Source organism: Camellia sinensis, chromosome 1 (assembly GCF_055761805.1).
Source record: "Camellia sinensis isolate YWXY chromosome 1, ASM5576180v1, whole genome shotgun sequence".
NCBI classification, from domain to species: Eukaryota; Viridiplantae; Streptophyta; class Magnoliopsida; order Ericales; family Theaceae; genus Camellia; species Camellia sinensis.
The window spans coordinates 143,042,108-143,114,196 of record NC_138961.1 but is presented as its reverse complement, the minus strand read 5'-3'; the positions used below and the strand labels follow the sequence as shown (position 1 = coordinate 143,114,196).

The window sequence follows — 72,089 nt, the reverse complement described above, 5'->3', positions numbered from 1 at the left end:
ATTGAGGGGAGGGAGGAGGGGGGGAATAGTTTTCCCGAAAAAGATGTACCAACAAGTTTAATAATGCAAAAATAGAATGGAGAAACTACAAAAAAAAAAAAAAAAAAAAAAAAAAAAAAGAAGAATTGAAACAATTATAAAATAATTATATTATAGGTGAAATTTTTTTAGTGCAATTCTGACACAGGAAAGACTTGCACCATACATACAAGATATTTACATCACTATGAAAATAAAATTATTTCTCCACCAACAATACTACATGCACATAAAATCTATGCATATAAGCTCTCATATGAAGGTAGGATTACTCGTGGAACCATGTGAGAACTTCTAGGCATTCTTACACACATTTTTTGTCTAAATAAATTCATACTCCCCTATTTCAAAATAATAGTCCTTGTTGGAGAACCTAACTTTTTTTTTATAGTATAATTATTACATTTTAAAAATATTAATTTTTTAAAATTACTATTTGATAGTACATTTTTTTAAGAATATCAATTGTTATAATTATATTTTTTGTGTTGTTAATGAATTTAAAAGAAGGGAAAAATAGAAAATTTATATTATTTTAGTTCTTAATTTTTGAAAACGGAGTAGTAATACTTTTAGGACAATAAAAAATAAAATAAGAGACTAATATTTTAAGACGAAAGGAGAATTAGGTTTGTTTTGGAACGTAAATTAAAAGTTGATTTTTTGATTTTTTTTTAAACGTATAAAAAAGTAGAAAGATGATGTGATTCAAAATAAATTAAAAGTCAAAAAATAACTTTTAGTCAAGTTTCCAAAATAGACCTTAGGATAATTATATGTCTTTGTCCACTATCTATCTATCTATATATTATATAAAGAAAATAGAGTTTTTAACCCACAAGCCTTGTGGGAGCTTCAATATCTCAATCTTAATTTTCTAATTTTTTGATTTAACAAAAAAAATTCAGCATTTATTGGCTTCTCCCAACTCACAAGTCTTTTTGACTTCTCTCATATCTACTGCCGCACCATTTTCAACTTCTCTTATACACTATAGTTAGTGATGAGATTATTAAATTATTTTTTTATAAAAAATCTAAAAAAATAATTTGTATATTAAAAAAATATCTAAAAAAAATATAAATTCTTATTAAAAAATAACATGTTGCAATTGCGAAATTTTTTTTTAAAAAAATACACTATAAAAACAATTTGTATATTAAAAAATTCTAAAACAAATATAAATTCTTATTAAAAAAATAACATGTTGCAATTGTGAAAAAAAAAGAGAAAAAATTAAACTATACATTTCATTAAAATCTATAAAAAAAATGTATATAAAAAAATATCTAAAACAAATATAAATTCTTATTAAAAAATAACATGTTACAATTGCGAAAAAAAAAGAGAAAAAAATTACACTGTAAAAAATAATTTGTATATTAAATAATATCTAAAACAAATATAAATTCTTATTAAAAAATAACATGTTGCAATTGCGGAAAAAAAAAAAGAAAAAAAAAATTACACTGTGCGTTTCATTAATAATGCTAAAAAATGTGCCAAGTATTTATATAAAGACTTGACACGTGTCCACTCTCAAATTATCAAGTGAATATAATGAAATCAAAGAACTCAGCTTTAATGGCTAATAAATATTAGAAGCCCGACCGTTGGAACCCAATAACTATTAATTAATAAAATTCAACAATTAAAAGGTCTCCAACCATATTTCTTTGTCTTTTCAAATGCTCCATTTTTTTGGTTCCATCATTCATTCTAATAGTGATAGAGAATTGGACGTGTGGAAGAGTGAGAGACATTAAAATTATATATTAAGTTATGTAATTGTTGTGATGAAAAATAAAGTTGTCTTCCTTTTCTATGGCGATTTATCTGGTTATATCTTAAATTAAAATATCAGGTGTGCTTCTACATCATTATTGAACATTGATTTCATTTTTTTTAGATACTTTGTCTCACAATTGCTTGTGTTTTGTGTTATGAAATTTATTATATTTGGGTTTAATAAAGCTGTTAAATGGACCTAATGTAAGAAGTGCAAATTATTTTAATGTCATTCTCGGGATTAGAAATACAAAAAATATACACAAAAAGTATATGAATAGATAAGATTTTACAAAATTTGTTTGTAAGTCTCACTTCTTGAAAATTCTATAATTCATTTATTTTTGTATTATATTTTATATTTGGTTCTCTACTCTCTTTTTTTTTTTTTTTGGGTTGTTGTTATATAGTTTTATTTGTTTTCTTTAAAAGTTTATTTTTAAAAATTAATTAATAAATAAATAAAACATTTTCTATTTCAAACAATTTCATTTTTTTTTTCTCTTGAAGTAGTTTTAGTTTTGGGCAATTACTTACTTTTTTTTTCTTCTATATATTGTAATTTTGTGCATTTTAAGTATATGATGTTTTCACTAATACATTTAGAGGTGCACTAAGTATCATGTGAAAATCAAGCAAAAATAAGAAAAATGAATAAAATAATACGATGAATGTGGATCAAAGATCAAAACTCTTAAAACAAGCAAGTAAAGTAACAAGCAAGCAGAATAGAATGTTTAACAATAGACATTTGAAAATTTGTAACAAAATTTTATAACTTTCCTTTTTTTAAAGAAAATTCTATTTGATACTAGCTAAATAAAATGCTTTTAATAAATATATTTTGTTTTTTTAAAATTTGAAATTAAAACTATAGTAAATTTATGTAAGCATAATTGTGAACCACATTTTTTTTACTTAATGTATAATATTTATATTGATTACCTTTTTCAGGTTTATTTTTTAAGTATTTATACAGAAATAAAAAAAAATGTCATTATGAATAAATTTTTCTTTAATTTAGTTATAAATTGTCTGTACATTATTTTAAAATTTTCAATAAAAGCAAACATAAAATAATTGATTAAAGATATGATGCATTTATTATATTCCTTTTTGAGAAAATTAATCTAAGGTCCTTATTCTATTTTTAGTAATAGAAGAGATTCACAATATTATTTTATGATATCTAAAGTCCCTCAACCCCATATCCATATATCACAGAGAAATTTGAATCTCTCAAATCAAATCTCATCTCTCTCTCTCTCTCTATATATATATATATATATAAACTCTCTTTTCCTCTCTGCTAAATTCAACTCAACCATGACAACTTGCTGTGTTACAGAGGCTCGCGACTATTCCGACGCTGGAAAACTCATCAGATCCAAATCCCGAACCCAGTTCAGAGCCATGCACTGGTTTTCTCGACCGCAATAGTTTCTCGACAGAGATTATTGAGAATATATCGCTGGAAAATCTCCAATCGACAATGAAGATTTGCATCGACGGTCTTCGATCGTCGTCAACCGCTGTGAAGAGATCGGCGGCGATGAAACTGAGACTTCTCGCCGAAGATCTTTCGAGTCAGAGATGAGCAAAGCTTCTTTCGCACGATGAACAAAGATGTGCTGCAAAAAATATGTATGAATATATATAAATATGTGTTGTATATATATATATATATGGTGTGTGTTTTGAGTTGTAGGTTGCAAAAATTTGAACTTTTTAGTATTGGCAGTGGAAAATTGAGTTATCCCCACCTACAGATTAGTTGACATTTTCCAAAAATTTTACGAACAGAACTTATTTTTATATTTTCCATTCAGTATACCTGCGCAGATCTACAGATCCAATGACCCAAGAACACGTAGTGACGGCCTTGTTGAATCTCTCATTTCTGGAAGAGAACAAGGCTTGAATTCTCATTTCTTTGCCATGTGTAATTTTCTCTAGTTTAATATTTTCTACCTTGTTTAATTTTCTCTGGATTTCTCTGGTTTGAACTCAGAGAAATTTCAATTTCCTCTAGGTTTGGGAAGTCCAGAATTTCTCAATTTTCTCTGGTTTGAAACCACCACTCAGACCAATTTTCTCTGGTTTGAAGCCACCACTCAGACCACCACTGTATTCATCAAAAGCAGTGGTAGAGACATCAAAGATGAATTGTGGGAAAAGAGTACTAAAATTTTGAAGAGATTTACAAACTAGAAAAATTTGTGTAAACCAGAAAAATGGGAGATGTGAAGCTTAAAACCATCATTGAAAAATCTAGAAATCTTCTAGATATTGATTTGTGAATATGTATCAATTTTAAGGAGTAAATATCAATCCCAATCAAACAATCAAGACAAATCAACACAACGATTTTAACGTGAAAAAATCACAATTTGAGCACCTCCAATTGTGATAAAAAACCATGGGCCAAAGCCACAAAGCAATCCACTAAGAAGACAAAAGGAATTACACAAGTGTACTCTCAATTACCTAGCGAATCCACGCCCAAATTGAACCGACCCCTATATGCCTCTTCCACCACGGTCTTCACCTTGGAATTGTCTTGTCCAACGTTGAATCCACAACGTCGATGTCGAATTCGCGACGATGAGCCACTCCAGAATCCACCAAAGCTTCAGGCCCAAATTTTCACGGAATCCACCGAAGAACAACTCTTTCTTTTGTATTGAATAAATAAAACAAACAAACCCTTTGATATAATCCATTCAATTCATGATTAATCTCTCATAGATATTAAAGAAAACAAGCAAAGAAGCTCTAAAAGAAAACCCTAATACCAAGAAGAAGATCTGGAAGCCGTAACCCTAAAATCTAAATGAATTGCATATTTATAGAAAATAGATTCGCGATCTCCGCTCGAGCGTAAGAATGACAGCTCGAGTGGACAAACAACTTCGATTGCAATTTTACTTTTTGCTTTAGGGGCGCTGTCTCTCGACCCCGCCTGGGCACTGCCCCAGACCCGCTAAGGGGCGCTACCTCTTGGACCCCCGCGAGCTGACCGGGCAGCTCGATCCCCGACATAGTTCGCGAAAGTGGAAAATATGAAAGAATTAACTTCTGAAACATTTCTACAAGACACAATTTGGGTTGGATTTGCATCTAAAATTCAAAGCCTCACTGAAATAAAAGACCGAATACAATTACAATTGAAAAAGAGTTTTGTCAAACAGGGTTGCCAAGAATAAAAACCTAACAATCATGAACACACCACTCTTACAGCTGCAAATAGGCCAGCAGGTTGAATAGGTCAGGCCAAAATGTCATGCATTATGTGACTTGATGAAGACTTTACAGTGCGGAATTGGAGAGTTACCTCATATATGGTAAGATCTTTGGCAATATTCTTTAGATTACTCTTGAATTTTCTCTAGATTTGGCAATTTTCTCTGGCTTACCCTTGAATTTTTTCTGAATTTGGCAATTTTCTATTGAGAGACCTTAGACATTATGAAAATATTAGATGCTCTTTATATTATAAAATCTTAATATTAGGGATTTTAAAAAAAATTTCCAAATTGTATGTAAAAAAAATTTAAAAATTACAATTTACATACATATACAAATAATTATAAACCCAAGCAATTTCGCCAAATACTATTTGTCCGAAGTACACACGTGGAACCTCATTTTTTTGGTTTGAACAACAGCACAACACACATGGAACTTTGAAGCATTGGAAACGCAACGGCATTAAAACGACGTGGAGCAGAGAAGTCTCTCAAAGTTAGAGACAGCGAGGCATTTGCTTTGACTGAAAAAAAACACTTCCCCCCTTAAGAGCTCCATTAATTTGAAGCGCCGGTGCTCGGCTAACCCACCTGTCTCGAATTTTTTCATTCTACAATTTACTCTCTCTCTCTCTCTCTCTCTCTCTCTCTCTCTCGCCATTCACTCGGACCTCACATAAACCTTCTCTTCTCTTTTCCTTTCCTTCCTCTTTCTTAATTACTTTAATCTCTATTAAAAGTTTCTTCCATTGCCTCTCAAAGCTTGTAGCTTTGCACCTCTCTCTCTCTCTCTCTCCAGGTATCGGAAGCGTGCTTTCAGATTTGGCATAGAAAGCTTTTGCCTTTATTGATCAAAGATCTATATATATATATATATATATACAGGCACAAAGAGATTTTGCTTTTCCATGAGCGACATGGTTCGATCTGTCCTCTCTTGTTGTTAGGTATGTATCTCACTCACTATTTCTACTGATTTCACTTGTCGATTCTACTTCGTGAAGTCATTTGCTTTGAAATGTCGATTTCAGGTTGTTAATCTATAATTTCACCTAACTTGCATTTCTTCCATGGCTTATTTTTCGTTTCGAATTTAAAACTTGGAGATCTGGTGATAAATCCATGGAGAAAATTCATAGCAATTTTATCACATTTTGCAGTATGGTTTGAAGGTTGTGATTTGAAGGCAATGTTGTGTTGTTCTACTAATAGTTCTTTGCTTAGAGTCCACATACTTTTACTTGTTTTGAACTGCTTCAAAATGTCTCTCCAACTTGTTTCAGTTTTGTAACCTCAAGATCTATGCTTAATACTAAGCTAGCTAGTCAAATCAAGGCTGATAGAGTTTGCGTTTCTTGCCTCTTTCTTTGAAGATGATTTATTGTTATGAAATGAGTTCAGTTTTGTTTTTTTTGTTGGTCTTTTAAAATACAAAAATTTTGACCTGATTGGAACTATATCAAGATTTGCTGTACAGGCAATTTAATGTTGTTTTCATCATTCTAATTTTGGATCTAAGGATAAATCTGTGATGTTGATTAAAAATATAATGATGGAATTTGAATTTTCATACTTTGCTGAAATTTCAGGATTTGGGGATAAGTTACTTGTATTGTTAAAACATGACATCGAGATCCTTCAAGGTGAGCCGGTCATCTCTATCGACGACCTCGGATGCGCCAGATTCACAAAATGTTAGGCCTCCCCTGCCACCAAGTGTGGCTTTTGAGCGGAGAACTTCATCAGGACGATATATTAGTTATTCAAGGGATGACCTTGATAGTGAACTTGGGAGCTGTGATTTTATGAACTACACGGTACACTTACCGCCAACCCCTGATAACCAGCCAATGGATTCGATCTCTCAGAAGGTTGAAGAGCAATACGTGTCAAATTCACTTTTTACCGGTGGATTCAATAGTGTTACACGAGCTCATCTTATGGACAAGGTGATCGAATCAGAGGCAAATCATCCACAAATGGCTGGTGCAAAAGGATCTTCATGTGCAATTCCTGGGTGTGATGCTAAGGTGATGAGTGATGAACGGGGTGTGGATATTCTCCCTTGTGAATGTGACTTCAAGATATGTAGAGATTGTTATTTGGATGCAGTTAAAACCAACGACGGCACTTGCCCGGGGTGCAAAGAGCAATTCAAGACCATGGATTTGGATGAAGTGATGGAAAATCGGAGACCACTTCCACTTCCGCCACCAGCTGAGATGTCAAAAATGCAGAGGAGGTTGTCATTGATGAAATCAACAAAATCAGTGCTAATGAGGAGCCAGACTGGAGACTTTGATCACAATCGGTGGCTCTTTGAAACTAGGGGCACCTATGGGTATGGAAATGCTATATGGCCAAAGGGGGGAGAATTAGGAAATGGAAAAGACGGTGAGGTAGTTGAGCCTTCAGAATTAATGAGCAAACCATGGAGGCCACTAACGCGCAAATTAAAGATACCAGCAGCCATTATCAGCCCATATCGGTACATTTTCTGCTTCGTGAATTATTCTTATCTAACTTGTTAAAGTGTTACCTAGATGACTAGTGCTTCCAATTGATATTATCTAGTTTTTGAAATCACCATCTTGCCATAATTTGATTCCATGGGTGGGGCGCGTTGGTCAATATCCCAAAATTCACATTGCAACATAAACGAGACAGCCAACTAATTTGGTTGATAGATTTTGGATGACATGTTCAAATAAATTTCTACTTTACTGGTGTGTTTTAAGTAATTTATTTAACTCATGTTGTTCTAGTTTGTTTTATTTATTTATATGTGATGCCAAGAAGTAATTGGTTTATTTATACTACAATGGAACGATCAATAAAAACTAATCTACTACATTTTAGCACATCCAAAATCTCACCTAAATGCCCATGCCAGTTGATTATCAGTTGGTCGATCAGGAGTCATTTGCATATCCATGCTGGCTTGCTATTGAAATTAGAACAGATGGAGTTGCTTAATATAAAGCAGGGAAGCTTGATTCACAAGAAATACGCTAGTCATACCATCCATTCAACAAATATATGACTTGGTGGCAGAATTACAAATTCAATGGATTACATGTTTATCGTTACTTCCACACACTTGGGATTGGGATTGTGACTTCAAGCATGATCTACAATGTTCTGTGGGTAACTCTGTTGGTGTATGTAATTTTTTACTCTGAGATGTGCATGTGTGCATTGGTATATGTTATTATTTCTGCACAGTACATTGATTGTCTGGTGTTGTTATTGACTTACCTTCCAATTTGTTTGATTTACCATATTTTTGAACGGTCCGTTTCATGTGATGCATACTCATGAATATTTTTGGCTCTGTTGTGTCTGTGCTCTCAGGCTTCTGATTGCTATTCGATTGGTTGTTCTTGGGTTTTTCTTGGCATGGAGGATCAAACACCCAAACAATGACGCAGTCTGGTTATGGGGGATGTCCGTTGTCTGCGAAATATGGTTTGCCTTCTCTTGGATTCTTGACCAATTGCCTAAGCTCTGCCCTGTGAATCGTGCTACAGATCTTAACGTCTTAAAAGAGAAGTTTGAAATGCCTAGCCCCAACAACCCCACTGGAAAATCTGATCTCCCAGGCATAGATATCTTTGTCTCTACTGCAGATCCAGAGAAAGAGCCCCCTCTTGTCACATCCAATACCATCTTATCTATTCTAGCTGCTGATTATCCAGTTGAAAAACTTGCTTGCTTTGTTTCTGATGATGGAGGTGCGCTTTTAACCTTTGAGGCCATGGCAGAAGCAGCAAGCTTCGCTAATACATGGGTCCCATTTTGCCGTAAACATGACATTGAGCCCAGGAACCCAGAAACTTATTTCAATTTGAAGAGAGATCCTTATAAGAACAAGGTGAAGGCGGACTTTGTCAAGGATCGTAGACGGGTAAAACGTGAGTATGATGAGTTTAAGGTCCGTATCAATGGCCTGCCTGACTCAATCCGACGTCGTTCTGATGCCTATCATGCTCGAGAGGAAATAAAGGCCATGAAGCAACAGAGACAGAAGACAGATGATGAACCCGTGGAGATTGTGAAGATCCCAAAAGCCACTTGGATGGCTGATGGAACCCACTGGCCGGGGACTTGGCTAAGTTCTGGACCAGAACACTCTAAAGGCGATCATGCTGGAATAATGCAGGTATTGTTTAATTTTGTGATGAAACTGATGCAATTGTTACATTAAAGAAGGCACTAGGACATAAAAGAAGTGAAATAGAGCTAAGCATGGCATTCTTGAATGATGCAGGTGATGTTGAAACCTCCAAGTGATGAACCACTACAGGGCACAGCTGATGATACCAGGTTAATTGACCTGAGTGATGTTGATATTCGTCTTCCAATGCTTGTATATGTTTCCCGTGAGAAACGTCCTGGATATGATCACAACAAGAAAGCAGGAGCCATGAATGCCCTTGTTCGAGCCTCTGCAATCATGTCTAATGGGCCCTTTATTCTTAACCTTGATTGTGATCACTACATCTATAACTCCCAGGCTCTGAAGGAAGGCATGTGTTTCATGATGGATAGAGGTGGAGATCGCCTTTGCTATGTCCAATTCCCTCAGAGGTTTGAGGGTATTGACCCTAGTGATCGGTATGCCAATCATAACACTGTCTTCTTTGATGGCAACATGCGGGCCCTTGATGGGCTCCAGGGTCCAGTATATGTTGGTACTGGATGCCTCTTTCGAAGGATTGCCCTGTATGGTTTTGATCCACCTCGATCAAAAGAACACCACCCTGGCTTCTGCAGCTGTTGCTTCCCTCGTAAGAAGCGTGCCACAGTTGCAGAAGAAAACCGGTCCCTGAGAATGGGTGATTCCGATGATGAAGAGATGAACCTTTCCCTAGCTCCTAAGAAGTTTGGAAACTCGACTTTCCTCATCGATTCAATCCCAGTAGCCGAGTTCCAAGGCCGTCCCCTTGCAGACCATCCGGCCGTGAAGAATGGACGGCCTCCTGGTGCTCTCACCATTCCCCGAGAGCTTCTTGACGCATCAACTGTGGCAGAGGCAATCAGCGTCATCTCGTGCTGGTATGAGGATAAGACTGAGTGGGGACAGCGTGTTGGATGGATTTACGGGTCTGTCACTGAAGATGTGGTCACAGGGTATAGGATGCACAATAGGGGATGGAAATCAGTTTACTGTGTGACGAAACGGGATGCTTTCCGTGGGTCTGCCCCAATCAATCTCACAGATAGGCTCCATCAGGTTCTCCGCTGGGCTACTGGCTCAGTTGAGATCTTCTTCTCCCGCAACAATGCCCTCTTCGCAAGCTCAAAAATGAAGTTATTGCAAAGAATTGCATACCTCAATGTTGGAATCTACCCTTTTACCTCCATCTTCCTAATTGTCTATTGTTTTCTACCTGCACTATCTCTCTTCTCTGGCCAGTTTATTGTCCAAACCCTGAACGTGACTTTCCTTGTTTACCTTCTTTTGATCACTGTTACACTATGTATGCTTGCGGTGCTTGAGATCAAATGGTCGGGAATCGAGCTAGAAGAGTGGTGGAGGAACGAACAGTTTTGGTTGATCGGAGGAACCAGTGCTCACTTGGCTGCTGTGATTCAGGGGCTACTCAAAGTCATTGCAGGAATTGAAATCTCTTTCACTTTGACATCGAAATCAGGTGGTGATGACGAGGATGATGAGTTTGCTGATCTCTACATCGTCAAATGGACATCCCTTATGATTCCACCAATCACAATTATGATGATAAACTTGATTGCAATAGCAGTTGGAGTTAGTCGAACAATTTATAGCACTATACCTCAGTGGAGCCGCTTACTAGGTGGAGTTTTCTTTAGTTTTTGGGTTTTGGCACATCTGTATCCATTTGCAAAAGGGCTCATGGGAAGAAGAGGAAGGACTCCAACCATTGTTTTTGTTTGGTCGGGACTTGTTGCGATCATCATATCCCTCCTTTGGGTGGCAATCAATCCTCCATCAGGCACTAACCAGATTGGAGGCTCTTTCCAGTTTCCCTGATAAGTGATGTTTCTTAGTCAATCAGTTTAGCAATATTCCTTCATTTAGTTTTTTTTTTTTTAATTTTTTTCTCTACAAATTGATGGACTGGGCATGAAAATTGAGATAATGGTTTTAGCAACATTTTAGTTTTATTTTTGCATGTGCCTGAAATGAATTATTATTCATTTGAGCATTTCAGTCTTTACATGGCGAATTAAGCATTGCACTTCAGTGCATTATTTTGGATTTTGGTGAGGTGATTGTGGAAAGTTGCTGAATCCTGACTTACAGTTTACTTCATCTTCTATCCTGAGAATTATAAGTTGAATTATCAAGTTTCACTTAGTTGCTGGAAATTTTAATGTGCATAGTTATGGAGTAATCAGAAGCTGCTCCAACTTTCTGATAATTAGTATTTTCAGTTTATCTAATTCATTGAGCACATATGCAGTATGCAGTAAGTAGAAGCTACCTACCTGTACACACCTGCATAAGTTGGTGGCTTTTCCTATAAGCCTATTTTGTATCTTAATTCCCAAACTAGGCTTAGTTTGGACGAAATTTCCAAACTAGGCTAAAGCGCTATTATAAATCGCGCTTTCACTGTTTGGAGCATAAAATTTGATGAATAGTGAAAGCGCTATTACAAAACGTGTTTTTAATTAAGAAAACGCTATTACAAAACGCGCTTTCACTGTGCATATGAAGAAAACGCGGTTCCAAACCACGCTTTTACTGTGTATATCTGTTTTCTTAAGAAAACTTTTAAAATATATTAAAATGTAATCAAAATAAATCTTGAGTTCTTTGAAGCTCAAATGGTAGTGCATTGATTTTGCCACGCCTCTGCACAGGTTCAAGCCACATGCACAGCAACTCCAAACAATTGCTATCCAAAATGAAATTCAACTTTATTTGTTTATTTATTTTTTCTTTTTTTTCCTTCCACTCACTCTATACTCTATATATTTATTATGTAATTTTTTTATCAAAAAAAAGTAAAATGTTTGTTTGGTTAAATATTTTAAAAAATTAAAAATAAACAATTTATTTATTTAAAAAATTAAATAAACAATTTATTTATTTTTAAAGAATTATATAAAGTAGTATACTATATATTAAAAAAGTTGTATACTATTTATACTATCATCACATCACACGTATAAATAGTATACTCACTCAGACGTATTATACTATCATCACATCACACGTATACTACTTTTTTTTTTATTTTTAATAAATTGTTTATTTTTATTATTACCCATTACTTTTAAAATATGTTTATTTTTAAAATATTTTAAAAAATTAAAAAATGTACGCTTTTAAAATAAGCGTACATTTTGCTGAAAAAATATTTTTTGAGTACGCTTTCATTGTGCATATTTTTTTAAAATGTACAATTTATTTATTTAAAAAATTAAATAAACAATTTATTTAAAATAAACCATTTAAATAAATAAAATACAATTTTTTCTATAAATAAATAAATAAAATACAATACAATAACTAAAATTTTTTTCTATAAAATACAATTTTTTTTTTGAAAATGTCAACATAATTGAGTTTTTTGGATTTAGTTATTTGAAAACTAAGTTTTTTAATTTTCGTATTTTTTTGTTTTTAGTGAATATTTTTAAAATTTTAAATATTTTTTTTTAACTTTTTTAGATGCACCTTAGTTAGATGTATCTAAAAAATAAAAAATTTGTGAAAAAATATTTTAAAAAATTAATAAATAGTATACCACTTTATATAATTCTACTTTAAAAAATACTACTTTAAAAAATTAACTTTAAAAAATTAATAAATAGTATACTACTTTATATAAAAAAATTAATAAAATTAATAAAAAATTAAATTTGTAAATAGTATACAACTTTTTTAATAAATAGTATACTACTTTATATAATTCTTTAAAAATAAATAAATTGTTTATTTAATTTTTTAAATAAATAAATTGTTTATTTTTAATTTTTTAAAATATTTAACCAAACAAACATTTTACTTTTTTTGATAAAAAAATTACATAATAAATATATAAAGTATAGAGTGAGTGGAAGGAAAAAAAAAAAAAAAGTTGAATTTCATTTTGTATAGCAATTGGTTGGAGTTGCTGTGCATGTGGTTTGAACTTGTGAAGAGGCGTGGCAAAACCAATGCACTACCATTTGAGCTGCAAAGAACTCAAAATTTATTTTGATTACATTTTAATATATTTTAAACGTTTTCTTAAGAAAACAGATATGCACAGTAAAAGCGTGGTTTGGAACCGCGTTTTCTTCTTCCTATGCACAGTGAAAGCGCGTTTTGTAATAGCGTTTGCTTAATTAAAAATGCGTTTTGTAATAGCGCTTTCACTATTCATCAAATTTTATGCTCCAAACAGTGAAAGCATGATTTGTAATAGCGCTTTAGCCTAATTTGAGAATTCCGTCCAAACTAAACCTAATTTGAGAATTAAAATACAAAATAAGCTTAATATGGAAAAAGCCCCATAAGTTGCACCAAACCGGACATTACTATAGTGTTAGGCTTATTGCAGTCCCTCAACAACACTGCTGATTGCGTGCAACTACATATTATCCCGATATGTATATATACACCCCCAAACCCTAACGTTGTTTGCTACCCTTTTTGTTTTCTGTTATTTATTTTTGTATTTTTTGTAAACTGAATAAAAGTTTGTTTGGTATATTGTTTTTGTTATCAAAAATTGCTATTGATTATAAAAGTTTTGGAAAACAAAGTGAGTGCTTTCACCTGTTTTCTCTTTCCGCCCCACCACCCACTACTAGTAATTTTTTGTGCGACCCGTTATGTTATGTTTGGTTGGAAAATTTGAGAAAGAGAAAGGGAAAATGTGTGTAAAATTAGATGAAACGTAGGTATATTTATTCACATTTCACTTATCTTTTTATTTATTTTTATTTTTTTCTGAATTCCCTTCTCAAATTTCTCAATCAAACATAACGTTAGCAAGCTCCAGCAACATTATGGGCACCGTCCGGCTGTCACCTCTAGCCACTACATCTGGCTACTTTCCGCCGAAGACCACCTCTAGCAACTCACCAAACACACACACACACATATATATATATATATATATATAATTTTCATTTATTTTTAAAACATTTGTGTATACCAAACAATTTTTTTTATTATTTATTATTTATTATTTATTTTTTATATTTAAAAAAATACAAAACTTGTTTTCTACACCAACCTAGTGCCCTCAAAACTCTTAATTCATTCAGGAGGTATGAGCTTGGTTTGTTGAATCAGCAGAGATGCATGTTCAAGCTAACCCCCAATTCACGAATCTGGAACACCAACCTTAACAATCATTCTTAGTAAGATCAAAATACAGAATATATGGTACAGAACAGAGAAATTTATCTGCAACCCCTTATGGACATGGAGTCTCACAACATGACCTTGTCAGCTGTTCTCATGGCGCTCATCTCATCAGCCACCACTGCTACAACAATCAACAACGTTAACCAAGACCTTGTCGTCGCCATCGCAGAGATGCAAACTGCCAACTACTTCACCTTCGTCATGCTCATCAATATGGTCCCTCCGAGCTTAATTCAAGCGAATAATGTCACTTTCTTGATGCCCAATGATCGGACCCTAGCAAAAACCACAATCCCAGAGAATAATGGTGTTGTTGATTTCTTACTCCGCCATTCGATCCCATCCCCCTTGCTTTTTGACCACCTAGTTCATATCCCAACAGGTTCCATAATTCCATCATCAGAGCCCAAGTTCATGCTTCATATTTCCAACAATGGTAGGAAAAGTTTCTATTTGAACAATGTAAGAATCATTAGCCCTAATATATGCACCGCCGGGTCTTCCATTAGATGCCATGGCATAGATGGGGTGGTCAAAGCCATTGCCACAGTGAGTCCTTCACCATCTTGCTCTAATAGTTCCAGTCCTATGGCAGCAGCCACACCTCCTTCCCCATCGTGGCCACCACCATCATCAGTGGCAGCATCACCAGTGGGTACTCCTTCAAATGCCCCACCGCCAACTGCTCAGAGTGACAGTCCAAAGAAATCAGGCTCTTCTCAGCCGCTGCCTTTCGGAGGATTGTCGTTGGGATTGATGATGGCATTCCTGTTGGTGTTTCTAATATAGATTTTTTTTTAGATAGTAAAAACCCTAATATAGATTGTAATATTAAAATTATGTATTAATTTAAAATGTTTTTTTCTAAAATTGAAATACTTGTAATGTAGAGTTGCGAACTTGGAAAGTTTTCCATGAAAAGGGTACTTTTGGTGACTATTAACTCTCTATATGAGGAGTGTAAATCCATATTTGATATGTTGAAAAATATCTCTCATTCACTGTTCACAACAAAATCAAATCTCGCCAAGTTTGGGAAGCTGAAAATAATCTATCTTTTTATCTTTTTTCTATCACATCACCTCTCTACTTTTCTGTACATCTTTTCGTAAAAAGACAAAAAGTACACTTATTTAGGTCATCTCAAACAAGTATGAAATTTTTTGAGGAAGGTTTTTGGGATTGCTGACCCGTAAGATTGATTGGTAAGAACTCGGCAACAAATTATTTTGATAGTGGGGGCAATTCGCACCTTAAACAAAGCAAGTATTCGCAACACGCCTCAAAGTCGTGTATCGGTTCCTATTTTCATACAAATGTAAGAATTCATTCTTAATTTGACTGTTATTGACTATGTTTTATTTTGATTTGTGAAAAATGAATTGAAAGTGATTCATACAAATTGACTAGTATGAGTCCAAATTAATTTTGTGAATCATAAAGTTTTAGACCATGATCCATCTTAGTGAATTTATTATAAGTATGTGGTATGAAGGTGTAAGGCTTATTTGAGTTATTTGGGTTCTTTAATAGGAGGACGCCTCTCCTATCCTATTAGGGTTTACATATATTTATATATATGTAAATCAAAGGGTTGTTAGTCCCATTGAAAAACAACATAAAACATATAGGATAAGAATGGGAAGTGCTGGTGCTAAGTTTTTTCGATTGTGAATACCATCTTTTTTCAAGAAAGCAAAACTCAAGACAATGACAGAATTAAACGGTATGTATCTAAAATTATATTCATAGTGTTTTGATTTCTAGTATAAAGATCCTATAATCTTACATGTGGTATCAAAGCAAGTAGAATCAAAATCATGACAGATTATTTCAATAAATTTTTTACTGGTGCAAGGACCATTATATATTAAAATAATAAATAGTGATATTTTCAAAGGGAGAATATTTATTTTAAAATTGTCCCAATTAGAGAACTCTTAAATCAATATGGGTGATTCTGTCAAAGTGGTTAACCTATCGAGATTTATAAGTTTTTTAATAAGGACTCTGGGAAGCTCTTCTAAAATTATTTTACTCAATTACCTTTCCAAAGGGAGTTAATCGTGTGAATTAATTTTAGAGGTAGTGTGAGTCAATAATAAGGGAATTTTATTGATTTTGCAAAGACCTATCAACCCAAAGGGATAGTCTTTTTTTTTGATAAATCATTCTTATTAATTGATTTGTTTAGAGGTGTTAGTATGTGCCCTATATATTCTGCTCAAAGGTGTTTATATGGTGATATATTTTAATTCTCTGAGAATAATGCTAAAGCTAATTTTCAGCATGTTCTTGTGAAATTATTATTATTATTGCTTTTGCCCATATATATTTCAATTATGTCAAGTTAAATTTCTGTTGCAGCTGTTAGCAATATTGCAGTGAATAATCAGATTTGTTCCATTGAAACTTTGACTGGGAATAACTTTAAGGTATGGAAAAGGGATATTGAGTTAGCTCTGGGTTTAGCTGACTTAGATATTGCCCTAATTGATAATGAGCCTCCTGAACTCATTGATATTAGCACTGTTGAGCAAAAGGCTCAATATCACAAATGGAATAGGGCGAACATGCTTAGCATTATGATCATGAAGAAGTCCATATCTGAGAGTTTTTAGGTGTTATGCCACATGAGTCCAATGCTAAAATGTTCCTTGATGCCATAGGACAACGATACTTACAATCTGAAAAGGCTGAGACTGGTGACCTGATGCAAACCTTGTCCACCATGAGGTATGGTGAGGTGAGTGGTGTCAGATCTTATATCATGAAAATGCAAGAGATAGCCAACAAATTAACCAACCTTAAATTGCTCATTGCAAAGACTTTCCTTGTTCACCAAGCCTTTAACTCTCTTCCTATATAGTTTGATAACCTGAAAACCACCTATAATGCCCAAAAACAGTCTTGGAATGTGAATGATCTTATTGCTATACGTGTACAAGAAGAGGAGAGGAATAAGAAATAAAAGGGAGAGAGTGTGAATATAGTGCATCAGCTACACCAGGGAAGGGGTCATATCCGCAATCAGTCTTCTTAACATCACAAGGGTAATAATTTTTGTAAAAATCATAACTATCAGGGTAATCATGGCAAGTTTAATAAGGGTCAGTCCAACAACCAACAAACTCAACTTAACAATCCATTAGAGCCCAAGCCTGACATTAAAAAGGAAATGAGTTGTAGGTTTTGTAAGTTGAGTGGTCATAAAAAAACTAGATTGTCACAAATTCAAGGCCTGGCTAGATAAGAAGAACAAAAAAGAAGGTATCTCACTAGCCTTTGTTTGTTTTCAATCCTCTTTAGTTGATGTGCCACCAAATTCTTGGTGGCTTGATAGTGGAACATCTATTCATGTTTCTAATTCTTTGCAGGGGTTCATAAACAAACGCAGAGTGAAAGAGAATTGTGTTTACGTTGGCAATGGAGTTAGGGTCCCAGTAGATTTCGTTGGTAGTGTCAGGTTGTTTTTTGAGTTTGGAACTAGTTTTATTTTAGAAAATGTTGCTTTTGTGCCATCTATGATGCAAAATTTAATTTCAATTTCAAAACTTGATGAGTCTAGTTATTATTTTAGTTTTGGTAATAGAAAATTCGATTTGTCTTTAAATTCTATTTTGGTTGGGAATGGATGCTTGTGTGATGGTTTATATAAACTAAATTTGTCCCAAAATCAAATTTCTATGAATGTTGAAAGCAAATGAACTAAAAGATGTTTAATTAAAGAAAACTCATCCATGTTGTGGCATAAAAGACTAGCACATATTTCTAATGAAAGAATTGAGAAATTGAATAAAACATATATACTTCCTAACCTTGATTTTCATGACTTTGAAGTGTGTGTGGATTGTATAAAAGGAAAAATGACCAAAACAAGGAAACTAGGAGCCACAAGTAGCAATACACACTGACATTTGTGGGCCGTCGTTTACTACTTTGCGTGGGAAAGCATATTTTATTACTTTCACAGATGACTACTCACGTTATGGTTTTATTTATCTAATTCATAATAAATCTAAATCTCTTCAAAAATTTAAGATTTATAAAACCAACGTTGAAAAACAAACTGGCAAAGTGATCAAAATTGTTAGATCTGACAGTGGAGGTGAATATTATGATAAACATGGTGATGTTGGTCAATGTGTGAGACCTTTTGCTAAATATTTACAAAGTTGTGGAATCATTGCACAATACACCATGCCTGGGACCCCTAAACAAAATGGCGTGGCTGAGCATCGTAATTGCACTATAAAAGAAATGGTGAGATGTATGATTAGCACGTCCAAACTACCTGATTCCCTTTAGGGTGAAGCCTTTTTGACTACCATGTATATCCTAAATAGTTTACTGAGTAAAGCTGTTCTTAAAACACCTTTTGAATTGTGGACTGGAAGAACACCTAGTTTGAACCACTTTTGGGTTTGGGGTTGCCTTGCTAAAGTAAAAACTTTATAATCTTTTTGAAACCAAATTGGAACCTAGAACCACTCGTTGTTACTTTGTAGGTTATCTACAAACCTCGAAAGGTTATAGGTTTTATTGTTCTGGTCATGGCACAAGGATCATTGAGGCAGGAAATACGAAGTTTCTAGAGAATGATGTAGGTGATTATATGAGTTTGGGTGAATAGTCTAGAGCTTAAATACATGAGTCTACCTTTGTACCTTTGCCTATTGTGATAAAGAATTTTGTTTCTTCTTACATAGAGGGAGTAGGAGCACAAACAGATAATGAAGCCCTTAATTAGCTTATTGATGTACCTCAACCAGTTGAGGATGTACAATGCGCACAACCTCCAATGCGTTCACATAGAGTTAGAAGGTTGCTCTTCCAAATGATTATGTTGTCTTTCTATGTGAGCAAGATTATGAGCCTGAGGAAATAATTGATCCAGTTACATACAACGAGGCAGTCACAAATCCAAAGTCTAGAAGTGGATTGATGTGATGAAGGAGGAGATGCATTCTATGGAAATCAATGGTGTGTAGGAGCTTGTTGAGCTTCCTAAGGGTTTTAAGCCTTTTGGTTGCAATTGGGTATTTAAAAAAAAGAAAGATTCCAAAGGAAAAGTTGAAAGATTCAAAGCAAGGTTAGTAGCAAAAGGGTAAACACAGAAAGAAGGGGTTGATTGTACATAAACTTTTTCTCCTGTGTCCACAAAGGATGTTTTTAGATTGATTATGGCAGTGACAGCTTGATTCGAATAAATTATTTTAAATAACAGATATATAATACAAAAATCGTATATACAAAACAATCATAATCACAGTACAGAACAGAATAGAAGGTCAATGGATCCATGACAGGCAGAAGGTCACAAAGTGACTAATCAGAGGGCCAATAGTTATTTAATTCCCCCAAGGTATGGAACCGTCAGAGGGTTACTAAAGTAACTAATTAGAGGGCCAAAGGTTATTTAAGTCCTCTAAGGCATGTGACCTGTGGTGGTACTTACAAAATAACTATTCAAAAACACAGTTAATAAACAGTTATATCCATGTATTTTTATTTTTAAGCGAATATGGTTTATAAAATAAATAACATAATTGTGATGCTAATATAATTTAACAAGCATGATTTACATAAAATAATTCATAAAATAATAAAATAATTTTATGGTTACTCAATGTATAATATAACTCACCTTAAAATTGACTTATACAATTTTTTTTTTTCTGATCCCTCTGAGTTCCACATTCTCTTACCATTTCATGTGTTTTTTTTTTTTTTTTTTGGTGTATGTTCATTTGCTACAGTCTCAACTCCTTATATAATTAGCTACCCGTGCTGATTCACTCTAGCTAAGGTGTGACACCCTAATTGTTTAATTAATTTAATTAAAAATAAATAAATGAATAAATAAATAGAAAGTAAAATAATAGAAATATATTTAATTTGCGTGTACTAAAATGTAATCTAATCTAAAATTAGAAGCATTGTTGCTACCAAAACATAACAATATGGTTAATATATTGTTTGGGGCCAAGTCAAAACGACTATGAAATTATATTTGCTAAAATATAATTTAATTAGGGGATCATTGTGACCAATCAAAAAGATGGTATATAATATAATTATTTTAGGAGTTGGGCCCAAGTGTAATTACTCAACAAAGAAATTACAGGTGGCACTAAAAGAGGTGTATAACCTGTTGGAGAGTCAAGTAACTTGATGAAGCAACGTGTTGAGAAGGCAGTGCTTGAGGCACTCAAGTGTGCCACCTGATAACATTGTTGGAAATATTTGGAGTATGCCATCTGTAAAGTAAATGATTAGGGGAAAATTTTGGCATATAGGGATAAGCATTTAGGCCAAGTATATAAAGAGGAAAAGGTGAAAAACGTAAGAGCGCAAAACAGTAAGAAAAGAAAGTAAAAGCAAGGAGTATGGCTCGGAGAATCAAGCGGGATAAATAGTAGGAATCAACATTAATGTGAGTTATATTATACTTTGAGTCACCATAATATATTTTATGTATATAATTACTATAATATATTTTATGAAATTCATGTTTTATAAGTTATATTAATATTTCAATTACATTGATTATTTTCTGGACTCTATTTGCTTAAATTAAAACCTATGGATATGATTTGTTTAAATTTTAGAAATTATTTGACAATAGTTATATAAATAATTATTTTTGTAAGTATTAACGGGTGTCTCATGCCTTGGGGGACTTAAATAAACCATTGGCTTCTGATTGGTCATTTTGTGGCCTTCTATTTGTCATGGATCCATTGACCTCTGTTTTGATTGTCACTGTAGTGATCTGTGTTCTGTTCTGTATCGTGGTTATGATTATTTTGCTTATATGATTTCTGAATTAAAATTTTGTTGTTTAAGTAATTTATTTTTTCAAACTAAATTTTTAGCTATTTTAGCCTAAAGAATTATCCATGGTAATTTTTTTATACCCTCATGCTCATTGTATAATATTTTTCACTCTGCCATATGCTTATAGCTATTATCCCCTTTCAGGTGATGAGATTTAGCGAGATCGCGATTGTGAATAAATTGCATTTTTTTAAATTTTATTTACTATCTATAATCCTGATCAGACTCTTGTAAATAAATAAGGTCCAAATGAATATTTTTTTTTTCAATAAACTTTTTTTTGGTACCCATTTATTTTATTTTATCCTATTGCGTTATTAATATAGAAATTTTAGAATTATTGTCAATTAAATAAGGTCTAAATGAATATTTTTCTTTTAAATAAACTTTTTTTGGTATCCATTTATTTTATTTTATTTTATCCGCTTGCGCTATTAATACATAAATTTTAGAATTATTATTGTCGTGACACCTAACCCTTGGGTACCGAGGTTGGGTCGTGATAAAAGTGGTATTAGAGCTTTTACAAAACCAAAAAAATAAAAAAAAATCACCGTAGTTTGTCCAATACGATTAAATCGTTTTATAAATAAATGTTAGGCTAAGTTTTCTTGTGTTGTAGAAAATGGAAAATCTGGTAGAGTTATTCTGGTTCGAGCCTCCTAGAGCCCACCTTATCCCGAATCTAATAGAGGGGTGAGGACATTTAGAGAGTATCGTTAGACAAGCCCACCCAGGACTTGATCGACTCATGGGGAGACCTGTTTACCTACAGGCTGACCCTGATGAGGATTTTTGGTTTTGGAGACTTAGTCGTGGCAACACACATGAGAGATATATTGGACCGACCCGTGTTATTGGTCTTACGCCAGATCTAGGACATCTGCACTTTGTGGTTGCACATTTGCCCTTGAGCTTTGCTGAGAGAAGAGGACATGCGTACCTCAGTAGCCACATGTATGCTACGACACCTTCCCTACAGCACATTATCCATGTCCTAGCTGTGGATTTCACTAATAGCGTGATATACTTAGAGGTACCTGTACGGATTACGGGACAAGAGTTCTGGGGATACGATCACAGTATTCTTGTTTATATGGTCCAGGTTGTATGGCGTTGTTTTGGGCTAGAGCATAGTGGCTGGGAGTTTGAGTCCCTTATGCATAATAAGTTTGTAGCGCTGTTTCATGGCTCAGTCTTTCAGAGGCAGTTCTCATGGTTGCTTAACGGTCCATTTTAGACGCTCGACAAGGAGACTTTTGTGAACTGACCATGATTAATTTGATCCTTATTTTTGTATTAGTAGGATTAGACACTAACTCCTAACTACTCTATAAGTATGTTGTACTAATACCATATTTGTAGTAAAACCGGTATGTTATATATATATGATGCTTTATAAATGTGATGCTACGCTTATTACATTATTTCTACTTAAATCTAGTATGTAGTAATGGCCAATGATGGTAATGGAACCGGGTCGTCAGTTAGTGGAATAGAGTCAATGGAAAGAATCAAGGAAAGAGCAGTTACCAATTTTTTGCAAGCCCTACAAACCAACATAAATAATGGAATGCCCGAATGGCGAGAAGAACCAGTTACGATAAAATAATTCTAGGATTTGAAACCCACCACATTTACTGGCAGTCCAAACCCACTAGTAGCAGAAGCTTGGGTAAAGGACATGGAGAAGATTTTTTGCGTTCTACCTTGTACTGAAAGACAAAATGTAACCTTTGCCACGTTCACCTTCAAGGACGATGCATAGGAATGGTGGCTTCTTACCCTAGAAAAAGAAGAGATTGTGACTTGGGCAAGATTCTTGGAAGTATTTTACGAAAATACTTTCTAGATTCACTAAGATAACAAAAGGCATCGGAATTCATACACCTAAATCTAGAAACAATGATGGTGGCTGAATACGAGAGCAAGTTCACGCAACTAGCTCGATTTGTGACTTATGTCATTCCCATCGAAGCTCGGAAAACTAGGAAGTTTGAATCTAGCTTAAATGATGACATCAGAAACAAGTTTGAGGTTCTGAAAATGACAACATATGAGGGAGTGGTAGATCAAGTATACATCACTGAAAAAGGGATTAAAGCCTTGCGTTTTGAGGAAACGAGCCAAAAGAAGCGATTTTGGGAAAAAGTCAACAGAAGATCCAGTTCTATGCCCCCCAAAGAAGGTAAATACGGGCTCAACTAGTTCAGGTAACCAAGGTCCTACTAACCCCAGAAGTAGCGCTATTCCAATTGCCCTACTTGTGGGAGAACTCATTGGGGATGATGCCATCGAGACATGGGAGCATGCTTTAAATGCAGGCAAATTAGCAACTTGCTATGAGATTGTCCAAAGTTTACCAATCCTATAGAAGGCCCCTCTAAACTAGCTCCAAAACCTACGATACTTGGAGGAGTGAGGAAGGACCAAAAATGCCAAGGAAGAGCTTTTGCCTTGGTGCTTGGAAACCCGTAAGTTACCTAGAACGTAGTATCAGGTATACTTTCGATCTGTGGTCCTTTAGCTTATCTTCTTTTTGACTCTAGTTCAACTCATTCTTTTGTTGCACCAAACTTTGCTTCCAAGTTAGCATCAACACCCGAACCCTTAGGATATATACCATCTATGTCATTTCCTTCTGGTAATTCTGTCATTAGTACTGAGGTGTACAAATCTTGTGCTATATCCTTAAAAGGTGAAACCTTGTACGTAGAGTTGATTCCCCTCCACATTGGTAACTTTGATATGATCTTGGGAATGGATTGGCTAGTTGCCAACCACACCTCTATCGATTATAAAGCCAAAAAAGTCTCCCTCCGGTTACCAATCCAACTAGAGCTTGTCTTTGATGGAATTGGAGTGTCCACCTGTCACGCCCCAAGCTCCGTAACAACGCCGCACACTCATTTAAGTGAGCATGCAAGGCTAAGAGTCCAACACATAACCAACAATGTAAAAATACTCCAATTAAATCCTTAATTTTCATAATGCTAAAATCCATAAAAATTGATAATTCTTATCATATGAAATTGTCCACCAAGTCCACTAATAAAATCCACTAACAAAACAATAATCCAAATACTTAAATCATAGTCCTACTCTCGGCACTCCCATAAGTAAAAATCCCACACAGCTCTACTCCTCAGAATCTGGAAAAAAAAAGAAGAGTAAGCTAGACAGCCCAGTGAATAACCAACCATTACTGCTAGCTGGATCAAGTATACAAAAAAAAAAAAAGTTGATAACCAATAAATATATTTATTTGCTACCATTCAATAAATGAACAATTATTCTGTAAGATGGTTTCATAGCTAAAAATAAACAGTGTAGCAATACATTTTAATTGAAAAGACAATGAGGTAATTTGACGAAATTTCGTTGTTCAAAATTGATGATTCGATATTCAATGGTTCAATGATGCGATTCACAAAACCCAAGTCTTGGTGACTACGGTCACTTAGCCCGTGACAAGGCCCAGAACCACACATAGGCCGATGGTAAAGCCCCAAAAGAAACTAATTTCTGTGCCAATAAATAACTCCCATTGGCTAGGGTCCAAATTGCAGTCAAACTAGAGTGATGTTCAAAATTCAAACAATACACAACTTTTAAATAAAATATTCGATATTTTCAGAATAAACCTTTGGTACAATTTTCAGACTAGTTTCACAAAATATTCAAATAATTTTCATAATAATATTCAATGTTATTTTATACTTGACCCATATTTTATTTTAAGAGAACATGAAGGCTATAAATAAATATTTATAATTTCAAACAATTCAATAGGAATAAAAATGAACCAACAGTGATAGAGGCTTACTTACATCAAACGCTTAAAATAATATTCCACCACACTACCTCTAGACACTCAGCTCCACTAATTCAATCACACAAACCTAATAAATAGAACTTCAAATAAATTAATATTTTGATGTCTTTCACACATCAACAAGAACCCATTATATATATATATATGTGTGTGTGTGTGTGTGTGTGTGTGTGTGTGTGTGTGCGCGCGCGCTTAAAATCCAAGAGACACCAAATCTATCCACCCAATTCAATAGCCAAACGTACCTTACCCAATGTACAAAACCCAAAAGTCAAAACACACCCACCCAAATTGCTCCACTCTTACACGTTGCACCCAAACATCCAATTCTCAAAATGAAACTAATAATCAGTAATACAGGAAAACTTTTACCTCCACCAATGGACGTCCAAATATCACCAATTTTGAGCCTTCAATCTCTACGGCAGTCTCTCTTCCGAAACCTCTGTAATGTTGTGATACCACATAACGTGAAAACCTTTTTTTTTTTTCTTTTTAAAAGGGTTAAAAAAAAACCTAATTCTTAAGATTACTAAATTACCCATACAATTTATTTTAATTATTAATCTATCCAAAAATAATTCTATAAATAACTTGGGTTTTACATTCTCCTCCCCCTTAAAAGAAATTTCATCCTCGAAATTTGACATACCTGGAGTCTCAAAAAGTTGTAGATACTTTTGTCTTATTTCATCCTCGAGTTCCCAAGTAGCTTCTCTTTCCGAGTGATTGCTCCATTGAACCTTAACGTAGTGGATGACTCGACGCCTTAAAACTTGTTCTTTCCCATTAACAATTCGTATAAGGTGTTCCTTGTAGTTCAAATTTTCCTTAAACTGCAACGGTGCATGATCAATCACATGACTAGGATCCGGTATATACTTCCTTAACATTAAAACATGGAAAACATTATGAACTCCAGCTAGTGAAGGTGGTAGGGCAAGTCTGTAAGCTACCTCTCCAACTCGATCTAAAACCTCAAATGGTCCAACAAATCTAGGACTCAATTTACCTCGAACACCAAATCTCATTACTCTTTTCATAGGAGACACCTTAAGGAACACATGGTCTCCAACCCCAAACACCAAATCGCGTCTCCTATTATTTGTATAACTTTTCTGTCTACTCTATGTAGTGCGAAGTCGCTCTCTAATAAGATTGATCTTGTCCACTGTTTGTTGCACAATCTCAGGCCCTAACAACTTCCTTTCACCCACATCATCCCAAAAAATAGGTGATTTACACTTTCGTCCGTATAAAGCCTCATTTGGTGCCATCTGAATGCTCGCATGATAACTGTTATTATAAGAGAATTCCACTAAGGCCAAATGCTCATCCCAAGAACCTCCAAGATCAATAACACAAGCCCTCAACATGTCTTCCAAGGTTTGAATAGTTCTCTCTGACTATCCATCAGTCTGACGATGAAAGGCAGTGCTAAAATTCAACTTAGTACCCAAAGCCGCATGCAAGCTTCTCCAAAACATAGATACAAATCTGCTATCTCTGTCAGACACTATGGTCATTGGAATACCATGCAACCTCACAATCTCCTTGGTATACAATTTTGCAAACCTCTCTAGAGAGAATCCCACCTTAAAAGCTAGAAAATGGGCGAATTTTGTCAATCGATCAACGATAACCCAAATAGCATTGTTCCCACCTTGGGTTTTAGGCAACCCTGTCACAAAATCCATGGTAATATGTTTCCACTTCCACTCGGGAATAAGAAGAGGTTGTAACTTACCTGCAGGTCTCTAATGTTCAACTTTCACTTGTTGACATACCAAACATTGAGCAACATACTGAGCAATTTCCCTCTTCATATTATTCTACCAAAAGTTCCTCTTCAAGTCTTTATACATTTTAGTGCTCCCTGGGTGTACCATATACCTTGAGTTGTGAGCTTTTCTCAGGATTTCTCTCTTGAGCTCAAAATCATTAGGCACACATAACCTCTCTCCAAATCTCAAGGTTCCATCTTTATGCATACAAAATTCCATCTGAAGCCCTATTTCCATTTCAGCCTTAAGTTTTTGCAACTGAGGATCTCTTCTTTGAGCATCTTTAATTCTATCAATCAATGTGGGTTGAACCCTAAGGTTTGCCAACTGCACTCCATGGTTGTGCCATCTAATCTCAATATTCAACCTTCGTAAGTCCTCTAAGATATTCTTTTGGTTAGTGATCAAGGTAGCCAAATTACTCTAGGTCTTTCTACTCAAGGCATCCGCCATTGCATTGGCTTTTCCTAGATGATAATTGATTGTCAAATCATAGTCCTTTAATAGCTTCAACCATCGCCTTTGCATCATATTCAATTCTTTTTGAGTGAAAATATATTTCAAACTTTTATGATCAGTGAATATCTCACATTTCACCCCACACAGGTAGTGCCTCCAAATTTTCAATGCAAACACCACAGCAGCCAACTCCAAATCATGCGTAGGATAATTCTGCTCATATGGCTTCAACTGCCTAGACGCATATGCCACTACCTTATCATTCTGCATCAGGACACAACCCAAGCCCATCTTCAATGCATCACTATAGATGGTAAAATCTTTATCTCCAGACGGAACTATAAGCACTGGAGCAGACACCAATCAACTCTTTAGATCCTGGAAACTCTTCTCACAATCATCAGACCATTCAAATTTAACCCCTTTTTGTGTTAAACGAGTCAAAGGAATAGAAATTCGGGAAAATCCCTAAACAAACCTTCTATAATAACCTGCTAAACCCAAGAAGCTACGAATTTCAGTGACACTAGTAGGCCTATTCCACTCTACCACCGCCTCCACTTTCTTGGGGTCAACAGATACCCCATCTCTAGATATCACATGACCCCAAAATGATACACTCTCCAGCCAAAATTCACACTTCTTTAATTTAGCAAATAATTTCTTCTCCCTTAATATCTGCAACACTATTCTCAGATGTTTTTCGTGCTGCTCCTTACTCTTCAAGTACACAAGAATGTTATCAATAAAAACTACCACAAACTGATCTAAGAAGGGTTTAAATACTCTGTTCATTAAATCCATAAAAGTTGCAGGCGCATTGGTCAACCCAAACGGCATCACTAAAAATTCATAATGCCCATACCTAGTTCGGAAGGCTGTTTTAGGTATATCTTCCGCCTTAACCTTCAACTGATGATAACTAGAACGAAGGTCAATCTTAGAAAAGACTTGTGCTCCTTGCAACTGATCAAATAGGTCATCTATCCTAGGCAAAGGATATTTATTTCGAATTGTCACCTTGTTCAACTCTCGATAATCAATGCAAAGGCGAAAACTACCATCTTTCTTTTTCACAAATAAAACGGGTGCACCCCAAGGAGAAACACTAGGCCTAATAAGGCCCTTATTTAGTAACTCTTGTAACTATTCCTTCAACTCTTTTAACTCTACTGGGGCCGTCCGATATGGAGCTTTGGAGATAGGACCCGTACTGGGTATCAATTCGATGGCAAACTCAATCTCTCTATCTGGTGGCAACCCTGGTAAGTCTTCAGGAAAAACATCGGGAAATTCCTTCACAACTAGAATATCCTCTAACTTTAATTCAGTTTCATGGGTATCTCTCATAGAAGCTAAATAACCCTCGCAACCATTCCTCAACAATCGTTTAGCTTGCAAAGCTGAGATTACCAAAAGAGGAGTGTTAACTCCACTACCCACAAAACAAAATTCTGGTTAATCAGGAATCTGAAACACTACCCTTTTTCCTCGACAATAAACAGAAGCATAATTGGTTGCCAACCAATCCATTTCAAGAATTATGTCAAAGTCTCGCATATCTAAAACAGTTAAGTCTACAAGCAATTTCCTGTCATCTATACTAACCACACGAGATTTGTAAATTAAGTCAGCAACCATAACACCTCATATCGGGGTTTTAACACATAAGTCGATCTCTCTAGAGACAAATTTCCATCCATGTTTCTAACAAATCCCATAGACACAAATGAATTTGTAGCGCCAGAATCAAATAACACATGTGCATAAACAGAAGACACTAAAACAGTATCTGATACCACCGTGTTGGAAGTCTGAATATCTTGTTGCGTGAGTGTGTACACTCGACCTGGACTCTTTGGCTTATGACCTCCATTTTTCTTTTGATTTCCTGAAGACCCTCTGTCTGTTGATGTTCCTTTATTTGTCCATGCTTTTTGTTCAGTCTCACGTCCCTTCTGATTAGGGCAATCAGCTATCTTGTGCCCCTGTTGCCCACAAAAGAAACAAGCCCTAGTATTCCAGCGACACTCATTATCCCGATGGAACCCATTACATCTAGTGCACTATATCCGATCATTCTTCTTATCAACACTACCACCCATAGTTTGACTTTCCCAACTCCCAACTGAAGAAGTGCTTTGTCTCTTAGCATTGCCCTTCGAACTATTGTTAGTTTGAAAGTTGGTAGAACTAGGTCTCTTTTATAATTCTCTTCTTTCTCTTCTTGGGCTCTAGTGAGGCCACTCTCAACCAACAATGCCTTATTCAACACTGCTCCAAAAGTAGGTAACTCGAAAGGAGCCACCTGTTGCATAATGTTCGTTCTTAGCCCACCTTCGAACTTTCGTGCTCTGCTATCCTCGTCTGCTTCAAATGCGGATACAAATTTAGACAACTTCGTAAACTCTGTTTCATATTTTGCAACCGTCTTATTCCCTTGCTCTAACTTCGAAAATTCCTTCTGTTTTTGTAGACGAACACTCCTAGGGAAGTATTTCTCATTGAATGCATTCTTAAACTTTTCCCATGTATAAGGGTTGGTATCATGCTCATGTATGCGCTTCTCCATCTGCCACCAATCATTAGCTATTCCTTGTAGCATAAACGTAGCATATGTCACCTTCTGATCATTCGTACACTCAAAAACGGGAAACAACTTTTCCATTTCTGTCAACCATTTTTCAGCCTCCAAAGGGTCTGTGGCTCCGTCAAATGCCAAGGCTATCTTCTTAAACTCAGTATTGTTAAAACGTGGCTTCGGTTGTGGCCCAACACCTGGCTGCATCCGTTGTTGTTGCTCTATAAGTCTAGTCAAGTTATTCCCTATGGTGGTTTGTTGTTGCACCACCCTGGCCAAAGTTTGAAGCACTTGAATCATTCCAACCGGATTGGGGATTGCAACTTGTTCTTGTTGTCCCAACTCTTGCCCCTGATTTCCTCTGACTGCTTAAGAACCACTACCAATATTAGTTACATTCCCTCGCCGATAGTTATTACCAGTCCGTCGATTCGTTTGACCCTGGCGTGTATTCCTAACCATATTTGCCAATGTCTCCTCATGTTCCATTGCAACCTATATGTATCAATAATAAAACTCATCTTATTCTATTCTCAAGTCCCTATAACATATAAATAAAATTAACATTATACCAAATTATAAGCGTTCCCAATCCTACATCTTCCCAATCTTATCACTATTCTATACTAGCCTTTCAAATTACAACCTGGCTCTGATACCATAAAATTGTCATGCCCTAAGCTCCGTGACAACACCGCACACTCATTTAAGTGAGCATGCAAGGCTAAGAGTCCAACACATAACCAACAATGTAAAAATACTCCAATTAAATCCTTAATTTTCATAATGCTAAAATCCATAAAAATTGATAATTCTTATCATATGAAATTGTCCACCAAGTCCACTAATGAAATCCACTAACAAAACAATAATCTAAATACTTAAATCATAGTCTTACTCTCGGCACTCCCACAAGTAAAAATCCCACGCAGCTCTACTCCTCAGAATTTGAAAAAAAAATAAGGGTAAGCTAGATAGCCCAGTAAATAACCAACCATTACTGCTAGCTGGATCAAGTATATAAAAAAAATAGTTGATAACCAATAAATATATTTATTTGCTACCATTCAATAAATGAACAATTATTTTGTAAGATGGTTTCATAGCTGAAAATAAACAGTGTAGCAATACATTTTAACTGAAAAGACAATGAGGTAATTTGACGAAATTTCGTTGTTCAAAATTGATGGTTCGATATTCAATGGTTCAATGATGCGATTCACAAAACCTAAGTCTTGGTGACTACGGTCACTTAGCCCGTGACAAGGCCCAGAACCACACATAGGCCGGTGGTAAAGCCCCAAAAGAAACTAATTTCTGTGCCAATAAATAACCCCCATTGTCTAGGGTCCAAATCGTAGTCAGACTAGAGTGATGTTCAAAATTCAAACAATACACAACTTTTAAATAAAATATTCGATATTTTCATAATAAACCTTTGGTACAATTTTCAGACTAGTTTCACAAAATATTCAAATAATTTTCATAATAATATTCAATTTTATTTTATACTTGACCCATATTTTATTTTAAGAGAAGATGAAGGCTATAAATAAATATTTATAATTTCAAACAATTCAATAGGAATAAAAATGAACCAACAGTGATAGAGGCTTACTTACATCAAACGCTTAAAATAATATTCCACCACACTACCTCCAGACACTCAGCTCCACTAATTCAATCACACAAACCTAATAAATAGAACCTCAAATAAATTAATATTTTGATGTCTTTCACACATCAACAAGAACCCATTATATATATATATATATATATATATATGCTTAAAATCCAAGAGACACCAAATCTATCCACCCAATTCAATAGCCAAACATACCTTACCCAATGTACAAAACCCAAAAGTCAAAACACACCTACCCAAATTGCTCCACTCTTACACGTTGCACCCAAACATCCAATTCTCAAAATAAAACTAATAATCAGTAATACAGGAAAACTTTTACCTCCCCCAATGGGTGTCCAAATATCACCAATTTTGAGCCTTCAATCTCTACGGTAGTCTCTCTTCCGAAACCTCTGTAATGTTGTGATACCACATAACGTGAAAGCCTTTTTTTTTTCTTTTTAAAAGGGTTAAAAAAAAACCTAATTCTTAAGATTACTAAATTACCCATACAATTTATTTTAATTATTAATCTATCCAAAAATAATTCTATAAATAACTTGGATTTTACACCACCTCTCCATGTGTTATAACTTCCATGATAGCCCAACGACTCCTAAGAAAAGGTGGTTGTGGTTATATTTGTTATGTGATTGATACTCAACAAGAGGCCCAACACTTAACAGTATCCCTGTGGTTAGAGAATTTCGAGATGTCTTTCCTTAAAACCTACTTGGTACCCCAATTGACCGGGAAATCGAATTCACCATTGAAACCCAACTTGGTACACAACCAATATCAAATGCTCTTTATTGCATGTTGTAGACACCCCATTTTTGACCGTCCTTAAGACTTGGACGTCATCGTTTGAACACTCGATGATCATCCATGATCGTGTTCGTTTTGAGTTCTCGGAGGTCTCGGCTACGCGCCTCGCCTCAAGATCTCTCAACTTATTTGTTTTGTGCTTGGTCATGGACCAAACACTTGTGTTTTTGCTTCTAAGGGCGGGGAATGGCTTGTTGGTCATCCCCACACCTCACCGGCCATGGCATGAGGCCACCAGCATTATTTTATTGCTACCGGCCAAAAGTGATGGTCGGTCGGCACTGTATTTAGTCGGCCGGCCCTTTGTGTTGGTCGATCGGCCTTTTCTGCTGGCCGGGCCCTATTCATCTGCTTTATGCAGGTGTATAGAGGATTTGCACCTTTGTTTTAGCTTCTTGAGGAAGCTTAAATCTTTTGAACCCTTATTTTAGCTTCTTGAGGAAGCTTGAACCTTTTGAACCCTTTTTTTAGCTTCTTGAAGAAGCTTAAACCTTTTGAACCTTTTTAGCTTCTCCAAGAAGCTTGACCCTTTTTAGTTTCTCCAAGAAGCTTGAACCTTTCTTAGCTTCTTGAGGAAGCTTGACCCCTTTACTCTAGCTTCCTCAAGAAGCTTGACCCTTTTTGCTTTAGCTTCTAAGAGAAGTTTGGCCCTTTTGCTCCAAGCTTCTAAGAGAAGCTTGGACCTTTGTTCCTCTATAAGAGAGAGCCTCTCCCTCATTAGAAAAGGTTCCAAAAAAATTTTGCTAAGGCATACACATATATCTCTCTTTGTCTCTACACTTAGGCTTAGAAAGAGTGAAGCTCTTGGCCCCTTTGCACACCAACTCTTAGCCTAACACCTCCATCATCAACCTAAGGATCTTGGCGGCCATTTTCAGAGGTTGAAGGTCTGGTTTTTTGGTCTCAAAGCTGCTGGTTTTGCTGAAGCTATAAGGGTAACACACTTTACCCTCTTTTGGTCTTTATTTTGCTTCATCTTTTAGCCATACTTGCAAGCATTTTTGAGCTTTGTCATAAACTGAAAAAAGTCTTATTTTGAGCTCCTTTTGAAGTTTGTTTAAGACCACTTTTGTGTTTGGGGTTGTCTAGCCCTTCTTAGGCCTTGTTTGGCCTCATTTTTGTGCCTTGTTTGTGAGCTTCGGGACCACCTTGTATTGACCTTCTCACCACTGAAATCTAGAGAGATTTCAGTGGTGGGGATGATGTTTTGAGGTCCTAAGAAGGAGAGGGCCATCCCCTCTCCTTATTGTCTTGTTTACTTGCATTTTTGGCCTTACAAAGGAGCCCATATTTGCATGCATCCCAAGCTTGGTTCAGACCCTTTTTGGTGAGTTTTAGGACCTGCATAAGCTCTTTCCAGAGCTGGTTTTTCCATATTAGATGTGCTTCTTGCATGTGTAGAATAACTCCTTTCATGGCCTTTCAAAGGAGCACCTCATTCTTGCATGTATTAGACACATTTCAGTGGGTATTTATTCATATTTTGGCATGCCATGAATCTGTTTATGGCTGGTTTGGTGGTCCCTCATATGCTCCATAAGCTTGTAGTGTAAACCATGCTTACTAGCTTACTTTGCATGTTATTTTGGCCCTCCATTCTAGCATATTTTGGTCATGCCTTAAACTGATTTTGTGCATGTTTTGGACTGCCTTAGCTCTGTTTTTATGTCCCATGGTCGAATGGTATTTTCCATGTATGCTTGTAGTGTAATAGCCATGCCTAGTCTTGAGTTTTGAAGCCTATTGCATGCTTATATTGAGGTGTTTGCATGTTTTGGCATCATTGGGTATGATATTTTAGAGCTTGTACTTGTGCCATACTCCCATGTTTTCCATGCTTTAAGTGCTATTAAGAGTTGTGCTTGTATGCCATGTTACAATGTGTTGTGCATGTTATGTTGTTAGCATTGTGTATGCCATGTCACTCCTTGCATTGTGTATGCTAGGTGGTTAGTTGCATTGAGCATGCCATAGTTCATATAGCATTGTGTGTGCCATATAGTCCATAGCATTGTGTATGCTAGGTTGCATGTTTGCATATTTAGGTTGTATGCCTATTGCATATTGCTTGCTAGCATACTCATTTTGCATTAGTTTGTTTGCATGCTTAGGTTGCATAACATTGAGCATGCATCCCTTGCCTCTTGATCAATCATGATAGAGGCTGGGGCCCTTTATGTGTTTTGTGCATTTCATTCCATATTGAATTGCACACTTGACTCTTTGGCCATCATGCATGGAAATACGTGATTGGTGGCCCGAGAGTCGAGTACCATACTCCCTTGAGTCTTAAACATGATAGGAAGGTTGGTTGTGCATACATTGCTTTGAAAATGCATTATCATGCTCTGTTTGCCCTCTGCTGCTGTCAAACAGAATTCTGCAGGAAGAGATGGCCGGTTGGCCATCTTCAGTGCCGGCCGGCTATCCATTATTGGCCGAGAGCCTCACAACTGGTCGATGACCACTTTTTCATAGCCGGTGACCATCCCTCTTGGCCGATGACCTCCCATAGTGTTCAGGGAGTGTTCCAGAACCAACCTTGGGACTCATGCAATTTTCAGAGGCATAAAGCAATACAAACAGAGGCAACTGTGGCATGGTGATGGATTTCTGAGCGGAGCCGAGCATGCATACATTCATCCATCTTCCTGAGGCTATTTTACTGCTTTCAGTAGCTTAATTAATTTGTCAATTAGTTAGGTGGTTTTGTAGTTAATTAATTAGCTTGTTAGTTGATTAATTTGTATTATTCATTCGGTCCCTTCGAGAGAAGGCAAATTGTGTAATAAGCATGCGTGTGTGTGATGCATGTCTTCCAACCCCCACTTCTTTCTCTCTTTTATTTACTAACTTATGATGGTTAGTTTAGGACATGTTTCAATTAGCATACTTATGCTCGCATGTTTGCATTTATTCATCTGTCTTGCATGCACCGGGTTCGGCGCATCATGCTAACTGCATTGTATTTCTATTCCAAATTGAATACATGTTATCTGTTGCATCTCATATGCCATATTAGAGTAGCCGAGCCTATCTTAAGTTGCATTTTTGCATGTGTTGCATTAGGCATCTCAGCATAGTTAGGATTCATGCATGATTTCTAATTAGCTTCTCTTTTGGCTTGGATTACTCGGTAAGCTTTTATGCTTTAGCATCCTTGCATGTGTGTGAGTGACTGCCATGATAGCATGCTTACCATGAGGCTATATGTTTATGTGATATAACTGCCTGAATGTCTATGGGTGAAGGTTGGGTTGCTTGAATTGGAATAATTCGTTGAAACCCGTATTTTAGCCTACTTGCGAGTAGCAAACTTCAATCCATTTTTCAAAACAAACGGATATACGATACTTTGTTCCAACTTAGGCAATCCAGTCTATACTTGTATGCTATGCGCATCACGTAGTAATTCTAGGCTAATAAACCGAAATAAGATCACATAATGTTTTCAAAAAATTGATATCATGGTTAGTAGAGGCCGATCTTTGATCGGGCGAGCGGGGGTGCTCATAGCTGACCTTTCTCAATCGTACCCAAGTTCCCAAGCCGAGGCAACTTTGATGATGACGGACACGTGGCCTTAGGCAACGAGTCAGGGTTTCCTAAATTTTCCCAAAATAAATATTTAGGTGGTGACTCTGTATCTGGCAAAGCAGTCCATGTTTGGCACTTCTTTCTAAAAAATTTGTTTTCCATAAACGATTTGCTAGATTTGGACTCTTTGGTGATTTATCAGTCTTGCATTGCACTTTGCAAGATCAGATTAAGAACCGTGACAATTTGAGTCCGAACTGTAGTGAGCCCCAATGAACAAAACGGGATCTTTCCTGGGACGTTCGGGGACGTCTACACATGTCAATGATAAAATTGAAAGAACTGAAGACCTAACTCCAGGAACTCCTGGACAAATGCTTTATTCGACCAAGTACCTCACTATGGAGAGCTCTAGTACTGTTCGTAAAGAAAAAGGATGACACAATGAGGTTATGCATCGATTACCGGAAGTTGAACAAGGTCACCATCAAGATTCGATAGCCCTTACCACAAATTAAAGACTTGTTTGATCAACTTCAAAGTGCCCAAGTGTTCTAAAAAATCGACTTGCCTTCCGGCTATCATCAACTAAAAGTCAAAACGGAAAGCATCGAAAAGACTGCCTTCAGAACACGTGACGAGCACTACGAGTTTCTCGTCATGCCATTTGGCGTCACAAATGCTCCAGCGGCCTTCATGGACCTCATGAACTGAGTGTTCAAACCATACTTGATGAGTTCGCCATCGTCTTCATTGACAACATTCTCATATACTCAAAGTCACCAGAGGACCATGAGCAACACTTGCAAACAGTTCTGTAAACACTACGTGATCATAAACTTTATGCCAAGTTGAAGAAATGCGAATTTTGGATCACTAGTGTACACTTCCTTGGTCACGTCATTAATAAGGATGGCATCTCAGTCGACCCCCAAAAAGTTGTAGCGATCGTGGATTGGCCACGACCTACTAACATGTCTGAAATTCAAAGCTTCTTGGGTCTAGCAGGCTATTACCGATGCTTCGTTCAAGATTTCTTGAAGATAGCATCACCCTTGACCCAACTAACTCAAAAAAACAGACCCTTTAAATGGACTGACAAATAGGAACGTTGCTTCTAAGAGTTAAAAAGTAGACTTGTGTCAGCTCCTATACTAGCATTACATACGGGACGGATGGGTTTGTAATTTATAGCGATACCTCATACAATGGTTTGGGTTGTGTTCTTATGCAAACTGGAAAAGTCATTGCTTATGCATCGCGTCAATTAAAAACTCATGAAAAGAACTACCCAATCCATGATCTGGAATTGGCCGCAGTAAATTTTGCCCTCAAAATCTGGCATCATTATCTTTACGGAGCAACCTGTGAAATTTGTACTGATCACAAGAGTCTTAAATATCTGTTTACACAAAAAGAATTGAATATGAGGCAACGACGATGGCTAGAATTTATGAAGGACTATGATATAGAAATTCATCACCATCTAGGCAACGCCAACGTAGTAGCAGATGTATTGAGCCAAAAGACGACCAAAATTTGGCATGTACCCTCATTTCCCCTCTAGATCAATGGATCACTCGCCAATATAACCATGGAACCCACATTGATTGGAGAAGTTAGAGCACGCCAATGTGAAGATAGACTTTTGAAGAAAAAATACGAGTAGCAAAAACGTACTCTCAATGCTGACTTCACTATAAATAATGGGATGCTAAAATTTCAAAATCGAATTTGCATACCCGACATTCTAGAGCTCAAGAAAAAGATATTGGTGGAAGCTCATAGCTCAAGATTTGCAGCCCACCTTGGCAATACAAAGATGTACCACGATCTAAGATAACACTACTGGTGGACAGGAATGAAAAGAGACATAGCAAGCCACGTCTCCAAATACCTACATTGTCAACGTGTTAAAGAAGAACATCAAAAACTTGTAGGAATGCTGCAACCACTCCCTATTCTTGAATGAAAATGGAAACATGTTACCATGGACTTCGTGGTCGGGTTACCACATTCAGTCTTGAAGAATGATGCAATATGGATTATAGTAGATCGATTGACGAAGATGGCACATTTTTTTACCAATCAGAATCATATACTCCATTACTAAGTTCGCCACTCTATACATCAAGGAAATCATTCGGTTACACGATACCCTAGTTTCAATCGTGTCTGACTGAGATCCCCGCTTCGTGTCTCACTTCTGGAACAAATTGCAAGAGGCTTTGGGAACCACATTGAAGTTTAGCACTGCTTATCACCTGCAAATTGATGAGCAATCCGAAAGAACAATCCAGACTTTGGAAGACATGTTACGTGTGTACGTACTAGACCTTAAAGGTAATTGGGATGAGCACCTACCTTTAGTGCAATTCGCCTATGACTACAGCTACCAAACAAGCATTGGAATTACACCATACGAAGCCTTATATAGAAGGAGATGTCGATCACCTTTGTGTTGGACAGAAATCGGAGACAGGAAATTGTTAAGCCCTGAAATCGTACAAATAATGAGTGATAAAATTCAACTCATCCAACAACGAATTCACACTGCCCAGAGTCACCAAAAAAGCTATGCAGATACACAGAGATGAGACTTGGAATTTCGAATAGAAGATCATGTATTCCTAAAGATCTCACCAACAAGAGGGGTTATTTGATTTGGAAAGGGAGGAAAGTTAAACCCACGTTACATCGGGCCATTTGAGATACTAGAAGTGATTGGTCCTATGGCATATCGCCTTACATTGTCACTTGAATTGTCAAATGTCCACAATGTGTTTCACGTTTCGATGCTTCAACGGTATCTTCGAGATCCAGAGCATGTTGTCGATTATGAGAACCTAGAAGTTCAAGAAGATTTCTTTTATGAAGAACGACCAGTACAGATTCTCGATCGTCGTGATCAAGTTCTTCGAAACAAGACTAAACCTCTTGTAAAAGTTTTATGGCGGAATCATCGTATCGAAAAAGCTACATGAGAAACGGAGAGTCAAATGTGGGCTCGATATCCATATCTTTTTGAAAACGAAGGTATGACAAGTTTGAAGACAAACTTCTATTTAGGGGGAGAGAAATGTGACACCCTAATTGTTTAATTAATTTAATTAAAAATAGATAAGTAAATAAATAAATAAATAGAAAGTAAAATAATAGAAATATATTTGAATTGTGTGTACTAAAATGTAATCTAATCTAAAATTAGAAGAATTGTTGCTACCAAAACATAACAATATGGTTAATATATTGTTTGGGGTTATATTTGCTAAAATATAGTTTAATTAGGGGATCATTGTGACCTATAAAAAAGATAGTATACAATATAATTGTTTTAGGAGATGGGCCCAAGTGTAATTACTCAGCAAAGAAATTACATGTGGCACTAAAAGAGGTGTATAACTTGTTGGAGAGTCTAGTAACTTGATGAAGGAACGTGTTGAGAAGGCAATGCTTGAGGCACTCAAGTGTGCCACCTGAGAACATTGTTGGAAGTATTTGGAGTATGTCATATGTAAAGTAATGATTAGGGGAAATTTTTGGCATATAGGGATAAGCATTTAGGCCAAGTATATAAAGGAGGAAAGGTGAAAAACATAGGAGCACAAAATAGTAAGAAAAGAAAGTAAAAGCAAAGAGTACAACTCGGAGAATCAAGTGGGATAAATAGTAGGAATCAACATTAATGTGAGTTATATTATACTTTGAGTCACCATAACATATTTTCTGCATGTCTTGAATTACCATAATTTATTTTATACAATTCATGTTGTATAAGTTATATTAATATTTCAATTACGTTGATTATTTTTTGAACTCTATTTGCTTAAATTGAAACCCATGGATATGATTTGTTTAAATTTTAAAAATTATTTGACAATGGTTATATAAATAATTATTTTTGTAAGTACCACCATGGGAGTCCCATGCCTTGGGAGACTTAAATAAACCATTTGCTTCAAATTGGTCATTTTGTGGCCTTCTGTTTGTCATGGATCCATTGACCTTTGTTTTAATTGTCACTGTAGTGACCTCTGTTCTGTTCTGTACCGTGATTATGATTATTTTGCTTATATGATTTCTGAATTAAAATTTTGTTATTTAAATAATTTATTTATTCAAACTAAATTATTCGTTATTTTAGCCTAAATAATTATCCATGGTAATTTTTTTGTACACTCATATTTCTCACTCTACCATATGCTTATAGCTGTTATTCCTTTTTAGGTGATGAGATTTAGCGGGATTGAGATTGTGAATAAATCGCTTTTTTTTTTTTTGTTTTTTTGTTTTTACTATCTGTAATCCTGATTAGACTGTTGTAATTAAATAAGATCCAAATGAATATTTTTATTTTAAATAATTTTTTTTTGGTACCCATTTATCTTATTTTATTTTATTCGCTTGCGCTATTAATATAGAAATTTTAGAATTATTATTGTTGCGATGCCTAACCCTAGGTACCAAGGTTGGGTAGTGACATAAGGTATATAGATACCATCTCTAGCCCCGTAGGTTTCCCACGTTGCTTGTCTTACCATTTGCCATATCTTTGTTTCAAGATGAGCTAATCTCTTTGGCATACAACTCATATCACTTAATCTTAATTCTACTTTGGCCCACATAGGTTATTAATTGCATGGTTAAGTTTGGTTTGGCCCAAAAATATACTAATCACATTGTTATGTTTTGGTAATAACAATGTCCCTAATTTACATTTTAGCACATATAACTATATTTTATTTTATTTTATTTATTATTTTTATTAAATTAATTAAACAATTGGGGTGTCACATTTCTCTCATCCTAAATAGAAGTTTGTCCTTAAACTTGTCGTACCTTAATTTTCGAAAAGGTGTGGATATCGAGCCCGCATTTGATTCTCGATTTTCCACATAGCTTCTTCGACACGATGATTCCACCATAAGATTTTTACTAAAGGTATAGTCTTGTTTCGGAGAATCTGATCACGACGGTCGAGGATTTGTACTAGTTGCTCTTCATAAGAGAGATTGTCCTGAACTTCTAGGTTTTCGTGATGAATGACAAGTTTTGAGTCTCGAAGATGTCGCCAGAGCATTGACACATGAAATACATTGGACAATTCTGGTGGAAAGGCAAGACGGTATGCTATAGGGCCAACCCTTTCCAGTATTTCAAATGGACCGATGTAACGTGGATTCAATTTTCCTTGCTTTCCAAATTGAATAACTTTACTTGTTGGTGAGACCTTTAAGAAAACATGTTCTCCTACTTGAAACTCCAAATCCCGTCTCCGTGTATTTGCATAGCTTTTCTAGTGGCTCTGGGCAGTGCGAATTCGCTATTGGATGAGTTGAATTTTATCATTGGTTATCTGCACAATTTCTAGACCTAACAACTTCTGGTCTCTTATCTCTGTCCAACATATAGGCGATTGACATTTTCTTTCATACGGTGCCATTCTGATACTTGCTTAGTAATTGTTGTTATAAGCGGATTCTACTAATGGTAGATGCTCGTCCCAATTACCTTGAAGATCTAATACGCATACCCGCAACATGTCCTCCAATGTTTGGATCGTTCTTTCGGATTATCTATCAGTTTGCGGGTGATAAGTGGTGCTAAACTTCAGTGTTGTTCCCAAAGTTGCTTATAACTTGTTCCAGAATTGAGATACGAAGGGTCTCGATTTGATACAATTGATACTAGGACGCTATGCAATCGAATGATCTTCTTGATATATAAAGTGACAAATTTGTTAAGAGAGTACATGACTATGACGGGTAGAAAATGTGCTGATTTCGTTAGTCGATCTACTATGACCCATATTGTATCGTTCTTTGAGGCTGATTGTGGTAATCCAATAACAAAATCCATGGTAATGTGTTCCCATTTTCATTCAGGAATAAGAAGTGGTAGTAGCAGTCCTGCAGGTCTCTGAAGCTCTGCCTTAACTCGTTGACATTGGAAACATTTAGAAACATGGCTTGCTATGTCTTTCTTCATTCTCGTTCACCAAAAATGCTCTTTCAGATCGTGGAACATTTTCGTATTTCCAGGATGAGCTGTGAATCTTGAGCTATGGGCTTCCATAAATATCTTCTTTTTTATTTCTAGAATGTCAGGTATACAAATTCGGTTTCAAAGTTTTAGTACCATATTGTCTATAGTAAAATCGAAATTGGGCGTACTTCTTTGGTCATCGTATTTTTTCTTCAAAAGCTTGTCCTCACATTGACGCGCCCTAATTTCATTGACTACTGTAGGTTCCATGACTATATTAGCGAGAAACCCATCAGCCTTGTGTGGAACTAACTCAAAGTCTAGTTTTTCCAAGTCTCCAATAACTGATTCATTGTTAGTAAGGAAGTATGCCAAACTTTGGGTGGTCTTTTGACTTAGTGCATCTGCTACCACGTTAGCCTTCCCTGGGTGGTGTTAAATCTTCATATCATAATCTTTCATAAACTCTAACCACCGTCGTTGCTCATGTTTAGTTCCTTCTATGTAAATAGATATTAAAACTTTTGTGGTCGGTGTAAATTTTGTATGTTACTCCGTAGAGGTAATGACGCCAAATTTTAAGAGCAAAAATCACCGCAGCCAATTCCAAATCATAAGTTGGGTAGTTCTTCTCGTGAGTTTTTAGTTGACGTGAGGCATATGCAATAACCTTCCCATCTTTCATAAGTAAGCAACCTAGTCCATTATATGAGGCATAGCTGTAGATTACAAATCCATTTGTTCCAGTAGGGAGTGCCAATATGGGCGGTATCACAAGTTTATTTTTTAACGCCTAAAAGCAACATTCTTGTTTATTTGTCCACTCGAACGGTGTGTTTTTCTGGGTCAATTGAGTCAATGGTGATGCAATTTTTGAGAATCTTGAATGAAACGTCAGTAATATCCTGCCAGTCCCAAGAAACTCTGAACTTCAGATACATTAATAGGTTGCGACCAATTCACAATTTCTGCAACCTTTTATGGATCGACGGAGATGTAGTTCTTGTTAACCACGTGGTTAAAGAAGTGTAAGCTAGTGATCCAGAATTCGCATTTCTTTAATTTGGCATAAAGTTTGTGATCACGTAGTGTCTGCAGAACTGATCGTACGTGTTGTTCATGGTCTTCTGGTGTTTTAGAGTATACGAAATGTCATCAATGAAGATAATAATGAACTCATCAAGATAGGGTTTGAATACTCAGTTCATGAGGTCCATAAAGGCCGCTAGAGCGTTTGTGACACCAAATAGCATGACAAGAAACTCATAATGTCCATAACGTGTTTTGAAGATAGTCTTCTCAATGTTTTCGACTTCGACCTTCACTTGATGGTAGCCAGACCTTAAGTCAATCTTCGAAATACCTGAGCACCTTGAAGTTGATCAAATAAGTCATCGATTCGCAGCAAAGGATACCGATTTTTTATGGTAACCTTGTTTAATTCTCGATAATCAATGCATAATCTCATCGTACTATCATTTTTCTTTACAAATAGCACTGGAGCTCCGCATGGCGAAGTACTTGGTCGTATAAAACCCTTGTCGAGCAATTCTTGAAGTTGCGTTTTCAATTCTTTTAATTCTACCATCGACATGCGATAAGGGGTCTTTGATATCAATTGTGTTATGTTGAGTTTTAATGGTGAATTCAACTTCCCAGTCAGCTAACGTACCAGGTAAGTCTTTAGGACAGATGTCAGGAAATTCCCGAACTACGGGTATTGAATCGAGTGTTGGGTTTATTTGTTGGTGTTGACCACATAACAAATACAACCATAACAATCTTTTCTCAAAAGTTGTTGGGTTAAACACGGAGGGGTAGAAACTCCAATTCCTTCAAAAACAAGTTCGTGCTAGTCGGGTAATCGGAGAAAGACCTTTTTGGTTATACAGTCAATAAAGGTACGGTTGGCAGCAAACCAATCCATTCCTAAGATTATGTCAAAACTACTAATGCGGAGTGGAATCAGATCCACATACAAGGTTTCATCTTTTAAGGATATGGCACAGGACTTGTATACCTCCGTATTAAGTGCAGAAACACCAGATGGAAAGGACATAGATAATGCATATCCCAAAGGTTCAGATGTTGATGTCAATTTGAGGGTAAAGTGTGGAGAGACAAAAGAATGAGTTGACCTAGAATCAATGAGAATATAAGCTGAATGACCACATATAGAGAGTGTACCTAACACAACGTTCTCCGTAGTATCGTGGTTTCTAAGTACTAAATCAAAAGCTCGCTTTTGGCGCTTCTGTTCCTTCCTTCCTCTTGTTGTCCATGCTTTGGGGGACTTAAATAACCTTTGCCCTTTGATTAGTCACTTTAGTGACCTTCTAACGGTCCCACGCCTTGGGGACTTAAATAACCATTGGCCCTCTAATTAGTCACTTTGTGGCCCTCTGTCTGTCATGGATCCATTGACCCTCTATTCTGTTTTGTAATGTGGTTATGATTATTGGCATACACGATTTTTTGTATTATATGTCTGTTATTTAAAATAATTTATTCAAATCAAACTATTCATTGTTTAGCCTAAATAATTATACATGGTGATTTGTATACCCTTATACTCTTAGTATAATATTCATTACTCTGTCTTGTGCTTATAGCTATTAGAACCCCTTTCAGGTAAAGAAACTTAAGGAATAATGGTTTTACCTCATTAATTAGGATCCAAATTTGATATGAACATCATGCTTGTTTTCTTTGTTCCTTTATTTATTTATTTATTTTATTTGTAATTATTATCTGACTTATGTTACATAAATAATAATTCTCATGTATACTTTAGATATTTATCTACGTCTTTTATTTCATTTCTCTGCATTATTTAATTTAGTTACTTCGAACTAATCTTAGAAATTTTAGAATTTAATTAGTTATGAATCCAGCCCTAGGCACTGGGGTGGGTTGTGACAAAGTGGTATCAGAGCAATGGTTAAAAAAAAAAAAAAAAACCCATTGAGGTAGAAGATATGCGTACTATTAGAAAATAGGATAATTTTTTTTTTTAAAAGTTGTTAGGATGTATAAGCCATTATGGGTATAGTTTCTTATTCGTTCCATAATTGAGTTTCGGCATCCTGTGGTGCAGGAAATGTCGGAACTCAATTTCGGTGACTCTTTTTTGCGTGGACTCGATCCACCGGAGTTCGAGAGGATTTTTGAGAATAACAACTATGTCCTAGACCTGCCAAAAGGAATGGGGACTCTTGAGGAAACAGTTAGACATGCAAACCCAACCCTGAACCGATTGATGGGCATACCAGTATACCTACGGGCAGTCCCTACGGTAGTAGAACTACTATGGTGGAGGGTTGATGACATGAGTACACTAGACAAGTTTCTGGGACCAACAAGGGTAGTAGGCATGGACTCAGGACAAGGGTACCCTTGTTTCTTAGTGGCACCCTTGCCCCTAAAATTCGTGGCTCGAAGAGGGAATGCATTTTTAAGTGACCATCTGCGAGCAGGAGTCCCTCTCCCTCCAAACCTTATTAACACCCAGATTTTAGTGATTTTATGACGTATGTAGAAGTGCCAGTACGTATCGTGGGACGTCAGCTATGGGGTTACAAAGCAAGCATTCCCATTTACTGAGTGGACGTGGTAAGGTTATGCTTTGGCATTGAGCAGAGTGGTTGTGAATTTGAGCACCATATGTAGCTACAATTCCCATGGGTATTTCCAGTTTAAAATCCCGAGAATATGATCCTTTGTTTTGTTGTTGTTATTGTTGTTTTTTTTTTTTTTTCCCTTTTGATGTACAAGTGAGCTGATCATGACACAGTTCTAACTCGTTTTGTCATAGAGAGTTAAGCACTAACTTGATGTAACTACAAGTAATGTACCAACACTGTTAAGCATAAATAAAACTGGTGTTTTGTGTATAATTTTTTGTGAATTATGTGAAAATAGTAGGTAGATGATAATTAATAGAAATCATGCACCATGTTTATTAAAACTGTTACTTTATAGCTATGGCTAATGATGGAAATGGTATTGGATCATCATTTAGTAGAGCCGATCCAATGGAAAAGATTATGGAAAGAGTTGTTGCTAGTTTCTTGCAAGCTTTGTAGAACAATGTAACCAATGGATTACCAGAACATCGTGAAGGGCTAACTACGATTAAATAGTTCTAAGACCTGAAACATTCCACGTTCACAGGAGACTAGAACCGATTGCTAGTTGAAGCTTGGGTTAAAGAAATGGAAAAGATTTTTCGTGCTCTATTTTGCATAGAAGAACAGAAGGTGTCCTTCGCCACCTTCACTTTTAAAGAGGATACGCAAGACTGGTTGCTTCTTACCTTAAAAAAGGAAGAGATCGTGACGTAGGCTAGATTTCTAGAAGTATTTTATGAAAAATACTTTCCAGAATCACTACGGAAGCAGAAGGCATTGGAGTTCCTACATTTGAAGCAAGGAACGATATCGGTAGCAAAATACGAAAGTAAGTTCACCCGACTGGTGCGATTTGCAACATATGTTATTCTAACAGAAGCTTGGAAAGCTAGGAAGTTCAAAGCAGGATTGGATGCTGGAATCAAAGATAAAATTGAGGTTTTGAAAATACCAACCTATGCGGATGTGGTAGATTGGGCGTACATCGCTGAGAAAGGAATTAAAACATCACGTTCGGGTGAAATAGGTCAAAAGAAGTGATTTTGGGAACCAGTCGGAGGATCTAGGACAACTCCACCAAAGAAAATGAATACAGGACCTACTGGCTTAACTGGTTTGGCCAATCAAAGTTTTACTATCCCCAGGGGTAACACCATTCTGAATTGTCCGAGTTGCGGAAAGGCTCATCGTGGACAGTGCTATTGGGCAATAGGAGTATGTTATAGATGTTTGGTTACTAATTGCATGATTATGTTTGGTTTGGCCCAAAAATATACTAATCACATTGTTATGTTTTAGTAATAACAATGCCCTTAATTTACATTTTTGCACGTATAACTATATTTTATTTTATTAAATTAATTAAACAATTGGAGTGTCACAAGGGTTATTGGACTTGTCTCAAAGAGCATATCTAAATCATGTTCTAGCTAGGTTTAATATGCAAAATTGTAAGCCTAGTATTGCTCATGTTTGTAAAGGAGATAAATTCAGTAAAGCTCAGTGTTCGAAAAATGATGTTGAAAAGGAATCCATAAAGAATGTTCCATATGCTAGTGTTATGGGTAGTTTGATATATGCTGCTATTTGTACTAGGCCTGATATTGCATATACTGCAAGTCTATTGGGGAGATATTCATCTAATCCAAGACATGAGCATTGGGTTGGAGCGAAGAAAATGTTGAGGTACTTGCAGAAAACTAAAGATTGTATGCTTGTCTATAAGAGAGTAGATCATCTTGAAATTACTGGCTATATAGATGCAGATTTTGCTGGTTGTTCAGATGACATGAAATCCACTATGGATTATATTTTTATGCTTGCAGGTGGTGTCATATCATGGAAAAGTTGCAAGCAGTCACTTGTGGCATCTTTTACAATGCAAGCAGAAGTGATAGCATGTTTTGAGGCTGGTACTCAAGCTGTGTGGTTAAAGAACTTTGTTTCAAGGCTTCAAGTAGTTGACTTCATCTCTAGACCCATAAGAATTTATTGTGATAATATGGCTGCGGTTTTCTTTACAAAGAACAATAAAAATTATGGTGATACTAAACATATAAATCTGAAGTATTTCAAAGTTCGTGAATGAGTGGATAATGATGATGTCACTTATGAACACATTGGTACAAAAGACATGTTAGCATATCTTCTCACTAAAGGGCTTAGACCAATTGAGTTTGTTAAACATGTTGGGCATATAAGTATTTTATAGTCTTTTGATGTGTGTGGATAGATATATTTTTTAAGTATTTGTTTTTGATACATTAATGAGTTACATTTTTAGCCATTAAAATTTGACGTGTTGACTCTCATTTTATCTACAATTATACGTTTTGTGCAAATTTAAATATTATTTGTTATTTATTTTAAGTAAGCTTATTGAGTTACAGTTAATAATTTCTGAATGAATTTAAAGACTTTCGGTTTTAGAAGTGTATATGGATCCATAAAGTTTAAAGTCTTGTTTGAGATTTAAAGGTTTCATTTGGAAGTGTAAAAGGAATAAAATCCCATAAAATGGTCTTTTAGACCATACAAAGGACTGAATGCGAAATTAACATATTATAATTAGTTGGATCACTTATGCTAAAAGTTTCATGCTATACTGGATCACATACAGGAATCCATGTTGGTGGAATTTTGGTATTTGTAATTGTAGAAGATATTATGCTGATAAATAGTGGAATTAAAAGGTATGTATCTAAGTTTATAACTGTGGTCGTCACCTTTGCTGTTATCCTTGACATCCGATGTATTAATCTGTATTTGCCCGGATGACCAATTGGATGATCGTTCGAACGATCATCATGCATAAATTTAGACAATTCGAACGAGTCAAAATTTGATAAATGTAACATTGTTGTAGAGGCATTTATTATATAATTAAAAATTTTGAGAGACCAAATATAATTGTCAAAATTACATGGAGCAAAATATAATATTTTAAACAAATGTGTTTGCTTGAAAACCCGTATGTGGAAACCCGGCCCTAAACCACCACGTGGAGAGAGAGAAAAAAAAGAAGAAGAAAAGAAACCCTACAAAAACCCTGAAACTTTCTCTCTCTTCTTTCTCTCTCCTTCCCTGTTTATGGAGTCGTCATCTGCGACCCCTTTCATGTTATATCTGTAACATTTACAGAGATCCACCTTCTTGTTATCAGGAAGCTGAACTCTCTATTAGGGTTTTTAGAGAGAAAGAAATGGCAAGAGTTTGTGGTGCAGGGCTTATCTCAGCCCTAGCTTCCGCAACATTAGGCGTCGACCATGCCTACGCCGATGGCCCTTTCACCTTCTCTCCCTTCTCTTCATCACCTGCTTCCCCACCTCCTCAATCTTCCGAAACTTCTCCAACGTCTCAACCATCTGCCGAACCTCCCCCCCGTGTTCGCAACAATAACCCACGAACTACTTCTGCTGGGTTCGATCCCGAGGCGCTCGAGAGGGGTGCCAAGGCCCTGCGAGAGATTGCCAGCTCTCCCCATGGCAAGAAGGTTCGGAATTTTGGGCTTTTTTGTGTGTATTTTTGTTGATTAGTTCACTGTGTTTTTGGTGTTTAGTGGAGAAAATGTATGGTCACTTCACTTGTCTTGCTATTGGGTTGTTTGTTGTGTTTTGTTTTTTTGTTTGATTTGATGTATATAGTTTTTCAATTAAGTGTAATTAATGACGGCTTAATGCTGAATTAGGTGTTCGATGTTATGAAAAAACAAGAAGAGACGAGGCAGACAGAATTGACTGCGAAAGCCACTGAGTTTAAAGCCATGCAAGCTCAAGCTGAAACTGTATGATTCACATTTCTACTTCAATTTCTTACGAATTCCTTTTTATTTTGATAATTTATTGTTTTGTGATATCAGGGAGGGAACAAACAAAAGAAATTATAAATAAATAAAAAAAAAAAAAACACCAAAAGGACATTAATTTTATGGATTTGATTAGTGTTACATGGGGCTATGTTATGAAATTCTAGGTTAATTTGCGCAGTGCTTGGATAGTCCATTACTAAGAATAAAGAAAACTGGAGTCTCCCACTTTAATTCATATCTGTTGAGTAATAAGAACGAGGAATACTTTATCTTTTATTCAGGAGGAAGAAGTGTTTCGTGGAGTTTGATAGATGATCATCTGTTTAGTGCCATTGTTTAACTAAAAAATTGAATTAAGTTGTGGTTATTTGCTACCCCAGGCACACTCACGATGACTTGGCAAGTGGTTGTATTTATCATCACATGATCAATTTGGGAAATTTTTATTGAATCCTTCCGTCGTGAGATTCCTTTCTCTTGTTGGATACTTTAATGATAGTCACAACTTGAGTGAATTAAACCTTCTGACTCAGTGGCATCTTTGCGATTTACCTCTAGGATGCACATGGCCTTGCCCTGTTAAATAGGACGTATACAAATGTGGGTTCAACAATATTATCTAGTGTTAAATCTCAATTGCTTTAACAAATCTTGGTGATACATGGCCCCTTCTTTCAAACAGACAATTTGTTTCTCTCAGTTTTGTCTAAATATTTCCTCCGCATATCCACTAAATGTGATTAATATCATGGAGAGGGTTCAGATTTTCCACTTTAGCTCATTAGTGACATTGTCACATAGATGATCTTAGAGCAAATTCAGCTCATCGGATGAGTTTCAAATTCTACCTCTTCTTTGTCAGATGTCTATTTGATAGATCAGCTGGCATATTCCTAAGCGGAAGAGCTAAATTATTTAGAGTTTGTTGGTTCTTTTGTGTATCTTTATTTGTGTCTTCCAGGAACAGCCAGATATTGTTGCACTAGATGGTTTCTATCACTCACACTGGTATAGTTTCATTGTATGCTGTCTGTTTTTGGCAGGAAAGACAAAAGGTAATTTATGAAGAACAGAAAAAGCTGGCTCAGCAACAGGCACAAATAAAATCCCAGATGGCTCGCTATGAGGATGAATTGGCAAGGAAGAGGATGCAGGTATGTATACAGTATATTTTAATTTTTTGTTTAGACGATATTTGTTGGAAAGATATAACTGTTCCTTGTAACTTTTCCAGGCAGAAAATGAGCATCAAAGAGCAAGAAATCAAGAGCTTGTCAAAATGCAAGAAGAATCAGCTATTAGGCAAGAGCAAGCCAGACGAGCGACTGAAGAACAGATTCAAGCTCAGCGTCGGCAAACAGAAAGGGAGAAAGCTGAGATTGAACGTGAAACAATAAGGGTGAAGGCTATGGCAGAAGCAGAAGGGAGGGCCCATGAAGCAAAGCTTGCCGAAGAGGTTAACAGACGAATGCTAGTAGAGCGTGCAAATGCCGAGAGAGAGAAATGGGTTGCTACCATAAACACAACTTTTGATCATATTGGAGGTATTTCAATTTAACATGCTTGCCTAGGACCCACCAAATATGCATTCATCAACATAAACAAAATTCTAATGCCCATTTTGGATGTTATCATGTTAGCACTATGTGCAAGCTCCTTGGTTTGCGACACGTGTAAGCTTGAACCAGATAAATTACTGATTCATAAGGCTAACTGATCTGGTTCAGAAAAATATAGACACTGCTCTTCTTTTATACTTTTTGGGCTTTAGACCCTTTGACTCTAGGGGCTGGCCATTCATAGATTAAGCGCAGCCCATGCATGTTGCTCCATTGCCCATGGATAGAATTTATAAAGCAACTGATATGCTATCCCAGTGATGTTAGACAACTAGTGCATGGAAGAAAAATAAAGCAGCTTGTCTCTTTGTTTAGAAAGGGGAAAAAAAAACAATAAAAGTTCAATAACTGATATGGGATACCACTTGAAGATTCAAATGAAAACATCGTTCTTCAAATTTATGCTTGCTAGTGTGATTTTGTTATCCCAGCGATGTTAGACAACTAGTGCATGGAAGAAAAATAAAGCAGCTTGTCTCTTTGTTTAGAAAGGGGAAAAAAAAAACAATAAAAGTTCAATAACCGATATGGGATACCACTTGAAGATTCAAATGAAAACATCGTTCTTCAAATTTATGCTTGCTAATGTGATTTTGTTGAATGTCAATTTAATGGAAAATGCATAAACCATATCTATTACTATTTTGTGAATAATACTAATATTACTGGAGGCTCTATTAGTCCCATTTTACATATTGAAAATTATTGCTATATGAACATTATCAATCACTTGGTATCTCCAAATCCCTTTGGTGAGGTACCTATTGCGTCCATCTCCATTCACAGTTTTTGTGCAAGTAATTTATTTAAAACTAAGAAAAAGAATTGATGACGGTATGGAGTGGAATTATTGGGACAACCATATGATCAAGATCAACCATCGAACTGACTAATGCTTCAAATTGAGTAAAAAATGTGACAAACTGAACTTATAGAGAGTTAACATAATTCATATAATTGAGTTTTAGATGGGATTGGAAATGATTTTAAAAATTCTGGACGACAACACTCAATTCCTAATATGTGTCATTCGATACTCTCTCGATACCAATATACCCAAACTGATGCCACCACTAGTCCTGAAACCATGATTTAGGACATGCGACATGCATAAGTTGGAGGTTGTGTTGGGCGTAAGATTTGGCTGACAACGGTGTTCATTATGTTTTTGTGCAGCATTGCTTGCAAGGTTGATGCATACATTTTGGTATGAGAACAGTTTCGTTTTTGGTTAAATGTAAATTATATGACACAGATTCATTTTGGTGGTCTTCATCTTCTTTTTTGCCTTCATATTTTTCTTGTTATATATTAGCAAGCATATCTAATTTTGGTGACTGCCCAATATACATTTTTGTATAGATCATTTCATAGATATTAGTGGACACTGTTATGTTTTAGAATTGATTACTTACATAAATAGTGATATAAACTGATGGCAAGGAAATTGATGTCATGCAATTATTAAAATATTACTCTTGCTATTCTTTCTTGATTGAAACTATAACTTTCTACATACAGATTGGGAATTAGTAAAGCCTTTATTTAAATCCATTTTCATTTTAATTGTGAATGGGATATAAATTATAATAAAGACTTCAATTTCTCAAATAGTGTGAGTCATTTGGATTTTGTGCTCAGATCTTCTTTTAAGTCTTTACTATGTCGTTTCATGCCTAAGAGTTGCTATTCTAAGTAAAGATCATGAGGTTCAGATCCAAGTAAATTTAGGGTTGGAAATAGTGGACATCCCTTGATTGAGGTACATGAACACCTCCACCCATGATTTTTTTTTAGAGACGAAGCAGCCAAGTAGAGATTCTTGTCGTTCATAATTTGACCAAAAGAAAAAAAATTCTGTATTAAATAAGTGCCTAAATATTCCACTCTCTGTTGTTGTTGACATTTTGGTTCTGCTATGGATGTAAAACTTTGTGTTAGAAAACGCTTGTTTGATGGGGATCCATCTATGTTTTGCAGGTGGTCTGCGGGCCATATTAACTGATCAAAATAAACTGGTTGTAGCTGTTGGAGGAGTGACAGCTCTTGCAGCAGGGATCTACACAACAAGGTATTGGACTCCTATAAGCAAATTGAATTGAATACATACAAGTGGACGATGTTTTGGTACATTTGGTATTACTTACAATTATATTATTCAGCTGTAATATTTTGTTGAACTCACAAGTACAATTTTGTCTGCAGTACACATAATAACTGTTTTGTTACTATTAAAATAATATTGATGATTATGATGATGTTATTTAATTCAAGTTTCATTTGCAATGCAGAGAAGGTGCAAGAGTGCTTTGGGGCTACGTGGACAGAATATTAGGACAACCATCATTGATCAGAGAGTCCTCCAGAGGGAGATATCCGTGGTCAGGATTGTTTTCTCGTGGTATTAGCACTCTATCACTTAACAATGGTACAGCGTCTGCTTCAAATAATGGGAATGGATTTGGTGACGTTATCTTAAACTCTTCTCTTCAAAAGCGAATTCAGCAACTCGCTAGTGCAACTGCCAATACAAAATCCCATCAGGCACCATTTAGGAACATGCTCTTCTATGGTCCTCCTGGAACTGGGAAAACAATGGCTGCAAGAGAGCTGGCACGCAAATCTGTATGCAATCTCTCTCTCTCTCTCGCATGGGGTATGGACTTTAATTGTTGGGGAAAAAAATTCTGTGATTCATCTTCACTGATTAAGTGTTCTGGTGAACTTTACAAAATTTGGTGACTCTTTATCATCTTGGTCATTAATTAGGCAAAATTTGAAATTTGAATGTTGGACATCTGTGGGCCTGAGCAACATGCTACTTTTTGGTCATTTTAAGAGTTCGATAACTACATCAAGCATGGGTATAGGCCAGAAGTTGTGGATGCCTCATCTCATGCTTGTGGATCATGGGTTCTATTTGGTTTTATTAGTGATTCCCTATTAATGGTTTGATATTCTTTCAGGGGTTAGATTATGCGTTAATGACTGGTGGAGATGTTGCGCCACTGGGTCCACAGGCTGTAACCAAGATACACCAGTTGTTTGATTGGGCCAAGAAGTCAAAGAAGGGTTTATTGCTCTTCATTGATGAAGCAGATGCATTCTTGTGTGAGTAAGTGATATTTGCTTTATTTTGATTTCCATTTTTTTCATATGGAAATATAGTTATCCTTGCATAATGTGGACAAAAAACAATTACTTTACTCTGCTGTCCCTTTTTATTACTTCAATAGTGTCTTTGTTTATGATTCTGATGAGTAATGTGGGTTATGGTGACTATACAGTTCCCGTGAATATATTGAAGAACCAAAATACTTGAATATGTTTTCTATTTGCTAATGGGGAAATTTGTGCATCGATTATGATGAATATTTTTTGTCCCTTCTGTGGCTTTTATAAGGAGAACCATTTTTCCACCTTAAAATTATTAGGTGAAAGGGATGGTAACGGAATATGTTAAGACTACATAAATTGTTGCATAATTTGGTTTGACCTTGATTTTATTTTAATGCCATATGCTAGACATCAACAATTTCAGTTGACTTATTTATGATGAAACCTAACTATGAGAATTTGGTTTTTTAACCAAAATTTTCAGGCGAAACAAAACCTATATGAGTGAAGCTCAACGGAGTGCACTCAATGCCCTTCTTTTCCGCACAGGTGACCAGTCCAAGGACATAGTCCTTGCTCTTGCTACAAACCGCCCTGGTGATCTTGATTCAGCTGTGGCAGATCGTATTGATGAAGTCCTGGAGTTTCCTTTGCCTGGTGAGGACGAACGCTTCAAGCTGCTAAAACTCTATTTGGACAAGTACATAGCTCAGGCTGGGGCAAGAAAACCGGGTCTGTTTTCCAATCTGTTCCGGAAACAGCAGCAGCAGATAGAGATAAAGGGTTTGACCGATGATATTCTGAGGGAAGCTGCAGTTAGGACTGAAGGATTCTCAGGAAGAGAGATAGCAAAGCTGATGGCAAGTGTTCAAGCTGCTGTTTATGGGAGCGAGAACTGTGTGCTTGATCCAAACTTGTTCCGTGAAGTAGTAGATTATAAAGTTGCAGAGCATCAACAGAGAAGGAAACTGGGTGATGCTGACGGAGGTAGCTCCTGATGGTAGTGTTTTTTAAAAGTATTACCATATGAATTGTGTTCACTTCTCTTTCGTCAGTTGGGTAAGAATGAGCAGGTGAGTGTCTCTGCTTATATTGTCTGCCGTGGGCCATTTTTATTTTTTGGCTACCGTGTTGTTATCATTATTTGCCCTCTGTTTACTGGGGAGTTTTGGAATATCTTTACCATAGGTTCAATTAATCTTACTGCTGATGAACAATATTATGAAGTGTTCATGGGTCATTTGTTTTACATTTGTTGTCTCACTTTTAGGGCTGCAAACGGATGAAATCAAGCCGAGCCGAGCTTTGCTTTGCTGAGCTCGAGCTCAATTCGTTTATTTATCGAGCTCGTTTATTGAGATCGAGTTTGGCTCGATAAGAAACTGGGCTCGAGCTTGGCTCTACTCGATAATTTTTTTTAATATTATTTAAATAAAAATGTTTAAACAAAAAATATTGTTTATATTATATAATTTATAAATAATGTATTTATACTATTATTTATATATATTTATATATTAAATAATATATTTATTATATAATTTAGATAAAAATAAACAAGCTGAGCTTGACGAGCCGAGCTTATGTGAGTTCAAGCTCGGATTATTTACTAAACGAGCTTAATATTCGAGCTAGAACTCGACTCGTTTACTAAATGAACTGAGCCGCGTGAAGCCATTAACGAGCGGAGCCAAGTTTGTTCGTGGACAACTCGGTTCATTTGCAGCCTGACTGACTTCGTTGTGGGCATTATCTTTGCGACTTTTGTTTTAAAATTTTACATTTGTTGTCTCAATTAATCCTACTGCTGATGAATAATCTTACTGCTATTATTTCAGAATCTTTGTACAACGGTGACACTTGTATAAATAAAATACATCTTGATAAATTTTAAATTTTCAAATATATTGTTATATATCATTACTCACATCTAAATATTAAAAAGGGCTCCCTTTGGAATTGTCTTGGGCCCTAAAAAGGGTTTGGCCACTTCTGGATACACAGTTTGTATAAACGTTTTGTGTAAAATTTTTATGGGATTTTTATGTGCTTCATTCCTTTCCACTTTGTCATGGGCAAAGTTTTGCCTATGTCAAATGGAAAATACCATTAAAAAGAAGGTTTTGGTGACCATTAGCTGTAGCTGCTACTGCATACTTTTCTAATTCGTTATTTCCTGCAGATATACACGGGTGGAAACTGAAATGGTCAAGAATAATGTAAAATATAAGGAAATACAAAAAGGGTATTTGGTCCTATTTGAATAAAATTGTGTATTTAATTTTTTGTTTTTTTGATAGAGGACTGAAGTCCAAACCAAAAACATCAAACCAATGGCAAAAAGTCTTCCTGAACCACTGGAGTACAATACATTTATCTGCAGTTAGGAATGTCATAAATACATGTGATATCATCTATTTGTGTAAATTTATATAAATGGAAGATGTTAGATACATTTACAACATTGTCAATATTTTTTGAAAATGAGTTGGCTTCTCTCTGGTTTAGGGTGGATCGGAGAGGAGCCATCTAGGCCTTTGAGATTCATGTTTGTATTGTAGCTTTTTATGTATATCATAGGTTTAATTTTCTTTAGAGGAGTTCAATTTAGGCGGCAAGCATTTGGTGCTCTGTATAAGATAGGGATGTTAACTTTCATAAGTGGTAATTAACAATTAATAATTAACTTTCACCGATCAAAAAAAAAATGTAAAATGTAATTTTTGAAAATAAACATCCAATTTTTTGAATACAACTTTGATAAAATCATATAATTATAATTATTGTATCAATTTAATTTAATTTAATTTTTTTTTTTTTTTTTATGAATATGAATGTACACAAAAAACATGGCCAATCTGTCAGACCTGAGCTGCCACTTGTGGTTTGAGAGTCTTGGCAAGTTGGGCAAGATTAGACACTAAACCTTGTTTTAGGGGATAGGTTAAAAATTGATTTTTTTGATTTTTTTTTAAAACGTGCAAAAAAGTAGAGAGGAGATATGATTAAAAAAAGTCAAAAAAGGCAAAAAACTGCTTTTAATCATATTCACAAAACGGGCATTTATTCAGTAATTCCAGAATATTGATACGTGATATTTCATAGTATTATGATTGGTGGGGAAAGTGGATAGGTGGAGTATTGCGTTGGGCGATTAGGAAACATGAGAAAACATATTGAATGATAATTGATTAGAGATTACAGACATGTGATATTCTGAAAATATTGAATAATTTCCCTTCACAAAACAAGCCTAAATTTGTGCAGGTTAGATTGTGTGCAGTTTGAATCAACTCGCCCAAAGTCAGGTAATTTATAAATCAAACACCTCAAACCATGAACAAATCTTATTGTTACTTCTTAAAAAAAACTTTCATCACGTGTAAATGCTTAGACTATTATCAAAATTTTCTAAATAGATGTGTGTCATCAAACATTCTTTTATTTTTATCTTATAGCTCCACAATTACATTAACAATTTGCAACTTGTCAACCTGTCAAACCCATTGGTTTAAAGGTAAATTATTAATAGATCTTAATAATTAGACTTAATTTTTATAGTCTTATTGAAAATAAATTTTGATAAAATAGTCGATAAAAATAATTTTTTTGTGACAATTTTTTATACATGTTGCTAAAAATTGACAATTAGTGATTTTTTTGTGTCATGATTTTTTATAAATTATCGCTAAAACTTACAATTAGTGATTTTTTTTTTTATTACAAATTTGTCTTATAGGACCTATTAGATAATAAGTCCTTTATTAGGACCTACACGTAAGTATCTCTCGGTTTAAAACCATCAAAATACTCAACCAAATTGTTGATTTTGAGGTTGAGCAAGTTGGTGGAAAGTTTAAAAAATTATCAAATTATTAAAGCTCCGTTTGGGAAGATGGTTTATGGGTTTTTAAAAATATTTTAGTCACAAAAGACAAAATATGTTATTTTAGCCACAACAAACAAAATATCACATCCAACCCATAATCATTACACTCTTCTCTCACAAAAAAAGCTAAAAAAGTCAGAGCTAAAAAGTTCTTCCCAAACCAAGCTTTTTAGCTCAGGCTAAAATAGCCAAAAAAATCAAAAAATCAAAAAGCCAACCCGCTTCCCAAACAAAGCCTAAGAGTGATTTTGGCCTCGTTTGCGAACAGTCTAATTTAGTAACTTTTTGGCTATTTGGTTAAAATATGAGCTAAAAAACATTAGTATGTTTGAGATGACTTTTTAGTTTTTTAGGAAAAGATGTGCAAAAAGTAGAGAGAAAAGAGAATTTGACTTTTTGGTATGGATTGTTGACTTTTTGGCTAATTTAATAATTTTTTGACTTTTTAACTAAAATGAAAGGTTGCCAAAGGAGGCCTTTGTGTACAAAAAGTTCTCTCTCTTGGAGAGCCAGTGGTCCTTCAAGGTGAGGTTGGTAAGTTTTCATATCTGCAACCACACCTTAAAAGTTGAGTTTTGTAATAGTTGTTTTGTAAAAAGTTGTCGGTCTTTCTTTGGGTAATATTAGGAATGGCAACGGGGCGGGGCGGGGTCGGGGATCACCCTCTCCGTCCCCGATCCCCGATGGTGAAAATTACCAAGTCCTCGGCCCCGATCCCCGACGGGGGACCCATCATCGTCCCCGCCCCTGTCCCCTAACGGGGATCGGTTTTCCCCGACCCCGGACATTTCCCGGGCCAAAAAAAAAAAAACAGCAGCAACAATAATAATCTTGTTAGATCTGAGATGAACAACAATGCACAACAATAATAATCTAACAATGATCCTCTGTTTCTTCTTCGTCAACAACAACAACAACAATGAGATATATATATATATATATTCTGAATCAAAAAAAAATCTGAATAAAAAAAAAATATATATATATATATATATATATTTGAGATCTAAGCGCTGATTCACGATCTGTTGGCGATCACGATCTAAGGACTGATTCACGATCTGTTTCCGAGAGTGATTCACAATCTGAGATCTGTTGGCTGATTCACGATCTGATTCCGAGAGTGATTCACGATCTGTGGCTGATTCCGAGTGTGAGACCGAGATAGAAAAAAGAACCATTCTCTGATTCACGATCTGTTGGCTGATTCCGAGAGTGATTCCGAGCGTGAGACCGAGAGGGACAGAAGAGAAGAGAGAAGAGAGTGGTTCTTCCATTGACGATTGGTGGTGGTCGGTAACAAGGCAGCAACAGAGGTGATGAGAAGAGAGAGAGAGGGGGCTTAGGGTGTGAGATGAAGACCAAGATGAAAACTAGATTAGGGTGTGTGAGAGAGAGAGAGAGAGTAGTGTGGAGGAGAATGGATTTTGTGAAATCAGTGAATAGAGAAATGAGTGTAGATGAGTGAATAGGAAAGTATATATATACGGGGATAAGTTCGGGGATAAACCAGGTCGGGGAACGGGGACGGGGCTGGGCCGGGTACGGGGTTGGAACACTTATCCCCGTCCCCGGCCCGAATCTGTTCGGGGATTAATTTTTAAATACCATCCCCGTCCCCGTAGGGGTATTTTTCGAAAAAAAACCCGCTCAATTCGGGGTTGGAGGATCGGATCCCCATCGGGCTGGTTTCAAATTGCCATCCCTAGGTAATATACTAGTTGGTTGTCTGACCTCTTGGGTGGGTCTTCTCTTTGTCTGTAAATCAAAGGAAAGCTACGGGTGGGGTTCATTTCTGCAAGTTGCTGGACTTTTTTCAGCAAGACTACTAAGCAAGATCTTAGTGGTTCTTCGCTGCGACTTTAAGGGAGTCTTGCAATTTTGTCCCTTGTGGACCCACACGTTCCAGTTGGCATAGTTGGAAGTTGGTAGGGGTCATGGCTTATCCATTATTGCGGGAAGGAGGATGGACGGATAGTAGTGGCACTAAGGTTGGAAGCGAATTTTCAGAGGAAAGAAGAAGCAACCTACATGGTCATGAATTTGTGCCTCTTACTAGCTATCACAGTCGGATGGGGCTAAGTATGGATTTGGAGGAGTCGACGTGGGATCTTGAAACACATGATCTTCAACGCTGTTTAATCGGCTATGTTCCTGTTGTTCGCCATTTTGTCTGTTACGTTATACAACTACATATAAATGATATTTGGAACCTAGAAGGAGCTGTCTTTGTTTACGGACGGAGCAAAAATTTCTTTGAATTCTTTTTCAAACATGAACAAGACATGCATCGTATTGCGGAGTGTTAGAAATGGTTTTGGAAAAATCAGATTTTTTCTCAACTTTGGTCTAATTTTTAGATGGGATTCATGCGCCAAAGTTGGCGGGTCTAAGTGGTAACGTATTCTATGCCGCGTTTTGATTCACGTAGTATATTTGGTTGCTCAAAACCATTATCAGGTAAATGAAAAATTGAAGCCAAGGAGAACTCCATGAAAATAGTACATTGGTGAAGTTTCCTTAAATGTTTGAACTAAAGGTTTGTCCCAAATTGGTTTGGTGGGCAAAATTTTGTAGGTTTATAAGGCCTGAGTTTGTAACTTGGGGAGGGCCCCAGGGGGTATCCCAAGTTTATAGAAGGGAGAGGTTATGGACAAAGTGGGCTAGACCTATTGGACCCAAAAAAAAACACACGCTCCGCCCGTCCGTCCGGGCTGGGCTTGGTTGGGCTTATCTGGCCCAATGCTAATTCTTTTTTGGGCAAAAAACATTTGAATTTATTTTTATTTTTTGAAAAAATAAAATCTGTCCGCACAGATTCAAATCTGTTCAAATTCAAAACCCAAATAGGTCCATATCTGTCCAATTAAACCGAATAGATTCAGTATCTGTTCAAAATTTGAACTCAACAGGTTCCTTACTTGTTCATTCTAATCCGAACAAGTATTATACATATTCAAACAGGTTTGCACCTGTTTAATTCAAACCAAACAGCCACTATTTCATCAATAAATAGACAGGCCTTTATTTGGATTTTTCACTTAATTTCTGTCCTTAAATTTGCTATTGTTCTCTGCATTTTGCTGCATTTAATTTTCTGCAAGAAAGAGTGTAAACACAAAGTGTGTTTGTTGTGCGAATAATTTATAGTGTTGCTATTAGTTGTTGTCGATCATTTTATCTTGGGAGATAGACGTCCACAATTTGAAAGCGTCGTGAAAAGGACGAATCTATTTTAAGGATACAGTGTTAAATACTGGATTTGATCAAATTGTTGTTCGAGAAATTAATAAGGTAAGTAATTAATTTACTTTTGTTTTATTATTTTTCTGTTTCAGATTTTGCTTTTGCTTTTGTTTTTGTAACAAAATAAAAATCTATTTTTATTTATTTATTTTATATTTTGGTTTGATTTTTATAATCAAACAATCTCTTTTCTTTCCTTTATTTCTTCTGCGTTCTGTTTATTGTTGAGTACACAAAATAAAATTTATTCGTAATATAGTGAAGATTGTGCAACAATCTTGAGATAGACTATTTTTTGGTATCTTTATTATAATTATTTTTCTGTACTTTCACAAAATAATATTCTTGTTGGAAAATACAAATAATAGTAATATACTGTTTGACAAATAGTAGTAATATAATCTTTATTTTCTTTGACAATTAGTAGTAATATACTGGTATCATTAATAATTTCAGAACATTAATTTGTGTAGTAGCAATACAGAAAATTATTGTGTAGTATTTTATTTTTCTGGTTTTAGTAACTAGAAATGTAAAATTATTTAGTGTTATAATTTATTTTTTGGTTTTAGTAACTAGAAAATTAATTTGTGTTTTATTTTTTTCTGATTTTTGTAATAAGATATTATGGCTACTGCAACTGAAAGTGGTACTCCAATTGTTACAATGACTCCGGTTCCTATCCAGAACCATGTTCAAGTTCTAATAAATCATGGAGAAAAACTGAAAAAATTCAATGGCAATGAGTTTAAGAGATGGCAGTAGAAAATGTTGTTCTATCTTACAACTCTAAATTTGCTTCGGTTTCTCCATGAAGAGGTTCCAGTACTTAAAGAGGATGAAAGTGATCGGCAATTGTTGCCGCTGTAGACGTTTGGAAACATTCTAATTTTCTGTGCAGAAATTACATCCTCAATAGCCTTAATAACATGCTGTATAATGTTTACAACCCTCTGAAAACAGCAAAAGAATTGTGGGATTCTTTGAAGAAAAAATACAAGACAGATGATGCCGGCACAAAGAAATTTGTTGTCGATAAATTTCTGGACTTTGTTATGGTAGACTCCCAAATGGTAATTTCTCAAGTTCAAAATTTTCAATTAATTTTGCATGATATTCATGCTGAGGGTATGTCTCTGAGCAAGTCTTTCCAAGTCGCTGCGTTAGTGGAAAAGTTACCATCGGTTTGGAAAGATCTCAAAAACTATTTAAAATATAAATGCAAAAAGATGACCATGGATGAATTGATTGTAAGACTAAAAATTGAAGAAGATAACTGTAAGACTGAAAAGAGGAATGGTAAAAATCCCATCGAGTGCAAGGCTAATGTGGTTGAACATGTGCCCAGACCACATAACAAAAAGAGGAAGTTTGCCGGAGATGGTCCTAAACAAGGTGACAACAATGGCAATAAGAAATTCAAAAAAAAAATGCTATAACTGTAGCAAGATTGGATATTGTGCTTCTGATTGTCGCCACCCTAAGAAGGATCACGAAAGTACAAGCAAGAAGACTACTAATCAAGCCAATGCGGCAGAAGTTGAATACATCTCTAACGAGATAAATGACATCAATCTCTCTACTGTGGTGTCTGAGGCTAATTTGGTTGGAAATCCCAAGGAATGGTGGGCTGACACAGGAGCAACTCGTTACATTTGCGTGGACAAGAAGATGTTCACTACATATAACGAGACTACAAATGGTGAACAACTTCTGCTGTGGCTGGACAAAGGAAAGTAATCTTGAAGATGACATCGGGAAAGAAACTTACCCTTAATAACGTGCTGCATATACCAAACATCCGGAAGAATTTAATTTCTAGTTCTTTGTTAAGTAAATATAGTTTTAGACTTGTATTTGAGTCTGATAAATTTGTATTAATAAAGAGTAGTATGTATGTTGGTAAGGGATACATAAGCGATGGTCTCTTCAAGTTGAATGCAATGACTGTTATACTAAAACTTGCTATTAATAAGAATAACATATCTTTTGCTTATATTCTTGAGTCAAATTTATGGCATGGTAGATTAGGACGTGTAAATTTTGATGTTTTGCATAGATTAATTGGCTTGGATTATATACCAAAGTTTGAAATTGATCATAATCACAAATGTGAGATTTGTGTAGAAGTGAAACTAAGGCTCCATTTAAATCGGTTGAAAGAAAAACCGAACCTCTATTATTAATTCATACTGATATATGTGATCTTAAATTTGTTCAAACTAGAGGAGGCAAAAAGTATTTCAAAACATTTATTGATGATTGCACAAGATATTGTTATGTATACTTACTTAGAAGTAAAGATGAAGTCTTGGAAACGTTTGAACTCTACAAAACTGAAGTTGAAAATCAACTTGGTTAAACTATTAAAATGGTTACAAGTGATAGATGTGGTGAATATGGTGCACCTTTAAATGAATTTTGTGCACAACATGGCTTTATTCACCAAACTACAATGCCCTATTCTCCACAGCAAAATGGAATTATTGAAAGGAAGAATAAAACCCTTAAAGAAATGATCAATGCCATGTTACTAAGTTCAAGCTTACTGCAGAAATTGTGGGGAGAAGTAATATTGTCTGCTAATTATGTTCTTAATAGAATGTCCTACAAGAAAACTAACAACACTCCTTATGAATTGTGAAAATGTCTATCATTTTTCTGCAAATACTTAAAAGTGTGGGGGTGTGTCACGACCCAAACCCGCCCCTATAGATTTAGCGTCGTAACCGGTTAGTAATCCTTAGATTATCAAAGGCCTCTTAACAGAACAACATATAATTAGGGGCTACGAAAGCAAATATATAAAAGATACATAGTCCATCGAGCTGTGAAGACATACGTGGGACAGATAATCTTACACTTTTATAAACATACGAGTGACGTCAAAAGATATAGTATTTGCACGTCACTCCATATATATATATAAACAGAAAACTTATCCGAAAATAAAAAGAAACAAAGTCTTATACATTCACAAAAACATAGCCACTAAACTTGACTTAATCCGGAACCCTCTCGGGGAGGCACAAAGGCTGGCTGACAAAAATTGAGATGCCAGGTCCTCAACTTTGAGCCTGGTCATGCGCCTGATCACCTACATACATAATATAAATAGTAAGCGGATGCCCAGTAAATAATAACAGAGTAAATGGTTTAAATGTATGTTGTCTATATCAGTTTCAGAAAATAGAATTTAGTAGTTATCAGAGATGATAATCATGTTCAAAAATTATAGTTCATAACAGACACAGAATCAGAATCATATTCATAATTAGAATTTACAGATAATTATATATGGTACATTCATTAGCACTAGCAGAAACAATTAACCCACAAGGGACGGCCATAAAGGCATATAGTTGACTCATATGCACGGAGACAGTACAGTTGGCTCGTAAGACGTACAGTTGGCCCATAATTGGGACGTATACAGAAGGATCCATATCAGTTGGCTCATGAGAGGTACAGTTGACCTATAATTGGGACATAACAGAACAGATAATAGATGTCATCTGAAGCTAATGATGCCACGAGTACATTTCAGAAACATTGGACAACCATTCATTCATACAGAAAATAATATTTTAAACAGATCATCTTATGTCATTTAGAAAATACTTATAAATTGAACATAGCTTTACAAAGTTATTACACGCTATTAACAGATGGCTTCAAGGCAACAAACAGAATGGGCAAATCAGATGTCTTGTGGCGCATGATCTACACAGTTTCAGAACGAACATATACTGAATTACACACTAGCAAACATTAATTAAATCCCTTCTTATCTTGGTGTGTTTCTACTTCTTATCTTCATTATTATGTCTTAAACATGGCCTAGGGATGCCTATGATGCAATAAGGATGCAAAAATGCATTTGACAACACTTGGTCAAAAATGCTGGAAACAGGGGTTCCGCTTAAGCATGACTTCCTTTGCTCGAGCGGTCTGCAAACTTTAAAAAAGTACTGGTTGTTTGATTTCTCCGCTCGATGCTCACTCGACGCTCGCTCGAGCGTGAAACTCATGGCCTTGCTCGAGCACAACTTTTGTCGCTCGAGCGGTCTGCAAAACACGTAAACTTTTGGGAGCATGCATCTTACGCTCGAGCGGACTTTTGGTCATTTGAGCAGAAGTGCAAAAATAAAGGTGGTCGCTCGAGCATAGGATTTTTCGCTCGAGCGTGGAAGTAGAATTTTGGAATTTCTAGAATTGCTTCCAAGCTTCAAATTCAACCCCAAGACTGTAAATTATGGTTTCTTGGACCAAAAACTTAAGGAAACTCTTGTAAACTTGCAAAAAATCATGAATTAATAATCATTACTCAAAATCAAGGCCCAAAAGCAAGTGGATTTTTCAAATTCAAACTTGAATTATGAGTATACACAACATGCATGTATTGACTTGGGTTCAAAACTTCCAAAACATAATCAAATGAGATAAGAGGATGCAAAACACGATGAATTCCTACAACTAAGCTCAATTTATTACATGCATGAGAGAATTTCTTAGAAAACATGCTCCAATGCAATGAAATGCACATGCATGTACGAATTAATCTTTATTTCCACATCTTAAGCTTAATTATTGCATCTCTTAGCTCAATTCTCTTGAATTCATGCATGAACCAACTTAACTACAAAACTCAAGGTTTGATTTCTTACCTTAAATGTTCAATTAGGTCTAAGATGCTTAATTCTTTGAGCTAGGAGATCAAATTTCCAAAGTTCCTTTCAAATGCTAGCTTTCCTCCCTTGAGTTTAAACTTCTCTTCACTCCTTCTCTTCTCCCTCACGTTTTGTCTCAAAAATGGTGAAGAAAAGATGAGTCTAGGTGGTATAGAGGCCTTATATAGGCTCAACTAATGAAGCTTAATTAGTTTGAGTCAAAGGTAACTAAGTAGGATTATTTTATTCTACTTTATTCGTTCCAAATCGAATTTTAATTGAACCCACCATAAATTCCTATAAATTCCAAATAACACATAAATCAAGTCAATTTCTGAATCGGATGCCGATAAGGCTTTCAGTTCGCAAACTGAAACAGAAACATGAACAGATCTTTGTACGAGAGACAGATAAAAACACAATAATGCAACACACATGCAATTAATTCAGAATTTGATCTTAATAACTTATTAGGCATATTAAATCATGTATTAACGTTAATCATGAGTCCGGGTTGTTACAAGGTGTTTGGCAAAGGTAGAAGTTCTTGTTCCTAAAAAGACTAAAATATAACCAAATACAATGGATTGTGTGTTTATTGGTTATGCTTAGAATAGTAGTGCATATCGGTTTCTGACTTATAAATTAGAAATACCTAATATACATGTGAACACTATTATAGAGTCAAGGAATGCTGTGTTTTTTGAACATGTTTTTCCTTACAAGAAAAGATAGGAATTAAGTTCACAGAAAAGAACTTATGATTGTACACAAAGTCAAGAGACTAATGACACTCAAACATAAGAGACTAGTAATGGTCTCGACCAATAGGATTTAACTGATGATGAACCAAGACGAAGTAAGAGAGCGAGAACATCAAAATCCTTTAGTCCAAATTTTCTGACATACTTGTTAGAAAATGAACCTCAAAGTTTTAAGAAAGCAATGACAAGTTCTGAAGCACCTTTGTGGAAAGAGGCTACTAATAATGAAATTGAATCCATTATGCAAAATCATACTTGGGAATTGGTAGATCTTCTACCTGGTTCTAAACCTCTTGGATATAAATGGATATTCAAAAGAAAAATGAAAGCAGATGGTTCAATCAATCCCGCTGCATACCCCCAGTGGGGGTCGCGCCCCCAGTGACGTGGCGCGCCCCCACTGGCTGAAAACTCAAAAAAAAAAAAAAAACAGTTTTTTTTTTGGCCCAATCCTGGAGTGACACCTCACTGGGGGTCGACCCCCAGTAGGGGTAGGAAGCATTTTTGATGGTTCAATAGACAAGCATAAGGCGAGACTTGTAGTAAAAGGTTACAGACAAAAGAAATGTCTAGACTATTTTGACACATATTCCCCTACGACAAGAATAACATTCATCCGCATGCTTATTGCTATAGCAGCATTGTATAATCTAGAGATACATCAAATGGATGTTAAGACAGCTTTCTTTAACGGTGATGTAAATGAAAAGATCTATATGGAGCAACTTGAAGGGGTTATCGTGCCAGGGCAAAAAAAGAAAGTTTGTCGGCTTGTAAAATCCCTTTATGGATTAAAACAAGTGCCTAAGCAATGACATGAAAAATTTGATCATGCTATGCTTACTAATAGGTTTAAGATAAACGAATATGGCCAGTACATCTATGTTAAAAACACTGACAAAGATATGTCATCGTTTGTCTTTAGGTGGATGATATGCTTATCATTAGAAGTAGTCAAAACATGATCAAATCTACTAAGCAAATGCTGAACAAAAGATTTGATATGAAATATATGGGAGTCACAGATATTATATTAGGAATGAAAATTACTAAAACATCTGATGGGTATGCATTATCTCAATCTCATTATATTCAGAAAATTCTTGGTAAATATATTAAGGATGATATGAGTGTAGCAAGAACATCGGTAGACTTCAGTCTTTATTAATCAAAAAATAAAGGTGATGCGGTGTCTCAGCTAAAATACTCTCAAATCATTGGAAGCCTAATGTACCTAATGAATTGCACTCATTCTGATATAGCTTATGCTGTCAGTAAATTGAGTAGGTACACTAGTAATCCTAGAGAAGATTATTGGAAAGCGATCATTCGGGTTCTTAGATATCTAAGTTTTACCCGTGATCATGATTTGAACTTTACTCGATATCCTATAATACTAGAAGGTTATTGTGATGCCAACTGAATATCGGATACTAAAGATTCAAAATCCACTAGTGGATATGTTTTTACTCTGGGAGGCGTTGCTGTTTCTTGGAAATCCACAAAACAAACATGCATTGCACGATCCATAATAGAATCTAAGTTCATCACTTTAGATAAAGTAGGTGAAGAAGTAGAATGGCTTTGCCACTTCTTAGAAGACATTCCAATGTGGCCAAAACCTATGCCAGTTCTTTGGATTCATTGTGATAGTCAAGCTGCAATAGGCAAGCCACATATTCATCGTCGATATAATAGCGTTAGGCAATTGCTCTCAAATGGAATAATCTCAATAGAATATATAAAATCTAAAGAGAATATTGCAGATTCGTTAACAAAAGGTTTGACAAAAGAGCAAGTGTATAGTTCATCGAAGGGAATGTGATTAAAACCTATTACATAAGAGTCATCATAATAGTAACCCTACTTAAATGACTGGAGATCCCAAGAATTAAGTTCAAAGGGACAACTAAGTTATGTGTGGCTCGCCAGAAATCACCAAGGGATTAAAATTCCCTATTTATTCCTATGATGATAGTGATATTTACAACATGTGTTGTATGTAGGGGTTTAAGGATAAGCTTTGCTTTTAGTGATTATTTATATCTTGACTTAGGCATAAAATCCAGACGAATATAAGAGATACTTACAATAAGAATCACCTATATGAGTGTCGAACTAGGGTCGGCTTTATGAGAATGAAAAGGCTAAATTCTCTAGAAGTACTCATGAACAACCAGGAGTGTTCAAGGCCAAAATGAACACAACCGTGAGAACCACGACGTGTCAGAAGATATTTTGTGTGAAATCTATTGTCTTGGCTTATACAAACGGCTAAACAATTCAAGACATCTCGTCCATTGGTTAGCTAGTAAGTCTGATAGGTTATCACGTAAGTCTGATAGGTTATCACTAGCGAAGGTTCAAGGCCGAAAGGTACCTATCCTGATGCAAGATATTCTCGATTTATACTCTCTTGACAAATTCTGTATATTGTTGCATTTCCGTTGTCCTCAAATTCCATTCAGGTGGGGGATTGTTAGAAATGGTTTTGGAAAAATTAGATTTTTTCTCAACTTTGGTCTAATTTTTAGGTGGGACCCATGCGCCATTGTTGGCGGATCTAAGTGGTATTGTGTTCTATGTCGCGTTGTGATTTACGTAGTATATTTGGTTACTCAATACCATTATTGGGTGAATAGGAAATTGAAGCCAAAGAGAACTCCATGGAAATGGTATATTGGGGAAGTTTCCCTAAAGGTTTGAACTAAAGATTTGTCCCACATTGGTTTGGTAGACAAACTTTTGTGGGTTTATAAGGCTTGAGTTTGCAACTTGGAGAGGACCCCAAGGGACACCCCAAGTTTGTAGAAGATAGAGGTTATGGGCAAAGTGGGTTAGACCCATTGGACCCAAAAATAAATACGCGCACCATCGCCATCCGTTTGAGTTGGGCTGGGCTGGGGCTTGGACGCGTGGTGTGGGGTGGGGTTGGGTTGGGCTTGTCTGGCCTAATACTAATTCTTTTTGGGCAAAAAATATTTGAATTTATTTTTATTTTTTGTAAAAATAAAATTTGTTCGCACAGATTCAACTCTGTTCAAATTCAAAACCCAAACAGGTCCATATCTGTCCAATTAAACTGAACAGATTCAGTATCTGTTCAAAATTTGAACCCAACAGGTTCCTTACCTATTCATTCTAAACCGAATAGGTATTATACCTGTTCAAATAGGTTTGAACCTGTTTAATTCAAACCAAATAGCCATTATTTCATTTATAAATAGACAGACCCTCATTTGGATTTTTCACTTAATTTTCGTCCTCAAATCTGTTATTGTTCTCTGCATTTTGCTGCATGTAATTTTCTGTGAGAAAGAGTGTAAATGCAAAGTGTGTTCGTTGTGCGAATAATTTGTAGTGCTGCTATTATTTGTTGTTGATCATTTTATCTTGGGAGATAAACGTCCATAATCTGAAAGCACCGTGGTGAGGACGAATTTGTCTTAAGGACACAGTGTTAAACACTAGACTTGATCAAATTTTTGTTCGAGAAATTAATAAGGTAAGTAATTAATTTATTTTCTGTTTTATTATTGTTCAGTTCCAGATTTTGATTTTGTTTTTGTAATAAAATAAAAATCTATTTTTATTTATTTATTTATTTTATATTCTAGTTTGATTTTTGTAATCAAATAGTTTCTCTTATTTCCTTTATTTCTTCTGTGTTCTGTTTGTTGTTGAGTACACAAACATAATTTATTCGTAATATAGTGAAGATTGTCTAACACGAAGAACGAACCATATGCAATTGATGGTGTGATGTTGGTGGTCGATTACTAGAAACCGGACATGATTATGGAACACCTCGTAATGGAGAAAATGGTTGTTTGGGTCAAACTTTTTGGATTTCCATTAGAATGTTTTACGAAAGAAGCTGGCTTTCGATTGGTAAGAACGATTGCTGAAGCACTTAAGGTTGATCATGATACCCTTATGCCTTGTAATATCCGTTTCTTGCGAATTAGGGTGTGGATTCCAATTGACCAACAGTTAATTAGTGGTTTCTTTTTAAAGTTTAGAGATGGCCATCATCAATGGGTCACATGTAGCTATGAAAGAATCTGTTGAGTTTGCCGAAACTCTGGTAGGGTGGGGCATATGTAAGGTCTTCGTTCTCTCACTTTTGATGAAGCCTGTTAGTATATTATTGTAATTTAGTGATGTTAGTATATTAGTGTTAGTATCTTTAGTATATTATTGTACATCTAGTAGTGTTAGTCATAATTGTTAGTGTATCATTATGTCTAGCTTTCATAATGAGTGTTCCCCCTTTGCTTTATGCTTTCGGTGCTAATTGGCACCCTATGTATCTTTTCCTCTCTATAAAAGAGAGTGTACATCTCCTTGTAATATATACAATAACTGAATAATTCAGTGTCTCTTTCTCTCTCTCTCTATCCTCTATCACTCTCTCAAATTATTGTTTCATGGTATCAGAGCCCAGTGTTACATTTTTGGCAATTTTCGATTTTGGTGTTTAGTCCCGTACACAGTGGCATACATCAAACCGCTCGGAATTTCCTCACGATTCCAACGGCACCAAGCCTGTTCTCAGAACACCCTCCACGCGCCCACACGCGCCGCCTTTGTCTTCTGTGCGTCACCACCTCCGCCACCACTCTCACACGCGCCTGCACGCGCCATCTGTTGCTATTCACTTCCGCCACGCGCCCCCACGCGCCCACACAACCGCGGCTGACGTCAGCCCTGCCACTCCCGTACGCCGCGCCTGCTACTGTGTGCCTTTCGTGCGCTGCTTCACTACAGTGCACCCGCGTGCGCCAAAATGGCTACCGTGCGCCGCGCCTGCGCCTGTCTGCTACCGTGCGCCGCCGCCTTTCTGCTAACGTGCTCCTCCCTGCACTCTGCTAACGTGCGCCGCTGACATCATTGCTGACATCATCTCTGTCCAGCATACCTTTCCTGGCTATTTTCGACCTTCCGGACTCACTGGTACACTCTGTTTTACCTAATTTTGCTCCTACAGGTCTATTCCTATTGCTTTAACCCTACTCAACTAGTATTATGGATCGTCCTGATGCCTCCCATCCCATTTCCGTTATTTTGAATGGTTCAAACTATGTTTTGTGGGCCTAAGCCATGTCTTCCTTCCTCAAAGGCAAGAAGTTCTGGCGAATTGTCACCGGGGATGTGACTAAACCGGTAAAAGACAGTGTCACTACTGAAACTACTGCTCATACTGCTACATATGAAGACCGACTTGAGGAATGAGACAGTAAGAATTACCAAATCATTACCTGGTTTCGTAATACCTCTATTACCTCTATCAGTCTTCAGTTTGGTCGCTTTCAGCTTGACTCTGTAAATACTCCTGCCAAAGACATATGGAATTTTTTGAAAGAACGATACCAGACTACTGGTCTTGCCCATCAATATCAACTTCAGAACCAACTTCATCGCATGCGCCAAGAATCCAC

At 36.0% G+C, this 72,089-nt stretch overlaps 4 protein-coding genes and 1 pseudogene across 4 annotated transcripts; 4 read left to right on the top strand and 1 right to left on the bottom strand.

Moving 5' to 3' along the window:
- Positions 1 to 5,464: 5,464 nt before the first annotated feature.
- On the top strand, positions 5,465 to 11,266 carry LOC114302976 (cellulose synthase-like protein D3). The gene is made up of 4 exons (XM_028248112.2): positions 5,465 to 6,022; positions 6,665 to 7,563; positions 8,430 to 9,237; positions 9,346 to 11,266. Exons 2-4 carry the CDS (start codon positions 6,698 to 6,700, stop codon positions 11,089 to 11,091), a joined length of 3,420 nt encoding a protein of 1,139 aa, XP_028103913.2. The 5' UTR covers positions 5,465 to 6,022; positions 6,665 to 6,697; the 3' UTR covers positions 11,092 to 11,266.
- Positions 11,267 to 14,317: 3,051 nt separating this feature from the next.
- Positions 14,318 to 15,219, top strand: LOC114302978 (Fasciclin-like arabinogalactan family protein). Its single transcript, XM_028248113.2, has one exon. It carries the CDS (start codon positions 14,446 to 14,448, stop codon positions 15,217 to 15,219), a length of 774 nt encoding a protein of 257 aa, XP_028103914.2. The 5' UTR covers positions 14,318 to 14,445.
- Positions 15,220 to 26,511: 11,292 nt separating this feature from the next.
- LOC114302963 (uncharacterized) lies at positions 26,512 to 43,494 on the bottom strand. Its single transcript, XM_082914998.1, has 11 exons — positions 43,278 to 43,494; positions 42,060 to 42,331; positions 30,349 to 30,424; positions 29,405 to 30,294; positions 29,038 to 29,336; positions 28,874 to 28,951; positions 28,522 to 28,783; positions 27,840 to 28,068; positions 27,526 to 27,695; positions 26,992 to 27,216; positions 26,512 to 26,862 (listed from the first exon to the last, which is right to left on the bottom strand). The coding sequence occupies exons 1-11, from the start codon at positions 43,492 to 43,494 to the stop codon at positions 26,512 to 26,514; spliced, it is 3,069 nt and encodes a 1,022-aa protein (XP_082771124.1).
- Positions 43,495 to 46,976: 3,482 nt separating this feature from the next.
- Positions 46,977 to 47,624, top strand: LOC145820165 (secreted RxLR effector protein 161 pseudogene; annotated as a pseudogene).
- An 888-nt stretch (positions 47,625 to 48,512) lies between these two features.
- On the top strand, positions 48,513 to 55,328 carry LOC114302950 (uncharacterized). The gene is made up of 8 exons (XM_028248071.2): positions 48,513 to 49,028; positions 49,224 to 49,319; positions 50,387 to 50,497; positions 50,578 to 50,887; positions 52,943 to 53,033; positions 53,254 to 53,587; positions 53,929 to 54,077; positions 54,564 to 55,328. Exons 1-8 carry the CDS (start codon positions 48,738 to 48,740, stop codon positions 55,075 to 55,077), a joined length of 1,896 nt encoding a protein of 631 aa, XP_028103872.1. The 5' UTR covers positions 48,513 to 48,737; the 3' UTR covers positions 55,078 to 55,328.
- The last annotated feature ends 16,761 nt before the right edge of the window (positions 55,329 to 72,089 follow it).

What these genes read in the sequence shown, in the direction of transcription:
- LOC114302976 (XM_028248112.2), top strand. Translation starts at nt 6,698, where the DNA reads ATGACATCGAGATCCTTCAAGGTGAGCCGGTCATCTCTATCGACGACC. An exon ending in GCCATTATCAGCCCATATCG is followed by an intron (nt 7,564 to 8,429) that starts GTACATTTTCTG and finishes CTGTGCTCTCAG; the next exon opens with GCTTCTGATTGCTATTCGAT. An exon ending in ATCATGCTGGAATAATGCAG is followed by an intron (nt 9,238 to 9,345) that starts GTATTGTTTAAT and finishes TGAATGATGCAG; the next exon opens with GTGATGTTGAAACCTCCAAG.
- LOC114302978 (XM_028248113.2), top strand. Translation starts at nt 14,446, where the DNA reads ATGGTACAGAACAGAGAAATTTATCTGCAACCCCTTATGGACATGGAG.
- LOC114302963 (XM_082914998.1), bottom strand. Translation starts at nt 43,494, where the DNA reads ATGGTAGAATTAAAAGAATTGAAAACGCAACTTCAAGAATTGCTCGAC. An exon ending in AGAAACATGGATGGAAATTT is followed by an intron (nt 28,952 to 29,037) that starts GTCTCTAGAGAG and finishes TCGTGTGGTTAG; the next exon opens with TATAGATGACAGGAAATTGC. An exon ending in TAGCTTCTTGGGTTTAGCAG is followed by an intron (nt 27,696 to 27,839) that starts GTTATTATAGAA and finishes TGTCTGCTCCAG; the next exon opens with TGCTTATAGTTCCGTCTGGA.
- LOC114302950 (XM_028248071.2), top strand. Translation starts at nt 48,738, where the DNA reads ATGGCAAGAGTTTGTGGTGCAGGGCTTATCTCAGCCCTAGCTTCCGCA. An exon ending in GAGAGCTGGCACGCAAATCT is followed by an intron (nt 53,588 to 53,928) that starts GTATGCAATCTC and finishes ATATTCTTTCAG; the next exon opens with GGGTTAGATTATGCGTTAAT. An exon ending in GCAGATGCATTCTTGTGTGA is followed by an intron (nt 54,078 to 54,563) that starts GTAAGTGATATT and finishes CAAAATTTTCAG; the next exon opens with GCGAAACAAAACCTATATGA.